We start from the raw sequence: 72089 nt of genomic DNA on the forward strand, positions 1-72089 counted from the left end.
GAAGATGGTCCATCCTGTACGATTCCGGAATCTTTATCCTTCTTCAAGCCGAGAGCTGCCTGGTTCCTTCTTCTTCTCCTACTCTTGTTGAAATACATGAAGCTTTGTTACATCTGTAAAGCTTTTCATTTTCTAAGCGGGACTGATTCCAGATAAGCATTCCCTTTGATTGTTCATGAACCGTATTGCCTTTCCTAATCAAATAGTGGTGGCAAACTTTAGAATTCTTATCTTTTTCTGAAGATCAGCAGCCCTGTTCCCCACCGCCTTCCAGCATCTTCGTTGCTGGCGAAGAGAATTGCTGGGGGTGGGAGGGTCCTTGCTCCCCCTGGGCCATAACACCTACATGGGAGGCAAATCTGGAACCTGGCGAGGGTTCCCAAATCTCTCATCAGCAAAGATGTTTCATGGCCTTGCGAACAGCTCCATCAGCAAAAATCTCCCTGTTCAGATGGCCAAATAAAGTAAGAGATGATTAATTTGATTTTTTTTAAGTGGCCTTTAGAGAAGAAAAAATCATGAACCCTATTTGGGTTTATTTATGAGGCCCATTTAACCGGCTAATTTATCTGTGACATGTTATTTGTACAGGGGTGGCATCTCCTCCACACGCCTCTGTGTGCAAATAAGCCATTCGGTAAGCCAGGAACATTTGTGATCAGGGTCCAAGTCTATCCTTTACCCAGAGAGCAATTCACTGTCTCCTTTCTTGCTTCTGTCATGAATCCACGTAGTAGCATCTTGCTCTTAGTCCTGGTTCCACATCCTACCCTGCCCGGCGCCAGAGCCCGTTTTAGTTCCCAGCATGCAATGCGCCAATTCCAGTGATGGAACCACAGATCTGAACCACAGACTTCTCCTCTAGACTGACAGGTGTAGCCTCTGCATTTCCCCTGCAGACCAAAGAAGGGTTTATATCTTTTACTTTTATTGCTGAGACCGTCAGCTGACAATGGACCTGTTCCCATCATAGGTACCACCTAAAACCGTAACCGTGTAGCCAAATACATCAGGAAAGCAGAGTTGTGAACATAAAGCTTCGATAGCTAAATATTATTCACTTCCTAGATTTAGACAACATCCTTCCTCATGTTTGTTGAAATATCTCTGTGGTACCCTGACAAGAACTCTAGAAAGCAAGAAGTTGGGAGAGAGAGTGAACTGATGCTACCAGAAACTGCTTTTGACCTGAGATTGCTCACCAGCGACGTGCGGGTGAAGCTCCAGATTCCAGGAAATGAACAGAGGTCAAAAATAAAACAGACTAAGGACAGGGGAAAGAGGAAAGACCACCGGGAGGGTATTGCTCTGGGGCCGCCTGCCTCTCTGTGGAAGCGGACAAAGCCATTGGATTCCTGCAGCTTTGGGGAAAAGGCTGCATGTAAGGAGGGCCTGAGAGATGGATGTGGGAATCAGACAGACCTGGGCGCTCGTCCTTAACTTGCTGGCTATTTATACCCTCGGGACTCAGTTTCCCCACTTAAAAACTAGGGATAACAATCGTGCCTTCCTTACGATGCAGAGGGAGACATTAAATGGGATTTTTCATGTAAAGCACTTTGTATAATTCCTGACACAGAGCAAGAGCTAAATAAATATCCACCGGCTGCATGTCCTGCCCTGCTTCCCTCCACAGTGAGCAGCACAGAGAGTCCACGCTGAGTTCTTGGTGTTGCAGGAGAAGTTCTTTTCCATTAATCAATAAAAAACGAGCGCCTCTTTTGAGCTTAGATCCTTAAGAATTAAATTAAAAGGAAGAATTAAAATTAAAGAATTAGAAGGAAATCTCTTTGCCTCCCATCCTGTAGGAAATTATAAACTCAAGTTCTGAAAGGGGGCAGAAGAGTAATCATGAGCCGGAGGGTTTTATTACATGCTGCTAAATATTGAGGAACAAAAAGTACATGAAATAGTACACAGAATCGTCCATAAAACCAACATCAAGTGAAAAGAGGAAAATGATGAATAAGGTAGTTTATTGTGCATTGCTAAATTTAGAGAAATCCATAGTTCGTGAAGGATCACATACAACAGAACGTGAAGCGGTGTCTCAAGGGAGAGGAGATCCGTGGGCAGGAGGCTCCGAGGTAGGATTTCACGTCGTCCCCTTGGGAACTGTAGCCCAGCATCTGCTCTCCAGCTTCATTGGGATTGTGGGGACCTGGTTATGGCTGGGGGAGCTGAGATCTGTGGATAACGCCGAGGGATGGAGGCGCTAGGTGGTGCTGGCAAGGGGATCACCTCCACCTCCAGCAAGAGCCCGTGCTCCGGAGACCAGAGAGAGGATGCTGAAGGACTGCGGAGGTCTGTTACCCAGGCTCTGAGTTAGAGACCTACTGGCTTTCTATTGACTTCCTGGGTCCACCCCACATCAATCATTTAGTTTCCTGACTCAGCACGTTTTCCCTAGGAAGACGGAGCAGGGACAAGTTCAATTCCCCTGCAAAACTCTCTCTTACATTAGGAAACACTCTAAACACACATGCCCCAGGAAGAGCGACATCAGATCCCATACAGTCATAAAACAAATACGCCAGAAAAAAGCAAAACGCAATTGAAATAAAATGATTATACCAGCAAGTATCATCTACAGGCCCCATGTTCATTTTCTCAAGAAGAGAGCCACCAGAAATCTCTTCAGGTGGGACTGCTGATGGGACCTGTGTCCCCCTGTGGGTGGGCTTCTGTTGTTTTCTGGACCTTCTGACCTGGCAGCACTGTGGCCCCTTCGTAGCAGTTGTACTGGGCAGCACATCTTTATTTTCATTCAGGCCCTTCAGGGATTTCTCCAGTCACGACCCTCGGTTTCCCATCCCCATGCCCTGCAGTTGTAGATGTCTTTAGACTCCATCCACACACGGACATCACGTTTCCATAGCAACTAATGTATTTCAACCAGGGGCATGGAAGGTTCTCTATAAATAGAGTGAAGATGGAAGAAAATGAGTAGAAACACAGAATGCCTGCGACGGGCTGTCTTGGGCAGAGGGAGTTTGGGTACTGAGCACTGGGGGTCTTCTGCGGCTGCTCATGGCCCTACTGGAGAGTTCCAGGTCAGCTTCATCTGGATCTTCATCAAACTCATAGCCTTGCTCATATTCCTTGAGTATGCGAAAGTCCTTAGCTGTGTCAAGGGAAAACAACTCTCTCCAGATATTGTTTTTGCTAGATTAAGACAATAATCACAAAAGACTCTGCAAAATTTTAATATTGTTATATGTAAATTACCAGGGAGACTCCAACTGAGAATGGAAATAAATGTCTTTCTCAATGATCCATTGTTTCTTGAGAAAACAGAAAAAAAAAAAAAAGGTACAGGAGCAGCACTATTGATAGTTAGCGGCAGGCTGGCGTGGGTGTCACAGACGATGTGACCCGAAGCGAAGTAGCTTAAACACACACACTGCCTACAGCAGATCTGACTGGGGCAATCTCAGCATCTCAGCGACCCACCAGAGCGTCTGCAGCACATATTTCTCCACAACTGCCTTTATGCACGCCGTCTACCCTGAAGGGGAGAAATAATTACAGTTTAGAGCATCAATTATTCAGGCTAATCACAGAATCACAGGTTGGGAGGGACCATGAAAAGCTGTCCACTTCCCTCTCTGGCCCCAGGCTGAATTATATTAGAAAGGACCAAACAGACTGGTTCCATCCTGATCTATCAAGATAAATCATCCACCAGAGGAATTGCTTCCCAACCAACATTCTTATGGCTCCCCCTAGTTCCATGCAAACTCTTTATTCCACCCTCACTTTGAAAAATTGTAATCCGGATGTTTCTCGTGTCTTAAATGTAAACACAGCCTCCGAGAATTCTTTGGCTAAATCTTGTGATGGTCTTTCCCATTTTAACCCAACATCCTCTTATTTTATTCTCAGACACGGGGAGAGGATCTGTTCATTGTTTCTTGCCCATCGGTCCACATATTTACAGCTATTATTGTCTCCCAGGGTTCACGGACAATGTTATTTTATGACAAAGAAAAATATTCACAAAATGTAGTTAAGTGAAAACATAAGGTCATGTTTCTGGGGGGAAAATTCAGCAATAAAAGAGAAAAGAAGCCAGTTAAATAATTAAATCCTGGCGTAGAGATAGAAGCCGGGGCGACGATACCTGCAAATGTTTGTAGTTGCTGTCTCTGGGTCCTGGGAGTAAGAGCTCAAAGTAATCTGCTAGTGTTTTATTTTCTCACTTTTTGAAAGCTCTGGATGTATGTTGGAATTATAGCATTAACGTTGTAAGATTAAAAATATTGTACTAAAAAAAGAAGAATGAGATTTATTAAAGTCGAAGACCAAGGAAGCATCAGAGCCTGAGTTCAAATCCAGGTGGGCTGGTTCCAAACCATCCGGTCTTTCCATGCGGCACTGTTCTGTCTGGGCCAGGCGCTCATGGGCTGGAGGGGGAGGGAAAGGGTGGCAGCTCACCTTCCCTCCCTGAGTGAACGAGTCTCCCCGACGGGGTCAAAATTACAACCACGTGACCAAACAGCTCAGCGTGTGTTAATATCAAAAGATCTAATTTTAGCCAACAGGACTGTGTTCAGTGGCCACCACTACCGCTGTGATTAAGGTTCCATTTGAAGAAGGAGGGGTGGAGAGCTATGATTATACCTTCACTACGACCAATTTGCCCTTTTTCTAATTGTAAATGTTTTTTAGCAAATGGCCGCTTCCAAGGTGAATACAAGTTTAAGTCAAGCCTTTGGCCATCTGAATTCAAGAATTCCTAACATCATACTGGCTACATGTTGGACAGACTGTTGGGTTCAAATTAATCCAGTGTCTCAACCTCAGATGATTTTCCACCAAAGGGGTACTTCTAAGTTCAGTCTCACCATCCTCTAAAAATGCCCTCCAAAGAGAGAGAGAGAGAAAGGAAGGGAGGGATGAAAAGCCACCTTGTAGCATTTGTCCACTCTCCACGTGTGCATTGTCCACGGTCAGTTTCAAGCTACCGTGATAACATCGCTGACCTCAGAATTGGGAAGAAATGTGCGCAATTGGCCCTCATGAGCTGGCGTGAGCCATCTCCAGCACATCACTGGACACGATTCCAAGACTTTTGCTGAGGATTTCCTGAATTCCAACCTATCTACAAAGACAGAAGATCTACGTGTAATTAAAAATCATATTGCAAATCAAAGAAGATCTAAATAAGTGGAAAACCAGGCTGGGCTCAAGGTTTGGAAGATTTGATGTAGTAAAGATATCATTTTGCCCCAAATTGGTCTCTGCAATTCCTGTCAAAATTCCAACACGAGGCTGTGTGTATCCAGACGAAAAGAAGAGTAAAGTGGGAGGATGCACATTACTCAACCACAAGACTCTGTAAATAGGTACGATAACTGAGACAGCATGGTGTTGATGGCAGGATGGACACGTGGACCAATGGAACAGAGTAGAGAACCCAGAGACAGATGCACAGAACACACCAAACAGATCTTTGCCACAGGAGTAAAAGCAACTTAATCCAGGAGGACAGTTTTTCAAAAAATGGTGCTAGACTTTGGGTTGGTTTCACTTCTTGGCTGTTCTGACTAAAGCTGCTATGAACATGGGAGTGCAGCTATCTCTTCCAGACCCTGCTTTCGATTCTTTCGGATAAACAAAATGTGGGATATACACGCAATGGAATATTATTCACCCTTAAAAAGGAAGGAAATTCTGACGCAGGCTACAACATGGTTGAACCTTGAGGACATTATGCTCGGTGAAACAGCTGGTCATGAAAAGACAGTGTGTGAGTCCACTCATACAAGGTACCCAGAGCAGTCAAATTCTTGGACACAGAAAATGGAATCGTGGTTGCCAGGGGCTGGGGGAGGAGGCAATGGGGAGCTGTGGTTTAATGGAGACAGAGTTTCAGTTTGGGAAGACGAAAAAGTCCTGGAGACCGACGGTGGTTATGGTTGTACAACAGTGTTTATGTAGTTAACACCACTGACCTGTGCATTTAAAAATGGCTAAGACAGTAAATTTTATGTTATGCATTTTTTACCAAAATTTTTTTAAATAGTATGTATTTTGTTTTTTTAGACATACATAGGGAAGAAAAAACTTTGGCCTGAATTTCACACTCTATAAAAAAATTAATTCAAAATAGATCACAGATGTGAATGTGAATATAAAACTATAAGACTTTACGAGGAAGAAACAGAAGACAGTCTTCAGGCTCCGGGGCTGAGCAAATGGTTCTTAGACCTGACTACAACAGCATGAACTGAAAAAGGAAAGGATTAATAAAGTGGATTTCATCAAAATTAAAACTTTGGGGGCTGGCCCAGTGGCATAGTGGTTGAGTTTGCCCACTCTGCTCAGCAGCCCAGGGTTCAAGGGTTCAGATCCCAGCCACAGACCTATGCATCGCTCACCAAGCCATGCTGTGGTGGCGTCCCACATAAAAAATAGAGGAAGACGGGTGCAGATGTTAGCTCAGGGCCAATCTTCCTCACCAAAAAAAATAAAAATAAAAAATAAAACCTTTGTGCTGTGAAAATCCCTGTTGAGAAGATGAAAAGACTAAGAGATACTATTTGCAAACCACATATCTGACAGAGGACTTGTATCTGGAGTATAGGAAGAACCCTCAAATCTCAACAGTAAAAAAAATCAACCCATTTAAGAAATGAGCAGAGACACAAACATTCACCAAAGAGGAGACATGGGGTGGGAGGGCAAATAGACACATGAACAGATGCTTGACACTAGTGGCCGTTAGGGATGTGCAAATTAAAAGGTACAATAAGATGTCACTATATACCTAGTAGGACCCTTAAAATAAAAAGCGGTCATAGCACCAAAGCGGGTGAGGACGCAGAGAAACCGCATCTCTCATTCCTTGCTGGTGGGAATGAAGGAATGTCGTCCGGCTGCTCTGGGAAACAGCTGACAGCTTCTTATGACAGTAAGCACACGCTTCCCCCACAACCCAGCAAAGTATCCCAGAGAAATCAAAACTCACGTGCACATAAATGCTCATAGCGGCCGTCTTCATTAAAGCAAAAATACTGGAAACAACCCAAATTTCCTTCAGTCGGTGAAAGGTCCCACAAACTGGGTTCATCCTTAGGACTGATGCTATTTAGCAATAAAAAGGAACAAAGTCGTGATACATGCAGCAACCTGGATGGACCCTGAGGGGCTCACGCTCCACTTTGGTGTCCTGGGTTCAGTTCCCAGGCATGGACCTACACCACTGGTCAGCCATGCTGTGGCAGGGACCCACATACAAAATGGAAGAAGATTGGCACAGATATTAGTTCACGGCCAATCTTCCTCAGCAAAAACAAAAGTAGAAAAAAGATAAAAAGGTACCATCGTGTGAGATTCCATTTTTGAAGCATCCTCAAAATGCCCTAGAGGTGGAGAACAGGTTAGCAGTTGCCAGGGGACAGGGATGGGGGACGGGGGTGGGGGTAGAAGAGAGCAGCTCAAGGGAGCTCCTCTGTGGCCATGAACAGCTCTGCATTTGGATTATGGGCAGTGAGTACAGAAATCTATCCACAGGATGACACTGCATGGAACCACACGCACACACACACGGGAAAATGGCAAGCTCTGCATAAGGTCTGTGTGTTCTGGTTGCCAACAATGTGTCACGGCAGTGACCCGATTTTGAACTTGAACTGCCCTCATGTAAGATGACATCATAGGGGGAAGGTGGGTCAAGGGTACCTGAGACTCTACAAAATTATTTTTACAACTTCCTCTTACTCTATAATTATTTCTAAATACAGAGTGTAAAAATTAATTGCATCACAAAGCAGGACATGGGAACAGCCAAATGAATAATACCGGCCATATCTATAAAAGTTAATCGGACCAAAGATAATTATTCCTCTCCCACCCCTAACCCCCTCATTTCACGGTCTCAGAGTTTCTCAAAAGTTAAGGAGAAGGAGGTCCTGATGCTGGTGACAATGTGGATTAACCCCGGAGGACGTCGTGCTAAGTGAGACGAGCCAGACACAGAAAGACAAAGACAGCATGGTCTCCCTCACATGTGGAGCCTGAACTAGTCAAGCTCGAGGAAACGGAGAGTCGAACAGTGGTTGCCAGGGGCTGGGGGTGGGGAAACGGGCAGATGTCGGTCACAGGGGACAAGCTTCCAGTCAGAGGAGGACTAAGTCCTGGGAACCCAGTGAACCGTATGGTGACCGTAGTTAATGCTGTATGGTATACTTAAGATCTGACATTAAATCTTCTCACCACACAGACACACACGCACCCACAAATGGAACCTATGTGATGGATGTGTTAATTATCCTCATTATCATAAGCATGTCTCAATATATATGCGTATCAAAATATCACGTTTTATACCCTAAGTGCATGAGATTTTTATATGCCAATGATATCTCAATAAAGCTGTTAAAACCAAAAAAAGAATATTAAGAAACAAATCATTTAAACTTATTTATTTAAAAACACATACAGGTAACTTTTATTTTTAGGAGTAGCCAGGCGGATGCTGTGAAACCAACCCAAAACGTCACCACCTCAGCCCCCGAGACCGTTTCACAGCGCGGTTCCTTGACGTCAGAGACTATTGACTAGCGTGTGTTAAGCGACCCTTTTGAGAAAACGTTTTGGTCGTTTATTCTGAATTTCAACTTTGTCTGTACTCAAAGGCTGCTGCAGCTTGGACCACTTATTAAGCAAAGTTCTCTGAGCCCCTCCCGGAGGGTGCGCTTGTCTAAGGAGAAGCCAGGCCGATGCTCCACGTGGGCATCTCTGGGCCAGAGAAGGGGGCACAGGACAGAGGATGGGAGGGTCCCCCGGACGTGGAGAACCAGGTGTGAGCAGAGTCCCAGAGCCCCGAGATGGAGCTGGGACGTGAGCAGGGAGGTGAGCGGAGCCTTTCCTGGGGGACAGCAGCACCGGAGGGGATGCGTCTTCCCTTCAGCTGGCCGGCTGTCACTTCCTGCCCCTCCTTTGCTCGCTTCCTGGGGAGGGGCCCTGGCACCCTGTCCTGGGGCCTCCAGCTCTGCATTCTCAGCTGTCACCCTCAACCAGCACCTCCCTCCCACTCCCGCAGGTGATAGCCCTGGCAGCATCCTCCCACGGTGCTGGCAGCCACGGGCCGCTCAATCAGATGAACAAATGACCCGATTCAGCACCATGACACACTTGGCAAGGGGCAACTGGCACGTTTTTCGCTATGTGTGAAAATATTGTCAGGGCTACAAATATTTTTCGAGTGGAGACAAGTTGCAGAAGTGACATGCAAACGACAGCAGAGAATGTCTTGTGAAGCATCTTCTGAAAACCAGCTCTTTCTTCTTATTGTGTCCGCATGGGGCTCTTAAAAATATATGATTATTGATATTACTGTTGAACTCAGCTGAGAAGTAGCCAGGAAATGGTCCCACCCCAGCTACTCTGCAGAAAGAGACCAAGACATGGAAACAGGAATGAAAACACCAACTCATAGGGGAGAATTCCCTTTAATTTTGGAAGGGGTGGGGGTACAGGAGAAATGACTCAGATCTGAATTATTATCCCCCAAACCACGGCTTTCAGGAGATGTGTTTACAATCCTTCACTGGATGGTAACAGAACAGATCCACTCTGATCTACAGGGCGCTGCCTCCCCAGCTCACGCAGATGCTCCACGTGACATGTCCCAGTGCCACGTGCAAGGACATAATTACCTTCTGTGCCGGTCGGTCCTTGGAAACTCAGTTGATGCCGAGAGTGGAGCACCACCAGACAGCCATATGGCGCTCTCTCCCACAGTGCTATTTTTATTCAGAAATTGCTGTGCAGGCCCTGAAGGTTGGCTGCTGGATTTCCAAATCTGCCCAGGAGGCCTCCGTGCCGGTGGAGCGTCTTAGGAGCTGCCTTTGGATACAGGGAAAAATGACTCATAATTGAACCAAAGAGATCCTTTTAATGAACTTGCCCCAGGGGATATCAAGCTCTTTTTATGAACAAATTTAATCAATCTTAATGAATTTCTTCATACAAAACGATGTGGATGCTCCCAAAAGGAGCGAGGGAGTGAACCAGTGTTGACTGAATGGGAGGAAGCACAGGGAAACACTTGTTGGGACCACGGGCACAGAATGAGAAGGGGGAGTCTCCTAGACGGATTTTAAGTAGTAAGAGGAGGTATGTAAATACAGCACACATAACCTCTAAAGGAATTTTCAGCAAAAAAAAAAAAAGATTCTACGTACAAATTATTTATGGTACTTTTCTACAAGGACTCTTAAAGCTTGTTTCACACTCTGGGTTTTTTTTTTTTTAAGATTGGCACCTGAGCTAACAACTGTTGCCAATCTTTTTCCCCCCTTCTTCTTTCCCTGCAAAGCCCCTCAGTACATAGTTGTATATTCCAGTTGTGGGTCCTTCTGGTTGTGGCACGTGGGATATCGCCTCAGCATGGCCTGATGAGCTGTGCCATGTCCACACCCAGGATCCGAACCGGCAAAAACCTGGGCCACTGAAGCGGAGTACTTGAACTTAACCACTCAGCCATGGGGCGGCCCCTCAAACTCTGTTTTTTAGAGAAAAGAATGCCTTCCCTTTAAGACTCTAGCAAATGTCCACTCTGTGGTGTAGCTTTTTCCAGCCCCCCGACCCCGGTCTTCAAATACCTGGGCTCCCTCAGCCCTGAGCCCCCAGCTCTGCAGTGCCCCCCCCAATAAACATCCCTTAATTATGCAATTTTAGTGGGGTCCCTTTATCCATGGATGGATAAGACATGAGCAGGACTCATCACGACAGATCAGAGCCACGGGCGTGCGGGCAGTGGGGTGGGGAGAGCTCAGGGACAGCAACGGCTCTCCATGGTATGACTGGGACACAGAACAAAACTGGGTATGGGAAGAGCCGTGAAGACATGGATACAGCAAGATACAGGTGAGGACCCTGTGTGCCCTACTGAGAAGTGGGGGCTCATCCGAAAAGCTAGGGGCAGATTACAGGGCGGACAGGGGAGCCGGGGATCCAGGAAACCATCTTTGGAATCAACTGGAGATAGACTGTCTGTGAATTCCACTTTCCTCCATCTCCCACCTTATAAAACTGGGACACGAGTTGACCCTGCTGCTCATGAAGCAGCCACCAACCTTGATGGAAAAATGGTTTAATGAATGTCGACTGACCTGTTCTCAGCCCATGCAGAACAAGATGTTTGTGACGCCTTGTTCTGGTTTTTCAGGGCAGGACATGCCACCCCCCGACAAAAAGAAGGCTCTAGAAAATAGTGACACATGATTTGTTGAATATCAGAACACTGCAAAATGAAAGCTAGTTCTATACAAAATGATTATTTAGTTAATCTTCAGTACATGTGGTAAATCTCTTACTTTATACAGAACAAGCGATAATCTTTGTTAAAAAACACAGCAGTTTCTCTCTCCCTCATTAAATAAACGTCGGATCAGTTTTAAAGAAAATAGGTTTGAGGGTTGCCAGATCACCAGCTCACGTGGGGCGTTCGTAGGTCACGTGCCAGTCCTGTTGATAATGGGAACTCACTGGAATGTTGTAAGAAATGAATGGACAAGATCTAATTTTCAGTTTAGGAAGATGGTTGGCTCCTTAGGAGAACGGTTGGTTTGGATGGGCTGGTGAGGACACGAGACTGGAGGTGGTTGGAGGCTGTTGTCTTTATCCCAGTGACGGCAAGACGCTAGGGGTAAGAGTGAGACGGCGACACGGCATGAGCAAGGACACCAGGGAGGTCAGGCTGGGAGAGTCGGTGAGCGACCCGCTGTGGAGGGAAGACACTTGACAGCCCCGGGATCACCCCACGTTCTGGTCTGAGCACCTGGGGAGTGTCAGTGCCGACCCCCAGGAGAGGCCAAAGGAGTGCTTGGAAAACTCAAATGTCTGGGCGAAAACAGGAAGGTGGGCTATTTTCTGCTTTGTATTGAGATAGGCCAACTACAGGCGGTCGGGTCCCTCGGCGACGTGTGGCTATTTATATGCTGTTGCTGCCTTCCCATCGTTTCATAAGGAGAAGAGATGGAAGCTGCTGGCATCCCGGAGTGTACACTGTCCCATGAAAAAAGAAAAACACAACCGAATTTAGGACTCCTTGAATAATAGGATCAAAGACGGAAAGCTGCATGGACCACAGTGGAATAAGAACAATGGAGCACAGACGGAAAACAGGAAGAATCTGGGGGAGGCATCAGGACCATAGGTGACGCAGGTGTGCCGTCTGTTGACGAGACAGCACAGTCAGCTTTGTTGAGGAGAATGACAAATCCCCAAAGCCCCGAACACAATACGCAGCTGCAGGACTGGAGACAGACAAAGGGTTTTCTGCTATTCTCATTATTCTGGAATATAAAAAACTCGACAGGAGCTCCGGGCAGAGGATGTGCAATTCTTCCTACTGGCAACGTGGGATAATTTTTCTCTAGGATTTTTATTTCTGTATCTTATACAGTATACAGCTTGGCGGGTGCGGGGGGCATGGGGGGAAGCAAAAGGATTTAGGTTATTGCTTTTAAGTTGATTCGTTTCCTTGGGAAGAGAGACTACTTTTAAAAAATCTTTTGTGTGTGTGGTAAAAACACATAAAATTTATCATTTCAACCATTTTAAGAGTACCGTGCAGTAGTGTCAACCAAACGCACAGGAACTTTTTCATCTCGCAAAACCTAAACTCTGAACCCATTAAACACTAACTCCCCATCTCTCGTCCCCCAGGCCCTGGTAACCACCGTTCTGCTTTCTGTTTCCATGAATTTGGACTTCTTTAGAGGCCTCATGTGAGTGGGATCATGCTGTATTTGTCTTTTTGTGACCGACTTATTGCACTAGGTGTAACGTTTCAATATTTACTCACTTTGTAGAATGGGTCAGAATTTCATTCCTTTTCAAGGCTGAATAATATTCCATGGTGTGTGTGTGTGTGTGTGTATATATATATATATATACACATATGTGGTGTGTAGATATATATACATTTCCTCATAATGTTAACATTTCATACAACTATGGTCCATTTACCAAAAGTAAGAAATTGACACTTATACAATCCCCTAAACTACAGACTTTAGGACTTCGTTGTTTTCCAGTCACGTCCTTTTGATGTTCCAGAGACCTGCCCAGGTACCACATGGCACTCAGTCCTCGTGTCTCCTTCCATCTGTGACATTTCTCATCAGACCTCCCTAGTCTGGGATGACCTTGACAGTTTGGGGGAGTACTGGTCAGGGGTTCTGTAGACTGTCCCTCCGTTCGGGTTTGTCTGCTGTTTCCTCACTAGACTGAGGTGATGGTTTGGGGAAGAACCCCACAGAGGTGCAGAGCCCTCCTTTCACGCTGTAGTTTTCGGGTCCAGGATCTCCGCTCAGCTCGTGGCTGGTGGTGCTGACTCCACCTGTGCTGAAGGTGGTGTGGACCAGTCTCTCCGCTGCGGAGTTACCGTCCCCTCCATGCTTTATTCACTCAAAGGACCACGCACTCAGGGAGTGATGGGGTTCCACCTCCCGCAGGAGGAACACCAAGAATTTGGGGACATAGGTCAAAACCACCACAGTATTGGGTAGATATCTGTGGGAGATGCCTGAGGCCACACAGGTACCCTCTTCTCTTTCTCCTTGAAGTTTTGCCCTGGGATTTTGGCATCATTAGCATATCCTCCTTGAAGCAGTTATGACTGCAGTGTCTAACGGTGACTGTTGTGCTCTCGTTCCTTCCACATTTGCTCTTCGGAATTAATTCTTCTGTAAGAATATTTGAATATTTGTCTCTTTTCTCCATTTATTTATTTATTCAGTCATTTATTTATATGTTTAAAAAACATATTTTGACTTTTTCATACTAAGCTGAAACACACGCACACTTGAGTTACAAACTAGAACGTGTTACACACCAAAGTTTGCACATCGGAGGATACCCAGCGGGTTTACGCTGCCATGCTGCCATATTAACCTATCTTTGGTTGAACCACAGACTAGAGTAAGTCTTTTCTTTCTGCTTCTATTTCTGGTTTTGAACTCTTTAAGTCAGACGTTGGTTAGGAAGTTTACAGCTTCTCTCTGGTGTGTGTCTATGTGCGTGCACGTGTGTTAACTTAAGATAAGCATGACCACCGTACAAGAGACTCAGTACGTGAGGAACTCTAAGCAAATATCAGAAGCTTGAGTATATAAAATGGCTTATTCTAGAAAGAAGGGAAAAAGGAAGGAAGGACGGGGGAAAAGCAGAAGGAAGGAGGGAAGGAGGGAAGGAGGGAAGGACAGAGGAAAAAACAGCTTTCTGTCTTATCTGTGCTTTACTTCTTGGGATCCCAAGTGAAAGCTCACGTGAGGAGAGGGTCCAGAGCAAAAACACACTGGAGCATCATGGTACTATTCCACCTGGTCTCCCCAGGGGAACACTAATTTTCTTATTTTTGCATCTCCTTGTTCAGAGGCCAATATTTTCTTCTACTTTCATTACTTTCCAGAATGTTCTCTTCAAAATAGTCCTTTCTCTAAGTTTTCTGACTACCTATTGTTATGCTTGGACCAATCAATTTCCAAGCTTTGCAAACCTCTTTGGTTTGCCAACTGGAACATTTCTGAGGAAAATAATTCAGATTACCTTTTAGCAGAGCACATTTGCTTTAAATGAGCAGTCTTTGTGGGTGTGCCTGGCACTCTGCCTCTGTTCTGCCGAAGAGATAGTCAGTGTGTTAAAGAGTATTTTCCATAAGCACTAAGACTTGGTAAATAACCTAGACAATTCTTAACAATTTACAAGAGTCTAAGTTCAGGCATAAATTGTTCTGGAAAATGCGAAATGTAAAAATTATCCAAACAAATTTTATTTCTATATAACTTATTGGAAAATGTGTTTTCCACATTTTTTGGCATGGACTTTTCAGAAGATGAAAAAATTACTAAAAATGAATCTATAGTAAATTATATAGGAATCAATTTGACATTCAGTAGTTACTTAATTTCCATAAAGCCAGAATGATTTAAAAAAGATTAAAGTTAATGAATTATTTATGGATTCTCAATACGATTTGAATATTTCTTTTGACTTGACTTCTTAAGACGGGGCTTCATGTTTTCTTTGTTTGTAAGAGAGAAAACGTAACACTGTTCTGAGAACAGTTTGAATATTTTCATCATTTAAAGATTCTCTGATAAAAATGAAATTCAAAAGGACTTTTGAATCTGAAATTTAAAAGGCATAATCCCAGCAATTAGAGAATTAAAAACTCACTGTAGACAATGGATTTTCATTAGCTATCAAAACCTGCTCCATTTTTTTTTTACATTTAAACTCAACAAATTAGACACTCACATTAGGAAAAAGTCCTGCTTAACCGCTTTAGACAAAAACCTCACTCTTTGAAAATACAAAGAGAAGGGTCAACTTTAAGCCCCACCACTTTATAACTTTGTGTTTGGGGTAAATACATCAATGATTTGAGTCTGTGTTTCCTAATCCATAAAACAGAGCTTAGAAACCATCCCACAGAGGTACTGTGAGGATTAAAATCTACAACATATGTATGAATATATACTCAACAATATTTAAATCTCTGCCACTAGTAGCCTTGGAATAATATTTCACACCTTTTAATTGGATTTATTTTTATCTTTTATTTAGGCAACAGTTATTTTTACGTCATTGCTTATGAACAAAGTTGTCTCATTAAACACAGATACAGATGCATTCGTTTGTTCATTCCTTCATTCAACAAATATTTATTGGGCATCCACAATGTTTCAGGCACTGTTCTAAATGTGTAAACACACCAGCGAACAGAAGAGAGAAAAATCCCTTATTTCCTGGAGCTTACATGCTAATGGAGGAGACAGTCAATAAATAATAAATATGACAAAAAGAAGCATCTCATAAAGTAAAAGGTGCTAAGTGGTGGGGAAGAAAAGACTAGATGGGCCCCAGCCTGCTGCTGATCCTCTCTCCTGACGACCTGCACAGCAGACTTCAAGCCCCAGCATCAGAGGCACAGACGCAGCCCCACCCTGGGGAAACCATTTCCCTGGAACAAATCCCGACTAGTTCTGCTTTTCTGGTTAAACCTTGACTAATGCACTCTCTAGCCTCCAGAGATACTAAAAGCTTTGTGACTTGGTCCTTGCTATGGACTGAGTGTTTGTGTCCCTGCAAATTCATATGTTGAAACCTACCCCCCACATGATGGTACTAGGAGGGGGGCCTTGGGAGGTGATCAGGTCATGAGGGCGGAGCCTCATGAATGGCATTAGTGTTCTTATAAAAGGTTCACCCCGCAGAGCTCCCTCACCCATCGCTGCGCATGAGGACACAGAGAGAAGATGGCATCTACGAACCAGGAAGCAGGTCCACCAGACGCGGAATCTGCCGACACCTTGATCTTGGACCCCCAGCCTCCAGAACTGTAAGAGATAAATGTCTGGTTTATAAGCCGCCCAGTCTGTGATGTTCTGTTAGAGTAGCCGGAACTGACTAAGATGCTTCTTGACCCAAAGATAATCAAAATCTAAATGGGAGGAGCTTGCAATCACTGCGTGTGATTTGTTTTCTCAAATACATTGCATGTTCCTTGAAGACAAGGGCGAGGTCTTCTGTATGAATCGGAATCGCTTACTAAGGCTCCTCAGGACCCCAGTGAGCTGGGGATTGAAGCCGTAAGCACTCGTGAGCCGAAGTGCTTCTTCCCAGGTATCGACTAGCAATTCACAACCACCTTCAGGAGGGAAGGCTTCATGCAAAGGTCTGATGAAGGATGAACACCACGAGATCATGGCAGGTGGAAGGGGCCATTTCTGCGGCAGCTTCTTCAGACAGCTTCACGCTAATAATTGTAAGCTTTGTGTCTGCATAGGGCTTAACCTGAGCAGCTGGGGGAGACGCCAGTTAAGCTGCTTTAAGTTTCCCCTGCAATCAGCATGAGCTGTGTTCCAGGAGGAAAGCCTAGAGAAGGAGCAGAGCGCTTGTTCAGAAAGGCTTGGTGCCCTTTCTCTGCTCCCTCCTCAGACGGTAAAAGCAGCCTCCCAGTGCCCCGTCTCCAGGAAGCCGAGTTGCAAGGACTCCATTCAGTGCCTCCGTTCATTGTCCAAAAGTAGAACAGCCCCATCTCAGAGATTCGTTTCCAGAGTCTGCCTCTTCCTTTCTGGAGGCATAAATTGGGTTCTTTTCAGGCATGGTAAGAGGTGCGTAATTGCATAATCCATTCCCTGCAGACTTTTCTACCGTTAACAGCTCTGGCCTTGCTGAAAGCAAACGCCAATTTTACCATGATTGAGCTAATACGGTGTTTTGTGCAAACACGACCCATTTATCAGAGAGGATCAAAGTCATTATATCTAATACACTTTCACAACAACCTGCAAAGTAGGTGGGTGGCGAGCATCATTATTCATCACAGATGGAAAAGGCAAATCAAGGTGCAGATGAGAATAGCACGAGTTATTCTGACTCCTAGCTCGTTTTCCACATTTCTCTCCTGATCGCTCTCTCCCCTCCCTCTTCCCGCCTTGCTCTGTATGAATACAGCAGAGATGGTGCAACGAATGAGCATGTACCTCTACGAGCAACTCCAGGGGACATGGCGTGCTCACCAGAAGTACAACCTAAGCATCACGGGTTCCCTCCTCCTTCTCGGAGTCCCTATGGTATTATGAAACTCTGGGTTGTTTGTTAAAACTCTGCAAATGATGATCTTGGAGAAGCCACTGCTTGTTTGGTCACTGTATTAGTCAGCCAGGGCCGACATAACAAATGACACAGACTGGGTGCCTTAAACAACAGACTTTTCTCCGTTCTGGAGACGGGGAGTCCAAGATCAAAGTGTTGTCAGGGCTGGTTTCTGATGAAGGCTTTCTTCTTGGCTTTCAGACAGCGCCTTCTCCCTGTGTGTTCACGTCGGGGAGGGAAAGAGAGCAAGCGCTGTGGTTTCTTTTCTTCTGATAAGGGCACTAATCCCGTCCTGAGGATCCCACCCTCCTGACCTCATTAACTCTAATCACCTCCCAAAAGCCACACTCCAAACACCATCACAATGGGAGCCAGGGCTTCCACATTTCCATTTTGAGAGAAATACAATTCAGTCTATAGCACTCATCTAGTTCCTTTAGGAAGAAACATGAAGTTGGGTCCATTTCATTTCATGTTTTCGCTTCTAGAAGTCATTCCTCTGCCCATCTAGCAATGTGGCTCACAGCTCAACCCACTTCTCCATCACCACTGCATACCTACTGCCCATGCCTCCTCCTCATTCGTAGAAGGCATAGGCTTCTGTTTCGTAGTCATGTTCCCACTCCAAGTTCAGCTGCAATCATGAGTGACCTGGATTTCCATGTGATAACTCATCTAAAAGTTTAACTTCCTTTCTTAATCTCTTCACCTGCTCCTGCAGGTGACTGCATTCATCCACTCCCACACTATGTGATGGACTCAGATACACCTGCGGAAATGCTGTGCTCTGGACCCACTACCTGTCCTTCCAGCTTCTGTGATGACTACAGAGCTATTTTTCATCCTTTTTGGGGGTGTCAGTACACCTTCCACTCCATCCCTTGCCTTAGTCCCCTTTATCTTTTCTTCCCTCCTATATAAGCAGGAATGTGGCATTGCCACGAGAACACACTCTTGGTAACATCCTAAATTCTTATGGCCCATTGTCCTTTCAACACATCCACTTGAAATACCCACTCTTGAACAAACCACCTAGCCGCTTTGTTCTGCCTAGGCACACAGGCTGCTTGGAACCGCTGGAGAAATCAGCCAACCCAGACAGATCGGCAGCACCATCAGCATGTGGTTGCCAGCCTCAGGGGAGCTCTCTTCACTCATTCCCATCACCTCTTCTACGTCACTGAGAAAATATAAGCTATTATATGACTTTCCCTTAACTTCTGTCCCCCTCACCATAAGCCAGTCCTTGTACCCAGAATTACTCTATTCCATTCTCCTATCCATCACAGAAACCATTATAAAACATCTAAGTCTGTGCTTGCTCCACCCTAGCTCTCTGCCATTTACCCCTCTTCCTGTTACGTATGGAAAATGAAAACGGACAGGTGAAAAGTCAGCAACCGCCGAACATGAAATCCCAGTACACCGCCACACGCACCTTTGCCTCTTTTCCCGTCTCTTGTCTTCTTCCTGTACATTCAACTTCTTCTTCATTGCCTCCTTCCCATCAGTACTTAAATATGCTCTACTGCTCCCACTTGACAATCAGTGAACACACGGCCCTCCCAGCCCCGTGCCCTCCGCAGCCACTGCCCCCCTCCACATCTCCAGCCCACGTCCAAGCAGATTCAGAGCACCCGGTGTACTTGCTCCTCCATTTTCTCGTCATCCACTCATGTCTCCACACTTTGCAGCCAGCCACCCACTGCCCTGACCACGGTGTGTGAATAACTCTCACCTAAGCCAACGCCGAAGACTTCAGGTCGCTCCACCATCACTCTGCCTCCAACTTCCAGCACTGGGCTCCTGTGAGCAAGTGTTCCGTAAACATTTGCTGAATGAAGGCACACGCATCTTTGAAGAGGTTCAAGTATCAAGAATAGGGTACCTCTCACGAACCATTTCAAATATTTCGCCTTGGATAAGTGAGGTTGACATATTCGTTCAGGCATGCATGTATTTATCCACTCACTCAGCAAAGGCTGGCTCTATGTTACCTGTCGGTCTCTGTTTAGATGCTAGAAAAATAGAATGAATAAAAACAGCCCCTGCTCACAAGGACAGTTTACTGGGGGAGAGAAGCGTGCTGGAAGCTAATATAAAAACCGTGTGCTTAAATATAATAACAGATACACTCCTAAAGTATTATCTACCTCACGATGCCAGGGGATGGATAGAGACGATGGAGGTGACAGCAGGGACTCTAAAATGAGGAATTTCCAAGAAAGCAGGCTCTTGGGATAGTTGTCCTACCTCCTGAAAAAGGATGGAGACCTTGAGAGCCCCTGGTCATACACCAAACTCCTCAAAGGGGTAGAGAGGTGCACCCCATGGACATCTATCGCCATTGGTCCTTGTGTTTTCCAAGCCATTCAAACCGAATCCGATATTTTTTATTTGCCCTTAACGTAAAACATGACAAACAAGAAGTGTCAACATTTGCTGTTGAAGATTGCACCACAAGGCACAGGTATGTCATGGTAGATCCTCCAAACTCTCTGTGTAGTCTTTCTTTCTGCCAGCCACTCAGAATAAAACCAACGTATTCTGTGGTGATTTTCCTTTCCTTAAAATAAGAATCCATGTCAATAAGAAAAATTCATTAGCGATGATGCCAAATTTATCACGACTGGGCAACCAGTATAAAGCTTAGAATATATGGATTTAGGGATTTAACCATGTCTAAATAAGCCATGATGATCACAAGTTATTTTTTGACACCTCAGATTTTCTTTTTTGTTGTTCACACTTGGAATGAAATTTCAGTCTTTATCCCTAAGTTGTGCAATGGACCGTGGTATCTGAAACTTCTCAGGGGGCGCAAAAGTGATAGTAATCATGGGGCTGGCTCCATAGCCTTGTGGTTGAGTTCGGTGAGCTCTACTTCAGCGGCCCAGGTTGAGTTCCCAGGTGTGGACCTACACCACTCATCAGTGGCCATGCTGTGGTGGTGACCCGGATACAAAACAGAGGAAGATTGGCACAGATGTTAGCTCAGGGCAAATCTTCCTCAAGCAAAAAGAGGAAGATTGGCAACAGATGCTAGCCCAGGGCCAGTCTTCCTCAGTAAAAAAATAAATCAATTTAAAAAGTTATAGTAATCACACAAATTATTTTAATTAAAAAAAAATGAGATGCAACTCTCATAAAGGAAGAGGTGCCATGGAACCAAATAGCACTCGGGTCTTGTCACCATAAATGACGAGGTGTCACTGATGTAAGAACAGTGTTTGGACATTCGTATTAGCAAATCCAGGCTACCTTTGTGGTTCTATAATAAGGAGCCACCTATCCCTCCACCTATCCATCCGTGAACTTTCCGTATTCCAAGAAGAAGGGCTCACTATAAAGCAAGTTGCTGACTTTCTCTTAGTCTTCCGGTTATCACTTGAGAGGGTAGCATAGCTTGAGTTGAAGTTACCTCGGTCGCTAGAATGCAGTGTCTGGGGAACTTGTTAGCACGTTGGTTGGACAGGTCAATGCGAAGCCCCGTTGTGTGAAGGACCCCGGGGACCTTTCAGAGAGAAGTCACCCCGCAGACAAGGGCACCAACACAGGCAGCTGTGCCAGGTCCCAAAATTTCAGTTGTTAGTCAGGAGGGACCCAGTGAACATCAGCTGAGCTCCCGTTCTTGTCCTGTGCCCTATTTGAGGGTAGAGGCTGTAAGTAGAAATTTAAAAAGTTCTTTCAATAAAAAGTCTTAACACTCAAGTTTATCCAGAGCTCTCCAGCCTTCAGGTATGAATGTGGGTGACATAACAGTAATAACTCGAGTTTTGCTGGCTTGCCCTCAGCTTCCAGTGGCTTCAGGTTACTTCTAGGAGACCCTGAGGTGCTTCACCTGAACTCTCCAGCCTTCCTAGAATCTTCCCCTCCAGACCTCTCCATGGTGGCTGCGGCTGTAAAAGCCATGAGAGGACAGTGCCCTGTCCTGCCTGTGCTCCTGGTCCTGAGGTGTCAGTGGTACCATTGTTGTCTATGCCAACATGTTCTCCCAAGATGCACCAACACTGCCAACCCTTAGGGCGCTCTATTCTCAAGGCCACGTAACGTTCTCTTCAAAACAGGAAACTATGGGGCCTGCCCTGTGCCCGAGTGGTTAAAGTTCTGCATGCCCCACTTGGACAGCCCAGTTTGTGGGTTTGAATCCCAGGCATAGACCTACACCACTCATCAGCCATGCTATGGAGACATCTCACATACAAAGTAGAGTAGGGTTGACATAGATATTAGCTCAGGGCTAATCTTCCTCAAGAAAAAAAAAGAGGAGGATTGGCAACGGATGTTAACTCAGCACGAATCTTCCTCAGCAAAAAAAAAAAAAAAAAAAAGGAAAGCATGCCCTTCATCCCCATTCCTTCCCCATGGGCATTGGGCAGCTAATCCAACCTCCTGTGGTCTCCCTCCACAGGGCTCAGACAGGAGTCCATAAGATGAGGTAGAAAATGGCACCCTGTGGACATCTCCATCCTCATAGCTCCCTGGACTCCCAAACAGAATGCCCTGGGAAAATCCGTCACTCCAGGCAAATCAGCTTGCACCAACAGGCATGTGAGGGCTGCCCCTAACATTAACTCACCATCCAAGCTCACGAACGCCTGCAACTTCACAGTGAGCATAAGGTGAATGCAAGAGAGGTGTTGTCCTGTACTCTGTAACACGTTGGGGGTGAAAGTTCAACAGTGCAGACACAAAGAACACTGGTTTGGAGTAGACAGCTCTGCTACTTTCTGTGTCACCTTGGGTGAGCTGAATAATCGCCCGGACCCTCAGTTTCCTCGTCTTCAAATTGACAATATCAACAATAGCTTCTACTTCATGGGATTTTTTAAAATGAGGATTAAACGTGACGATACCTATAAAACATGTGTATATTAAACCCGACCAATATTAGCTATTTTGCCGCTTTGATATCCACCCACAAAGTATCACTTACAGCAACAGGAAAGAGGCTCCTCCCTCTTTGTCAGGGACTCTCGGGCATCCTGGGTCTCCTGATGGCTGGAGAGACGCAGCCACCCCAGGACACGCAGGTGCCCGCTGGGCCATGGGTCTCTCCGTGGATGGACTCCCAGAGTGAGGCAGATACGCTGGCAGGCAGGGTGGTGCCAAATGAAAGAGAGAGCCAGCCAAAAAGAGCAAAGAAATAACAGATGCCACGGAGCAGCTGAGCAGACAGCTGGCCAGAACTGCTGATGGGCACATGTCTAGCAGTCCAGAAATGCCTGGGGCTCACTTCGGAGGGCATCAAGTTTCTGTGGGAGAATGTGGATCCAGGAGCCAGTGAGTTTGGATACAGAGACTGATGGGACCTTGGAAAATAGGGAAATACCACGATTTCCCCGCCCTTCAAAGTGGCTAACTCACCGTTGAAGAAGCGAGGACGATGTCTATCAGATTTTCCTGGTACAAAACCATCAGAGCCCATGTCATCTGAATCTGCTGCTACTGCAGCAAGATTTGTGGGACCATAAAGCCAGGTGACAGTGCTGGTGGAGGCTGTCCTTATAAAGACCACAAAAACATTTCAACACGTGATTCAACTTTCCCTGAGATACATATCGAGAAAGACGTATTCAGAACTGGTTCAGTTGAAGGATGACGTTTTATCTAGCAGTTTTAACTCAAGACGTTGAGCTCCTCGCCTTTTCCTGCTCTTCCTCCGTCTCCCTCCATCTCTTTTCTCCGTCGGCCCCCGCCTCTCTCCTTCTTTCTCTGTATTTCTGTCTCACAAAATTGTTCAATACTTTCTCCTGGATCATTTAAGAAATTAATAAAAGCTCTGTCTTTCATTTATTTGCTCTGAGCCTTTTATTAGTTGTTAGAAGAAATAAAGAAACAGAAAACTGAGAAAATTACACATAGTAAAGTTTTGTTGGCTAAAAACAAACAAAAGGATCAAATTCCAAAGAAAGAAAATGTGAAAGCTTCATAGGTTACTTAAAGGAAATAGGATTATCTCTTCAGAAATCATGCTTACACAGAACACTGACAATGCAGAAGCTATAATCAGTCAAATTTGGTATGGGCAAAAAGTTGACCAATGAATCAACCTTTAGCAAATATTTAAAGGGAAAAAAGATAATAGCAAAAAGAATAACTTCATGAAAAATAAATGTTTTATTTAAATGCTACACAAAGTTTAGAAATGAATTAGACTGCTTAATGGAATTCATTTTCTCCATGCAAATTTGTCAATTTTGCCAAAAAAGTAATTAAAATATGTTTTTACATAGATGGAATGTGTATGAACACAGAAAATCTGACAGGTTATATACACAGAAATAGCAATAATTTTCTCTTCTAACAATACTTTCAGCTTTTACATAAAAAAGTTATTTCTTTAAAATGGAATTAAATGAATTAGGGAGATCATTGTTCCTTTGCATTTCAAGTAAGAGACTGAACAGCTACACCTGTGTAATAAGGGAGACAAGAAAGAGGCCGGCATTCACAGGAACTAAAGTGCAGTTTTATTAATTCCACAAATGGTTCAGATTGTTCCGGGGTTTCCACTGCCCCTAGCCGTTTCTCAAAAGCAATGTGCATCTCTTTAGAAAAAGGAAATATCATCCTAGGCATCAAATTGGATTTAATTTTCTTTCATATGCGATGTCTAGCACTCAATCAAAAATAATAGAGCACATAAGCAGAAAAATAATGTGAAACAATGGACAATAGAAACTAGGGATTCAGAGGAAGGTGCTATCAGGTAGGGATTAATATGTTTAAGGAGCTAAAAGAAGAGTTAAAGAAATGGAAACTGTGAAGAAAGAAACAAAGGGAAATTCTAGAGCAAAAAGGCACAGTAATCAAAATTAAGAAATCAATGTGAATTTAACAGCAGCTGAGGAGGGAGTTAACGATCCAGAAGATAGGTCAAGAAAAAATATTCAGAGTGAAGCACAAAGAGACAAGAGTGTGTATTGGGTCCCAGTAAGAAAGAAGAGAGAAAATTTTCTGAAAAATTTCCAAAACTCACAAAGAACATCAAACCATAGTGTCAGAGTCCTACAAAATCCAACCAGATTAAATCAAAAGGAAACCACACCTGCGGGCAGAACGGCCCCCAGAATCCTTTCCCTGACCCTCAGGAGGTCTGAGCATCTGTCCACCGGTGGTGGAAAGCTCACCTAGGAAGCGAATCCCTCTGGCTTCCAGTCTGCTCTAGTGCGAGACCAACCAGCTCCTCCGAGCTGGAGAAGATGCTGAAGCGAAAAGGAAAGACGTGAGCTGAGGAGGAAGCTGTCACGGTGCCAGAGCTCAGGTGAATGGTGTGCCACAGCTGAGTCAACATCGTACGTAGGCTGAGATGTCACATGGGGAGTCAGAGGTGTAGGCTACCAACCTCATTAAAAATTATTAATAAAGAAACCCTGCTAATATCCGTTTAGGCCTGTGTGTACAATTACCCTCTTCACAAGGTCCTGGCCTCCATTTGTTTTGGATACTAGGTGTCTAATAATCAGTAACAACATACGTTGCCCACTGTAAGGAGATGCTTATAGGACAGATATCAAAACATTCTAGACAGGACCAGGGAACATCAAGAAAGTGAGTTTGACTGATTCCCTTTATCAGGAACAATTCCGTCACTGCAGGGGCTAAATGCATCCTTGGAGTCATGCTAATGAGCATCAAAGAATGTTTCCTGAGCCGTGCGGAACATTTTGGAGAACAGATGAATATTCACTTCTTACCCACTGGGAGCTTATCATCTGTGGCTTGAATTATCCCCATTTGTTTGGCTACTGACTGTTTCTCTGACTTTTGCCAAATTCATCTAAATGTGAAGAAAATTGAAAAAGTGGAGTTTCGAGCAATTTTTAAATAGCTAGGGAAGAAAATCTGAGCAGTAAACTATACAACAGGTGCCATCAGCTGAACCTGCCGTGGTCACCCGCTGTGGATGGTGACATACTCAGGCCAAGAGTTCCATCCATCAAAAGCCTGGCAGGTACTCAGAGCCACCTGTGCTTTTTTCTTTCTTATAACATAACCAGCCAGATTAATCCTAAATTAGTAATAAAATTAAAAGGTTTGCAACCAGGCACCCCCCAGCGAGGATGTCTCTCTAAGTCCCCTCTCATTTGGTATTTCTTTCCAATTCTATCCGACTTACTTTGAAATGCTAGTCCATATGAATGCCACATTTATAAAGAGAAACTCAGGAAAGTGAGTTATTTTTGGAGTAAATTTTGCTCAAGAGAAAGGTTGTCATATCAAGTCCGCTCACATCAAAGACAGGATTCACGCGAAGTCATTGTCCTGTCTGGGCTGATGCCAGGACAGCTACAAGGATGTTTTATGGGGTGCCTCTTTCTTTTCTTCCCATTCCTTCCTTGCAGGTGTTCATGTTCCTGCACTGAATGCCCTCATGCTCAGTTCACAGGAAGTTCTTTCTATACCACAAACTATTTCAAGCATGGCAAAAAAATAGAGAACAATATAATGAACACTCATCACCTAGTGTCACTAAGAATAATATTTTGTATCATTATTCCATTCTTATTATTTTAAAGAAATAAATCAGTATAGTCACAGTTTAAATCTGCCATATATGCTTCTACAATTCTCACTATTTTATCCCTTCTGAAAGATAACTATCATCACGATTTTTGTGTTTAATTAGCCCCAATCATGCTTTGATGTTTTTACTATATGCGAGGATATGCATTCATGAATAGTATACTAAATTTTTTATATGTCGTGATACTGTAAATGCAATACTTCTTGCATTTTTTCATTCGATATTTTCCATGATTTGGCCATTTTGATACATTAAACTCTAACTCACTCATTTTAACAACTGAAAAAATTCCATTGTATGAATGTACCAAAAAGTAAGTCTTTAATCCCCTGCCCATGGACACTTCAGTTATTTCCGGTTTCTCTCCAGGACAAGTAAAGCCACAGCAAGTATTCTCGTCAGTGTCTCATTGTGCATGTGTGAGAGTTTCTCTAAAGAGCATCCACAGAAGCTCAGCTTTTGGTTCCTGGGGTGTTCCCCTCAATTGTATGAAATATTGCCAGATTGCAGCCCAAGGAGGGAAATGGTTTGCAGCAAGTTCTTGCAGCATCTCTGTTAGCCTGGCTAGCTGTCTCCAGGGCAAGTAGATGCTCCAATTCCAGCCTGGCCAGACTGCAACCCAGCAGGTGGCAATCATAACTTAATCAATAATGTTTCAGCAGAGGGAGCTGACCTTTGCCCACAAGAGACCCTGACATGGAGCTGGCATGTGTTTTGGATTCTCTGTGGGGAAATGTTTAATCCCAGTTTCCATGATATGGCAGACAAGTGATCAACCGGCTGATGTGCACCCAAAACTCATCTATCTGAACACCAACTCACCTCGTTACAAAACTGAACTGCGTTTGGTGAAGTTTAATTCAGTCGTCACTGGCCAGGCTCTAGAGTTTTATTAATTTAATGGCATCGGAGCGAAATGACGCTAGTCTTGTTGTAACAGCACTTCTGGTGGCCTTTGAACAGAGCATTCCCGCTCTTGCGTGCAGCCGAAAGAGACCCGCCTGACGATGGCAGAACTCCCAGGGCGAGGAATCACGTTGAAAGCAGGAGCCACGCGGGACAGGCGGGAGATGCTCAGAGGGAGGGAAGGAAAGAGGCAGGCGGAACCCCTGAGACCCACGGACCAGCTCAGGGCTCCGTGACAGACTGCCACGCAAACACGACCCCCACGTCTCCTACTACCTGCGCAGCCTGGAGCAGGATCTGTGAGCTCCCTGAGCTTCAGTTTCCTTATCTGTGAAATGGGGATAGTGATACACTGACCCCAAGGGTGTGTCGTAAGAACTGAGTAATGTGCTCACAACAGTCCCTGACAGATGGTAACTGCCACACGCCTGCTGGCTCTGATTATCACTTTGAATTATATGGAAGAGCATGGTGTGGGAAAGGGCAACCTGTTCCTGCCACAGGCTGACCCCAGGTCAGAGCCCCTCCTTGCTACTTACAAAGCTGGCGTCTTGCCTGAGTCGCGCCGTCGTCTGAGTCTTGGCCTCATCTGTACACCAGGCTGGCTGCACACAGCCAACAATCCCCAGCACGATGCTGTTGGTCAGCAGAGGGGGCATTTTCCGGTCCCTTGTTCCAGGTTAAAGCGATTGTGTTGACAGCATCTCACATGTGGCTCACGAGCCAACACCAGAAGCAGGAAGCCCCTAAAAACCCCCGAGAGGGGGAAGTGGAAGCCTGTGGGGCAGAGCAGAGGGAGGAAGGACAGGGCCTCTCACTGCCTTTCTGCCAGTCAGATGGAAATATCAACCCACTTGGCCAACGCCTCCTAGAATTTCCCAAATGCCTTTGCGTGTTGCCCATCTTATTCCCCCACACCCATCAGAGCGTCCCTGGCTCCTGGCTAGATGAGAAGCTATAATTGCTCAGAGCCCTGGAAACACAACAATCCTTTTTATACTGATGTCTGATCTCTTTCATCTGCTGTGTTACAGCACTATAATCCACCCCAAATCTTCTTTAGAGCGAGGCTGAATATAAATTGTCTATCGCATTTCTAAACAGTCTTATTTCCTGTCCTCAGTTCTGCCATCTGGAGGAATGGCATTTCCCTTGGTTGGGGGTGTATGGAATATATTTTTAATGTTCTATATGTTACGGTATTTTGACATCTTGGAGAACCTTTCTGGCTGGGGAAAGACTGCCAGCCCAGAGCTGGCAGAGACTTGGAGACATAAAGGGCCCAGCCTGGAGCATGTGACATGCAAATTACCCAATCTTAATCAGACCTCCTCTACGGGCATGTGCATCCCAGGAGGCAATGTTCCTCCACCTCCATCATCCAGGGCCAGGTACCAGGCAACCAGGGGCCACTCTATGGCCCAAAGCCCACCAACATTATTCACACCAGCCAGCCCAAAACCGTTCACCCCGCCCCACCTTCTCTTCCAGTGGAAACCCCAGCAAGGCCACGACCTAGGCTCTGTCTGCTGCCCCCTGACCCCCTGGTGCTTCCCCACATGGCCCTGTGTGGCATGCTGGGCCTCCCACCTCTAGGACCCATGAGTCTAATAAACTTTGTTTTTCCTGAGCCCCTCCTCTGCCTCCTCCTGTGGCCCCACCTGACCAATCATCTCGTAAAATAATGCTAAATAGAGAGAGTCAGGGATACGATCCCAGTGTTGGTGAAAGTGAAGGAAAGGAGATTTTTAAAAACAGGGAGGAGATGCCTACCGACGATCTCCTTCCTGGATCATTCCTGCTTCCAGCAATGTGATTTCCTCCTCCTTCCCTCTGAGCATCGCCGCTGGAACGGCACCTGAGCTGTCCTTTCCAGTCCAGCCCCTCTTGACAACGCCTGGTCAAGAGGGGCCCACCGCACCGGGGCCTCCCACATGACCTCTTTCTCCCCCCTTCCCTCTGCCAGGGTCTTCACCTAGAGGTTGTGTAGTTACTGTTTATTGTGAGACAGTTGGCATTTTAATTAGTCTGGTAACTTTTAATGATTGCTACTGTGTTGTTAGCTTATTGTAGAGTCTGTTTCTGCTCGAAAATGCAACCTTCTCGGTTCACTTTTGCAAAACGAAAATTCTTCCCGATTCTTCCCCAATCACGAAAGGGAAACAAAGACGGAAAGCCTTTTTTTGCAATATTTATCATCATCACGACAATCTCCGTTGTGACTGAGTTATGATGATGATGACAATATAATTCTCTAACTGCCCCAAGCCTTCTACTTGGGGCCGCACGGAGGGTGTGACATCCAGAGCAGCTCCCGACGTCCGGAGGACTCAGCTCGACAGTGTGAGGCTCGGGGTTCCAGGCTTGCCCAGTGCACAGCCCACCCCACCGGCTTAGAGACAAAACTTGGGCCTCTTCTTTCCAAATAGGGAGACCTAAATAACAGATCCTAAATACTGAACTCAAATACTCAAACAAGGGGGAATAGCTAATAAGGTTCAATCAGTTTTCAAAGCCGCTTGCCAGCCTCGGGTCCTGCTTGTTTTTTTAAACGATGGTTTAGTGATGCACCAGGAAAGGCAGCTGTACTTGAATGGCGGCTTCCTGGAGAAAATATACAAAACTTACCCTCTTGATGCAAATGTCAGTTTTGGCAGCAAGCCAGTGAGGCTGAGCGCCGGGAGCAGCCCCAGCCCACCACACCCCTCGGAACCTTCTGGGTCTGGGTCAAATGCAGGTGTGACTTTTAATACCTCTAATAGCTCAGTTAACCCCCCAGTCTTCAGTCTTCTAACCTGGAGAGTGGAGATTACCTACTAACTCAGCAAGTTGGCATGAGACAAAGGGCGTTCGTGTGCGCACAGAGCACGTGAGGCTCTGGGGCGGTGGTTCCCCGGAGCTTACTTTGTTCCTACCTCCCTGTCTTGCTGGCTTCCTACCTCTCCACATCTCACCTTGGACAGGAAAGTTACCTGAATCCACCGTGGCCCCATCCTCACCTCCGCCGTGCTGAATAAGTGCCTCCCATCCCAGCGGGTTCTTGTTCTCCCTTGTTCCCTTCCTCCTGCCATAATTAAGAAATGCACATCATTTAAAACTCAAATGTTATTTAAAAAGCTTACAATTCAAAAGCAGCACCTTTCCTCTGCTCTCTTCCAGACTCTGTTCCGGAGCCAATGTCTCCTTCACTCTCTCGCTGTTTCTGCTGGAACTTATCCCCCTAATTCTCACCGCCAGCCTGTGTCACTGGGTCTTGGGTGATGAGTTCGGGATGTGTCACTTCCCCTCAGGGTGATTCTCATTTCTCTGGATGAGGCCGCAGCCCCTTGAGTCCCCTCCCCCACAGCTCTCTCACTCTGTCCCCATGTCAGCATCCATCGAAGACAGACTCAGGAGAGAGCCGTACTTTATTGTAACTGTGAAAACATTTTCCTTCCCAAGGTCAGGGCGTGTGCTGGGGTTACAGTTTCTTTCCTGTGTTCTGTGTTATTTTTCCCGAGGCTAATAATTGCCTCGTTTTGTTCACTTACGTACTTTATAAACCCATCCTCAACTCTTTCCAACGTCTCTGTCTTAACCTCTCACCCCTCCTAAAGCTTATCCTTCTTTGAGTCCTGGAGACCTCCTCTGAAGTCCCCCTCATCCTGCTCTTCTCAGCCAGGACCCTATGAGCGCCCAGTCACCTGCTATTCTGGAACTTTCCTCTGCGGTTCCTGTGTGGTCGATCCACCCACTCTTCACTCCTTCCCTTCCATCACGCTCCCTGACTCAGCAGCTTCAGCATTTCCTGGATGTTTGGGAGCAATGCAGACTCTCGGCCAACTCCAGCCTGCAGACCCAGGATCTGCCTTTTAGCGGGATCCCAGGTGATGCTCATGTGTGTTCTAGTTTGAGAAGCACCAGCCGGGGGCAACCTGCCACACAGCCCCTGACGGAGCCATCTTTGCTCTAAAGACCCAGCGAGGATTCGCCTCCCGTCAGCACAGAGCAAGGGTGTGCATCAGAGTCCGGAACTGAGGGTCCGGGAGCGCTCTGCTCAGAGCTGCTCTCAGTGCACCGGAGGAAGGTGAGATTGAAGAACGCTGGTATCCGACTTTTTTTAAGGTTTATTGAGGTATAATTGACAAATAAGAATTATGTCTATCTATCTATCTATAGATAATGTACAACTTGATGGTTTGGTTTACATACGCATTACGTGAAATAACTACCATAATCAAGCTAATTAACACATCCATCCATCCATCCATCCATCACCTCACATAGTGATCTCTTTCGAGTGTACGGTGAGAACAATTGAGATCCACCGTCTTAGCAAATGTCAAGTACCCAATACAGTATTGCTAACTATGGTCTCCGTGCTGTGCATTGGCTCCCCAGAACTCCTTCTGTGTGGCTGAAACTGTGCACCCTTCTGTCAGGATGTGGAGGATGAACACACTTAGAGGGATGAAAATGGTACAGCTCTTTGAAAAACAGTCTAGCAGCTCCTCAAATGATTAAACACAAAGTTACCATAAGACCCAGTAATTCCACTCCTAGGTATACAACCAGGAGGAGTGAAGGCACACATCCACACAGGACTTGCACACGGATGCTCATAGCAGCATCATTCCTAATAGACAGAAGTTGAAAACAAGCCAAATGCTCATCAATGGATGAATGGCTAGACAAAGGTAGTCTGTCCATACAGTGGAATATTGTTCATCCATCAAAAGGAATGAAACACTGACACATGCCACAACACGGATGAACCCTGGAAAACATGCCAAGTGAAAAAAGCCAGTCACAAAACGCCACCTGCAACACGATTCTGTTCACAGGAAAGCCTGGAGTTGAGAAATCTATCGTGGCTGCTGAGGGCAGGGGTATAGAGGGAGACCAGAGGAGAGGCGATGACAGTCAAGGGTCCTGGGTTCCTTCTGAAGTAGAGAAACGTTCTAAAGTTGACGGTGGCGATGGTAGCACACATCTGTGAATATACCAACAGCCACTGAATTATACACTTTAAATGAGTGCATGCATGTTATTTCAATCATATTTTCATAAAGCTGATTTTAAACAAAGAATGAGAATGTTGAGGGCTCCCATGGTTCTGTGCTTGGAGAGTGTGGGCTGTGTCTGGGCCATGGAGGGGGATTAGGACCCGGGAAGAGGGACGTTGGGGAGCCTCTTCACAGAGGGAGTCAGGGTCAGAACGCACCCCCTCCACATGCACACTTCTCAGGGCAGCTTGCATGGAAGAGGCATGACCTTGGGCCCTTAGAGGTCATGTTCCTGCTTCGCTTGGCCAGCATTCCCCGCTGGACATGAATGACCCCATCACAGACACCATCTCAAATGGTACTTGGATCTCAAGGGCACCCCAACCTCTGGCTTCTCTTTCTGATTTTACAGAATACAGGGACTTGGGGAAATTTACTTCCTCTCTTGCTTCCTAATTTTCTCAACCGGATACATGATTACATGCCCCACAGGGGAGTTGTCACAATCAATGCCCACGGAGTGCCTTAGGATGAAAAAGCAATTCTTTCTTTGTGCACCTCTCACGGATGGTTCTTCCACATTCTTTGGGGAGAGCCTCAACATAGAAAGAAGAGACATTCGTGCAGCTGCCAATATCATACAAGTACTGACCTATTTCTCATTCACGGTACCAGGGCGTGATTTAAACCCCATTCTCCTAGCAGCCGTGTCCTGACGGCCAGCTCCAGTGTGACTGAGGGGGCACTTCTCTCTCAGATGAGCATGTTGCAAGTGGGACAGGGGGCCCGCGCATCTCTTTTTGTTGTCTAGGCATTTGAAGATGGATGCTGCATTCTAGAAAAGAGGCCAACACCCAGGTTTTTAAGAGTGTCAGGGTGCATTTCTGAGGATGTTGAGTGTCTCATTTTTACTTAAGGGCAAAGCAACACTCCTTCAAGCTGTTTCAGGAAACGCTTCAATCTCCATCTTCATTCACGCAGGCTCTGGAGAGAGCAGCTCCCTGGTTTCCACTAGCCATCGCCATCCCTAACAAAGGACCTGGCTGCCTTTACTCACTCTGATATTTCGTGAACTGAACAAATGAAATGCAAAGAGCTCAATGAATCTTTCCATTTTCTTAATGTATGTTCTGTGGCTGCCCTAACCCTGATTTCATTGGCCTTGGTTGTCTCTTAAAGCACAGGATCTACTCTTTCACCTGAAAAGGTCGGAAGGACACTCATGTTGAGTCTGGTCCTCTTGACATCACCATTAGCTTCCTAGATTTTATCATGAGACCCTCCCAACAGCTTGGGAATGACGTGTCCCTTGCAAATTGTTCTTTCATCTAAGTCCTCTCCATTCACATGTTCTTTTACATAAAGACTACAATGAACGTGTCCCTCTTGTTGGACCATAAAAAAAGTCAGACTGTAGATACCGGTTTCTAGAACATCTGTGTAGAGAGCCACTCTATTCCCTGATGACCACAGCACCCCGGAAACAAAGGGGGACACTGTTCTGTGTTTTCAAAGACCTACAAGCTCTTTGCTTTAACACAACATGTTCGCCTGGCTTGTGGCTGCTTTTTCCTTTTTGGCCATTTTTGGGGGCAGAAAACTTGGCTTTGTCATTAACTCCTATACACTGAACGCTTGTCTCCCCCAAAATTCATGTTGATTGAACCCTAGTCCCCAAGGTGATGGCGTTAGGAAGTGGGGGCCTTTGGGAGGTGGTTAGACTTAGACGAGGTCGTGAGGGTGGGGCCCTGTGATGAGATTAGTGCCCTTACAAGAACCAGAGTTCGCTCTTCTCCATCATGTGAGGACACAGGGAGAAGACCCCGTCTGTGAACCAGGAAACAGGTCCTCCCCAGACACTGAATCTGCAGACACCTTGACGTTTGACTCCCAGCCTCCAGACTCTGAGAAACCAGTGTCTGTTGTGTATAGGCCACCCAGCCCGCAGTGCTGTGCTCCAGCTGCCCCAGTGGACTGGGCCAACAACTCTGAACCCGTTAGGGACTCAGAAGGATTAGCTGGTGAGGATTTAAAGGACAATATGTAAAAACACACGTTACTGGAAAGCCGTCGGGGTTTCCTTTTGTGATCAGATGTCGAGTTTCGCTCCTTCACCTCTGCTTTCCATTCTTCAGGCATGCATCTCGCGTTCTGTCCTCTACGATCAAAGCAGCAAGACAAACGTTACCCTGGAAAATATCTTTTTTCCCTGACTTTTTTTTGCTTATTCTCATTTGCAACGTCCCCAAGGAAAAATAAGCAGAGAAAAATGGCATCAAACTGCAATCTCTAATGTCCTCCACCTTTGCTCTGGGGACGTGGATGCAGTGGAATGTCACTCGTCCGCATCTGCGCTCCTGGCTGCTGGGCTATCCCCAAGAGCCCTCCCGTGAGCACACTGAAATGCCGGACTTGGGGAGGCCCAGGTGACAGGTGATGCAGCTTTCTCGCACGTCCCCTGCACACGGGGGGCTCCAGAGGCAGACACGCCAGCCCCGCATGCGCACCTGTTGGGGTCAGCAGCATCTCCCTGGAGCCCAGCCCAGCGTGGCCCGATTACAGCACAGTGGCTCCACGCCCCAGCTTCCCGCCTGGCAGCATTCCTTTCCACTGACGACTACAGATTAGTCTTCCCCTCACGGGGAGAGGGGGGATGATGACTTGAGCCTCTTCCAGCCTCTGAAGTCCCAGTTCTCGGTGCTCTGCCAACTTAGCCGCGCGTGCTGCTTCACATCTGCAACTAGCATTCACAGCAAACTGGAACGTAAATATATTTATTCTCACTCTCTTCCAAAATCTAAACCGCTTGTAGAACGCACTTGATAGATCAAGACTCTAAGTGAGTTTCTTCTGCAGTGTCTTCCTTTTTAAAATACATAGCACAGAGGTCATTAACCAAGAAAGCTTTTGAGAACACACCAAGGCTATTTCTTCTTAAATACTCTTTTCCCCAGCATGCAGAATAGATGCCTGAGCCAGCTGTTTACGGGAAATAATAATTATTCTCTGCCAGCATCCAGGAGTAAAGGGAGGGAATTTTTAAGTAGAACACACCTAATTTCAGAAGATTTTGCTGATTAATTTTCTCACTGCTTCCATCCAGGCGGCTTGCTTGATCCGGAAATAGGTTTCTAAGCTGGAAAAAAAAAAGAAAGCGAAGTCTGACAGGAACAGAGCTTGCTCCCCAGGCAGCATTTTGCAACAGAACAATCATTTTCAAATGTCTCCTCTCCAGTTAGGACACCTCAAACCCTCTGCCCCTCAACTCCTTAAATGTGAAAATGCTTTGGGCTCCCCCCACTCACACCCCTTCAATGTAAATAAGAGGCGGACGTGTGTCAAGGAAAGTGCGCTGAGAAATTCTTTCCCCCGATCACAGAACAGAAAAGCAGTAACTGTCATTTATGTTGCTGTTGCTCACACCTTGCTCACCGCGGACAGTTAATTGCGCGGAAACAACCTATCATGTACCACAGACGCTTATAAAAATCATTCATCTATAGCAACGTTACTTAAAAATAATCTACCCCCCCCCCACGGCTCCCCCCCAGCACACACATATCCCAACCTCAAAGACGACAGAGAGCCTTGAACGAACAGAAACAGCGTCCTCCTCAGCTTTACGAGGCATTTGTACCTTGAGATGCTCAAGTTTTCTCCGTGGGTTTTCTCAATCCAAAAACTGCATTGATCTGGGAAGCTTCTCGGAACGGAACAGTGGAGAAACACCGGCCTGGGGAACAGCTCTGTTCATCTTTGTTCAAAACATCCTCCTGGACTCTCGGTTTCCTCCACCGTAAACTGGGGCTTTAGAAGATCTGTACCACCCAGCTGAGGCGGTTCTCTTGCAGATTCAACAAGATCCTGGCTTTAAAATTTCTTTAATAACATAAATTATATTCAAATATTGTAAGGTTTGGAGATATTTTGCTTTGAATGAAGCAGGAGTATCTTGCACAGCTGACGCTTCATGTACAAGGGCATGAAAATAATTTACGTTAAAGGAATCGATCTGGTTGTTTTTATTCCCTATCTGGAGAGCAGTGGTTTCTTTACCACTTTAATGTGAGAGAAAAATGTACACCACATTTCCCTTCACTTCGCCATAATAATGACAACTTATACTTTGCTATTAGTTGTCTAAGCAATAATAATATACTGATTGGCAATAATAGTAACAACTTATGAGAACTTTGTCTTTGCCAGTCACTATTCGAAGCATTACACAGACTGACTCACTTAATCCTGCCAACGTCCCCATGAGACAGGTCCTGTTCTTCCCGCTTTACGGCTGGGGAAACTGAGGCACAGGAAACTTAATTAACATATTTATGGTTGCTCAACCAGTAGTGACAAAGCCAGGACATGAACATGGGCCGTCAACTTCTAGAATCTGCATTCTCGCCCAGATGCTGCGCATACCCATTTTTTTCTCTGTTATCAAGCAAAGTCAGATAAGATTGTATTGTTAGGTATGGAAATTTCCAAATTGCCATGTAATAACCTGGAGTAATTCATTCCTCATGACACTTCTTCAAAGGGAAAACAGATAATCTTATTCTATTTTAGAAACGGAAATAAAAAACTGTTAAAAAAAAATGAAGTCATTTGTCCTCACTGATCCACTAACACAGCCCTAGGATTAAGAGCTATGGTTTCTGGGCGGCCCAGTGGTGTAGTAGCTGAGTTTGTGTACTCAGCTTCGGTGGCCTGGAGTTTGCCAGTTCGGATCCTGGGCAGGGACCTACACATCACTCATGGAGCCATGCTATGTTGGCGTCCCACATGGTGGAAGTAGAAGGACTTACAGCTAGGATGTGCAACTACGTACTGAGGCGTTGGGGAGAAAAGAAAAAGAGAGATTGGCAACAGATGTCAGCTCAGGGCCAGGCTTCCTCCCCAAAAACAAAAAAAAAAAGTTAATGGTTTCTCACGCTTTGGTTTGTTGACTGTTTCAATGGCCCATTGAAATGGACAACCACGAGTCATTTTATCCTAAGGGCTGGACTGAGAATCAGGACTTCAGGTGCCGGCCGTGGGTGGATGCAAGCTGCCCTGTTGCCTGTTCAGATAGGATTTCAGCTACATGACTGTATCAGGCGGTGGTTAATCAGGAAATCTGGCCTTCGGAGCAGGAAAACAGGAGATGAGGTCTTGCACAGCTGTTGGAACCCAGCCCGGGAAGACCAGGAAGGCCCTTTCAGGGATCTGGAAATGCAGAGGCCACAGGGAAGCTAGTTCACTCTCGGGGGAAAAAGCCCAACGGCCTTGAGCAAAACCCCACAAGGCCCACCTGCTGGAGCCCACGCACCTGCCAGCAGCGGCCTCTGGAACATAATTGCTTCCCCCTTTCATCTGCCTGGAATGAGCCTGGGGGTCAGGGGCCTCAGGAAGGAAGATTCCAGGCTCCAAGTCTCTGTCAGGCAATTTAGAAGAGCAGGGCAGAGCCTCACTCAGTCATAACAAGCAGCAGCTGACACGATGGGGACACATGCAAAGGTGTGCAAAGCACACCTCCATCCATCGAAGGAAGACTCAGATTCCCCTCCAGAGAGCCCAGCCCCTCCCAGGCTGATGGAGAGCACACAGCAGGAGCAGTGCCCTCAGGGCTTCTCCACCAGCTGACCTCCCTCTCCTGGAGGCTGGACATTCAGATGGAGGTGTCCACAGGGCTGGCTCCTCCTGAGGCCTCTCTCCTGGGTGTGTAGACGGCCCTCTCCCCTGTGTCCTCACGTGGTCATCCCTCTGTGTGTGTCTGTGTCCTGATCTCTTCTTCTTAGGACTCTAATCAGACTGGATTAGGGGCCACCCCAATGACCCCAATGACCTCGTTAAAGATCCTATCTGCAAACACAGTTGCATTCGGAGGTCGTGGGGGTTGGGGCTTCAGCATACAGATTTTGAGAGTACGCAATTCAGCCCCAAACCAGGGGCTCCTCATTTTCCCTCTGTTCCTGGAGTTCTAGCCCGAGCAGCTGGAAGAATGGGAGGCCGGATGCTCACTGGGGGAGACCGAGAGGCGGGCTGTCTTGGAGGGAATTGGGGTTTGGACTCGCTGAGTCTGCGACACACAAGTGAAGCCATCAAGTAGGCGGCTGAGCTGCAGTGTGCTGCTCAGGGGAGAAGGGGAGCAGGAGGTGACACGCAGAAATAAGCTGTGGAGAAGGTTTCAAGTCACCTAAACTGTAGACCGTGGACGAGCCAAGTCTAAGAGCAGGAAGCTTGGACAGTCCCGTAGGAGTGTTGGTAGGGAGCAGCCGGGGAAAATCAGGGGCACCTTGTCCCCACACCGAGGGAGGGGAGATGCTTAGGAAGGAGCGGGGACTTTGTCAAGTGGCAGTGATGGCAGGAAGGAGAGGATGTCCACTGGCTTTGGCCCCGGCGGAAAGTGGTGATCTCAGAAAGGATCACGTCCATGAGGAGCGAGCAGGCCTTGGACGGTGGAGGAGGAATGGGGAGGGGGTCCCTGTCACAGCCGCCTCATGCTCACACCGGCAAGTCCAGATGGAAACCCTCCTCCCGTCCACCACTCAGAACCACAGGTTCTGCACCCAGGGTGCAGGGCAGAGAGACATCCTTTTAGAGAGAGCGGGAACCCAGTTGACTATTTCTTTCAAGTTACCAAACAGCAAACTTCAGCATTTTCGTCACTAGCAGTTACACCTTTCTGCACCCCTGGCCGAGTTATGACAGGGGGTCAGCCCCGCAAGCTGAGAACAGCTGTTGGGGCACAGACGCCCTGCAGAGGTTATGTGTCTGTGAGCCCCTGCCCCCTGGAGGAGGAGGGCGTGTGGAGAATCTGCACTTCTCACCCAGGGCTGAGCGATGGCACTACACGCGGAACGATTTTGTTTTGTCTGCACACTGCGAAACGGTCTGCGGGGCCACGAGGGGGAAAACGGGCACTGGGATTCCCGTGACCTGTCACAAGGAACACAGGCAGCACAGTGCCAGGAGAGTGGGATTTCAAAAACAGATAAATGTGTGTGGAGAGCTAAAAAGAAAGGAGGGAGGGGAGGAAGGAGGGGGGGAAGAAGAAAGGAGGGAAGAAGGAAGGAAGAAGGAAGGGAGGAGGAAGGAGGGAAGAAGGAAGAAAGAAGGAAGGAGAGAAGGAAGGAAGGAACAAAAGAAAGGAAGGAAGGCGGGAAGGAAGGAAGAAGGAAGGAGAGAAGGAAGGAGGGAAAGAAGGAGGGAAGGAAGGAGGGAAGGAAGGAGGGAAGGAAGGAAGACAGGAGGAGAGAAGGGAAAGAGGAAGGAAGGAGCAGGTACAGAGGCACACGCCTGTATCACACCCACGGATGTAACAAGTATGCACACACACATAAACATGTACACATACGCGTGGCTGGAGCATATTTGCCACTGTGTTTTCAGTTCTATTTGTGACTTTTCTAATAATAAACTGCCCTCCAGCACAGCAACACGAGATTCCTTATGAATATTTATGGTGACATTTGGCTCCCCCGACCAAGGCCCCTTTGGCCATGTGACAGCACTCAGGGAAGTGAAGGCAGGTCCCGGCTGCCTTCTGGATCTGACCTGGCAGTGGCAGCTGCTGTGACAGGTCGGTCGAGGGACTGCTACCTGGGTGCACTGTCGCTCGCCGCTGGCGGGATAGGGTGGGAAGCCTGCGTGCAGCGTTTACAACCAGGATCAGCTCTCCCGTGTCCTCTTTTAGGCCCCGCATGGGAGCAGTTAAAGTAAAACGAGCATTTCCAGTTTATTTGCTGTGCATTGCACTAAATTGCAGCTGGAAAATGCTAAATCAAAGGAACCTGTGGGAGGAGCGAAGGTATATTGGAACTCTGTATTTTCTGCTCAATTTTTCATAAACCTGAAACTGCTCTAAAAAAGAAAACCTTTTAAATAAAATTTTTTAAAAATGCTACATGAGAAATAGATTCCATTTGGGAACACAAGAAGAGTTAAAGACGCCTCGGTTGTACCTCCAAGAAGGCCCGGTTATACGTGGTTTTATTGACCTGCTGGTCCCCGAGGAGGCGAGTGGTGGCCCCTTGGATTCCTGAGTGTGACCCAGGACCGACCGAGAACCCACCGTGGCCAGAACCTCATCGAGGGCCTCAGAGGACGCCCGCTGGAGGGGTCTTGCTCAAGGCATTTGAAGAATATCTGAAGAGGAAAATGTATTTGTTCTTGCACTGTCTGTTCTTTTTTTTTTTTTTAATCACAATGTTTGTAGGTTCGCTAAAGTTTTGAAAATTCAGGACAATATGAAGAATGAAATGAAATCTGTCATCGACCAAGTCACTTTTGAGACCAGCGTTCTCGAGATTGGGGTGTCTGTTTTGCTCCGTATTTTCCTATGGGCACCTGTTTGTGTCTTTCCACAGTGACGACGACACTGAATTTACAGTGTGGACGTGTTCCTTCTTTGGGTTTCCCGTCACATGGTGAGCATGTTCACAGAGAATAACACAGCCTTGGCAGCACCGATGGACATGTCTGGATGGGTGGCTGTCAGATGTGTCATAAGGCAAGGTTCCTTCCCAGTGGACATCTAAGAGCTTGCAGGGTTGAAATTACTATGAATTATCCTGCAATGAATGGGTACGTCACTGATGCAGACATCTCTGGTTTGTGAAGGGTGAGATTCTTGGGTCAAAGATAAATGCTTAATACTCCTGATGGACACTGCCAACTGACCCCCCAAAAGATTTCCATACTAAACAACCAACAACGTAATAGAACACTTCACGTTTAACGTGAGGCACCTCGAAAATATTTACCAAAGTGATAAGTGAACACTGATACCTCATCTTCCTTTCTGTTTGAAAATCTTCCATCATTATTGAGCGTAAACATACTTCCACTGGTTGGTTGGTTGACCATTCACAGTTCCTTCCTCAATGTCCTGTTACGGTAATTGTTGACAATTTTCCTCAATATCTATTAAAATGTTCTTTTTTTTCTTTTGAATTGGCAATAGCTCTTTCTATACTAATTTTTATCCTCTTCCCCACTCTGATTTTTATTGCCATTACTGTCTACATTTTAATTGCCTTACTGTCTACAAATTTGCGATAAAACCAGGAAGGACATGGGTCCAAGGAAGAAAACTTACAGGAGGTGCAATCGCTTCATTTTATAAATGAAGACATTTTATTTTAGAGACGTCACATAATTTCTTCAAAATCTGAGAGCCGAGTAGTGACAAACTCAGCCTAGAACCCAGAGCTCTTGGCTACAAATCAGTGTTCTTTTTACTACGTTACATGGCTGGGCTTTCGTGTGAGGTGGAAGACTTTCACGCATTGTATGAAATTGTAATCGTTCGACATCACCAGGATGGCAGCCAGGATGGCCAAGTTTCTTGGTTGTGGGGATGTTCCAGCTGCCTGATATTGAAATTAAAATGATTCGATGCCCTCGTCCCAAATATGGCTCAAAAAACAGATTAACATACAATCGAAACCCACCCAACCACCAGCTATAGTAGCTGAGGCTGTTTTTTAGGAACTAATTTCTGGCTTCTGTTGAATTCTTCTGTCTTCCAGCTGTTCCCTTCTTCTGCTCTGCATTAACCATAATATTGAATACACAGACTTCTGGTTGTTTCCATTTAAAATCTCTCACACGGCGTAGTGACTTGTGCATCCTAAGCCCTTCCATAAAAACTGGAAGAACAAACAAAATGGGGCCATGATCTCCTTCCAAGTGCTCCACAGATCTTTACGGAGAACGCACAAGGGGTCAGGCGCTCTGCCAGACATGGGGGCGGATTAACGAAGAGAAGCTGCTCTCGCCCCTGCTTCACGGCACCAAAAAACCTAGCACTTTGAGAAATAGGAGAAAGAGCATTGGAGGAAATGAATATGTACTGGACTCATTTGAGTTGCTCAGTTGTGATAGAATTCCCAAGAAAGCTCACTGATAATATTGGGGGTTAGATTGGAAATAACAAAAGCTTAATATTAAATATTAGTTTCTGAGGGTCCTCCCCACTCTCCCAGTTCCCTGGGAACTGGGGAAACCCCTCACGGCCCCTCCTCTTGGCTCCCAGCTCCATCCTGCCTAGCCACCTGGGCCCCTCACTCTCTCCTCCACCTCCTTCCACTCCCCTTCAGCTCTGCCCACTCCTTCACCAACCGCCACGCAAAAAGGAGTGGCTCTCTCTTCGCTCATTTGGACCGTCCTGAAGATGGCCTAAAGGCAACTTCCCGCAATCACAATGGGCAGCATGTTGTAAATTTTCCTGATCAATAATTATTTCTCTCCCTAAAAAATTCTGCTCACAATTCTTTTTTTTGTTTTTTTGAGGAAGATTAGCCTTGAGCTAACATCTGCTACCAATCCTCCTCTTTTTGCTGAGGAAGACTGGCCCTGAGCTAACATCCATGCCCATCTTCTTCTGCTTTATACGTGGGATGCCTACCACTGCATGGCTTGTCAAGCGGTGTCATGTCTGCACCCGGGATCCGAACCAGTGAACACCTGGCTGCCAAAGTGGAACATGTGAACTTAACCGCTGTGCCACCGGGCCAGCCCTGCTGACAATTCTTAATGTAACGGTTTTTTCCTCCTCTTGGACCACAGGAGTCACATTCCTCCCTTAAATCCACGAATAATATGCTTGGTTACGGACCCTGAGCACTGATGACCCACTAGGCGCCATGCTAAGCAATTACGCTAAGTACCACCTATTTCAACTCTGAAAATCATCAAATGAGATGGATATTAGTACTCCTATTTTACAGAAATGATAAATAAGTTGCCCTCAGTTTTCACAGACAGGAAATTGCAGAAGAAGCATTTAATCACCAGCATGTCCATTATAAGCCCTTTATTCTTAACAAATACGCTCAAGAATGTTGAGAGAACTCCAAGAACTTAAGGATTTTCTTCATATCTCTATGAGCTTCAGCTTTCTCACCTAAAAAAAGCCCCCCCAAAAATAGTGAAATCCTTTCCTTTGGAAGATTGCTGTGAAGACAATAAGGGACGATAAACGGAGGTGGATGTGAGGCTGTCCACAGAGATGGTCTCTAACACTCCCGCCTCCCTGCACCTGTGCTGCTCTCCTCCCCCCGGGTGAGGTCTGTTCTCCTCCCACTGGGATGAAATCGATTTCCCTCCCCTTGAATCCAGCTCACCATGTGACTTGACCACCGGGATGGAGTAGAAGTGACCCTGTGACATTTGGGAACAAGCTCATAAGAGGTCCAGATTTACTCTCTTGGAGGCCTGAGCACCATGGAAGGAAGCCATCTGGTCTACCAGAGAAAGAGGCCACGTGGAGGGGAACTGAGGGCACCCTGACATGAAAAGACGTTCTCAGACCTTGCAGCCCAGACCAGCTGCCAGCCGAGCACAGTCTCTTGAGGGACACCCACCAGACCAACAGAAAGACAGCATTCCAGCCACACATGAGCGAGGATGAGACTCTTGCATCAAGTCCTTCCATTTGGGGATTTGCGTATCTGCATGATACATGTTGGTAAACGTTTTGCCTGGTGGCTAAGAGCAGATGTCCAGGGAAGTGTCATTTACGACCCCATCCCTCCCATTCTTAAGACAGACTACACCACCCTCCCCAGGGGAGCAGGAAATGCAGCTGGTGTTCCCAGCCCCCATTCTATTCCTGGTCTTAGCACCGCACATGGCATCATAGGAAGACGTTTGAATAAAAGAGACTCAGTTCTCTATAAAACGATTAAACCTTAAGATACATTTAAACTTTCAGACTGGTCTTCAATCAATTTAAGTGTGAGAAATTATGCGACACAACAGACTTATATAACCCTACATTTACGTATTACCTGTCCACTAATTACACTGTGAGTGCAATGTATAATATAATGCAATTATATCTATATTAAATGCAATTTTATATCTTGCTAGCCACAAATATTTTTATTTGGACTAATTGAAAGCTATTCTAAAGCAAAATCCTGGACCAACCTCTACATCTGTAGTGCCAGACTTTTCTATATCCCTTGGTCAATTATGTACTGTCTTGCATCATTCGGGAGCTTTTATATTTCTCCACTTAAATGCTCACATGTTTGTGAAGGCCTGATTCCTGGAGAACAAGAGCATGCATCACGCTTTCTCGACACCCATCATAGTACTTAGCAGAGTCCTTGGCACAAGGAAGGAGCTCAGTAAATGTGTTAAGAGCCAGAGGATTCTTAAGAAATATTTACTGATGATCACAAGTTAGCACAGATTATTTCAAAACAGACAAAGAGATGCAAGATTCGCTCCAGGTTCAAGAAAGAAAAATATTTTTAGCAAGAAAAAGGAGTGGATTAACTAATCTTACTAAAAAGTAGAAGGCAGATTTTGTGGTATTTGTACTTGCCTCTCTGATGGTTTTATTTATGACCATAAGCTTGACCTTAGGATGGAATTGGGTAGTTGACTATTGCCAATGGTGAAAGACGGCAATAATGTTGAAATTTTTGGTGTCAAAATGTTCCCCCTTTATTTACCGCAGGCTGAGCCAACAGTCCTTATTATGCCCCATAAACAATGGAAACAACAACAAAAAACGCCCCATAAAAATTAAATTGTGAAACCTGAATTATTTATGTGATTTCATTTGTTGGATGCATTTTGTGCCGTTGAGCCTAGCTTCTTTCTAATGTCATAAGACTATTAGGAGCTGTAATAATCTTCAGGGGATGTAAGATTTATCAGCCCTTGCAGAATGGGATGAGAGCCAAGGAAGGAGATTAAGGGATACTGCTGAAATTAATCAAGTGTCTCTCTGTGTCCCGGCCAAGAGAGCGCAGTAGGTTATTATTCAAGCATTTTACACAGTAGGAACGCAATTTGACCACTACCATATGTTGAATTTAGAATTACATGTTAGTCTTTTCCAAAAACAATCTCATAAAAATGTCAATACTTTTGTCGACTAAATAGCTTTATTCGCTAAAAAGGGAGTTTACATAAAGAAAGTGAAAGAGTGTTGATACTCACCAGCTCCCTGGGAGACTACATTTTAATCCTGCTACAGAAGCCAGGCTGGCTGACCTACAAACCAAGGAGACTGATGGAGAGACATGGGTAGAGAGCTTCTAATACATCACTGCTTTTTTTTTTACCATAAAAGGAACTGGCATATGTTCCCTTGTGAAATGGGAATGGGCTCCAGTCAGTGGCCTTGAAATATGAGCTTTTCCTTTTCACTTGAGGCAATGTTGAAGCTTTCTGGAATAGATAGAAGCCATCATTCCAGTCCTAACACAAAATGAAACCATCATTGTGGGAGCAATTTTGAAAATGTATGAACTTCATAAAATGTTCCATTTTCCACATTGTGAGTCCGGCTGCACAGAGCATCAAGGCTCAGGAAAACTACCCCTTACGGCCTCAATCCTTTACGCCTGTTTGTATAATACTAACAGAGAATAAGGTATTGGCCATATAGCATATTTATCAGTAATGAGACAGGAAGTAAATACATTGACTTATTTCCATTCCAACACGGCACCTGACCTGTCACACAAAAGCAAAGGATGAGGCAACCAGGAATTTCAAAGATATTTCTCAATGAAGCTGTCACGTATTTATCGCTAAAATCATATCTTCGATTTCCACATGTTGAGGCTTAAAAAGACTCTTCATTAGGTCCACATTAAAAGTGACCACCCCCATCTCATGAGGAAAAAAGATTGGAATATAAATTTACTGGTTGCTATTTTATTTCCAAAATGAACCAGAAGCTCCAGTCCGCTCCAAAAGAACATAAATGTCAGAAACCAGCCGACACCAGAAACCGTTGTGAGTACATTGATGGGAAACCATCCAGCCTTTTCTTCAGATTTACTAACAGAAAACTGTGGGTGGCTCTGAAGGAAAACCAGAATTTGTTGAAAGACTCTGACTTGTGGGATCACCCATAAGGCCAAGAACCTTCCATTTTCTCTCCTGACACAGTCAAGAGAATCCGAATGGTTCTCAACCAAGCACACAACTCGGTGACCAGTCCTTGATGGGTCAGAACTGACCCACTGACCAAGTGTTGAAAGAAAGAAAGTACACGATGGGGACGTGAAAAGCCAGGAAACCTGCTCCAATTGTGTGAAGGACTTTGGAATTGCTCTCCAATTGGCGTTCCCCATTTCCTGTGGATTCTCTGACTAGAAGAGCTATGTTTTCTTCTAGAGATACCCACATACCCCAGACCCAAGTCAACCCTCACAGACAATAGACATGGCATGCACTGGTTTGTGTGTGTATCTCCCACACAGCAAAGGTTCTATAACCTAATTCAATCTATGGGTGCAGGAGGATGGGGAAGGTAGAAATGGGATATTTTTGTTTACTTTAATTAAAGACCTCTTTTTAGAGCAGTTTTAGGTTCAAAGCAAAATTGAAAGGAATGCACTGAGACTTCTCATATATACCTTGACCCCACACATGCACAGTCTCCCCCATTATCATCCTTACTCACTAGAGCGGTGCCTTTGTTACAGGTGATGAACCCCTATTGACATGTCATCATCGCCCAGAGTTTGTAGTTCACATTAGGGTTCCCTCTTAGTGTTGTACATTCTGTGGGTTTGAACAAATGTACGATGACATGTTTTTATCATTATAGTATCATAAAGGGTATTTTCACTGCTCTAATCCAGCTCTAAAATCCTCTGGGCTCCACCTATTTATCCCACTCTCCCTAACTCCTGGAAACCACTGATATTTTTACTGTCTCCATAGTTGTGCCCTTTCCAGAATGTCATATATTTGGAATCATACAGTATGGAGCCCACCAAGTCTGGTTTCTTTCACTTAATAATATGCATTTAGGGTTCCTTCACGTCTTTTCAGGCTTAATAGCTCATTTATTTTTAGTGCCGAACAATATCCCATTGTCTCGATGGACTACAGTCTATTTATTCATTCACCTACGGAAGGACATCTTGCTGGATTGTAAGTTTTTGGCAATTACGAATAAAACTGCTATAAACCACAGTGTGCAGATTTTTGTGTGGACTGGTTCACTTTTTTAACTTCTTACTTTGAAATAGTTGTAGATTCACAGAAGTTGCAAAGATAAAGCAGAAATGTCCCGCGTACCCTTCACCTGGTGTCCCCCAGTGGTTGCGTCTACAGAATCACAGTACAGTATCAAAACTAGGAAACTGACATGGATACAATGTGTGTACTTTATCGTTTGTGAAGATTTGTGTAACCACAACTGTAATGGATACGCAGGATATCTCATCGCCACGAAGAAGATCTCCCTGGTGCTATCCTGTTGATTGTTGATCTGTGTTCTCCAAAAAGATGTGTCCAATTCGACACCCCTGTATCTGTGAATGTGATGTTATTGGAAAACAGGGTCTTTGCAGATGTAATCAAGATGAGATGAGGTCACACTGAATTAGAGTGAGCCTTCAATCCAATGGCTGGTGTCCTTATAAGAAGAAGAGAGGAGACACAGACACTCACACAGGGGAGAAGGCTATAAGAAGATGGAGACCAAAACTGGAGTGATACAGCCACAAGCCAAGGAATGCCCAGGATTGCCAGCAACCACCAGGAGCTGGAAGAGGCAAGGAAAAATCCCATTTCTCCCCTACAGCCTTCAGAGGGAACACGGCCCTGCGGACACCACGATTCTAGAGCCCCAGCCTCCAGAACTGCTGAAGAATAAATTGCTATTGTTTTAAGGCCCCTAGTTTGTGGTCATTTATTATTGTAGCCCTAGAAAAATAATGCATACCTCTTTCTAGTCACATCCGTCTCCCCTGTTCCCCATCCCTAACTCCTGGCAACTACTAATCTGGAATTATAGAAATGGAATCATACAGTAAGGAGTTTTTAAGATTGGCATATTTTGACTCAGTGTGATATCCTCGGGAGATATTCAAGTTGCAGGTATCCACCGCTTGTTACTTTTCTTAGCTGAGTAATATTCCCTGGTGTGGACGTATCACCATCTGTGTAAGCATTCCTCTACTGAGGGATGTTTCAGTTTTTTCCATTTTTGGCTATTACCAGTCAAGCTGCTTTGACCCATTACCTACCCTCATTTGTGCAAGCATAAGTTTTCATTTTTCAGTAATAAATGACCAGGACAGCAATTGCTGGGTTATACAGTGAATGTGTATTTGGTTTCTTAAGAAACTGCCACAGTGTTTTCCAGAGTTGACCATACCATTCTATGTTCCCACCAGCAACGTACGAGAGATCTGCATTCTTCACATCCTCACCGGCATTGGCTGTTGACATTATCTTTTATCTTAACTGATCTAACAGGTGCATAATAACTCAGGTGGCTTTTAAAATTGTGTTTCCCTAAGGGCTAGTGATGCCAAACATCTTTCCACGTGCTCGTTGGCCATTCTTAGATCACCTTCAGTGACGTGTCTCTTCATGTCTTTGCCCATTTTCTAACTGGATTGTTTGTTTCAATGTTGAGTTTAGGAGTTCTGTATATATTCTAAATATCAGCCATTTGTCAGATATATGGCTGCAAATATTTTCTCCAGTCTGTACCTCGTCTTAACACGGTCTGAAGGCTCTTAACAGAGATCTTCACAGAGAAAAATTTTTAATTTGATAAAGTCCAATTTACTGATTTTTTTCTTTTATCGATTGTGCTATTGACATAATATCTAAGAACTCTCCACCAAACCCTAGGTCCCGAAGATTTGTTCCAGGTTATTTTCTAAGAATTGTGTAGTTTTATGTTTTACATTTAAATCTATGATCCACTTTTAGTGAATTTTTGTATAAGACACGAGGTTGTGGCTCCTTTTTAGTTTGTCTGTAGATAATTTCTCCTTGATTTTGTTTACTTATACCCCTTTTACTCTTAAATTAAGAGAAATCATTTTTTTCATTTTTTCCTCAATTTTTCCCTCAATTTTGGGAGATGCATATCTCCTATGACAACAAATACAAGGGTTAGTGGAAAGTGAATGCCTAAGAAATAAATACCTGCATGGAGCCTTTGATTATTTCTAACATTTATTTAATGGCTTTGACCAGCACAGCTTTAGAAATAGACATGAACCCGGAAATTTTGCACACTGCTCACGAGTTGATCTGATGCAAACTGAGGAAGCTCCTGCGTTCACCAGAGCAGATGTCTATAAATTCCTCTGGCGTGGTTTTGTTTTCAATCAGGTAACCACTCCTAGAACAAAGAGATAAGAACAAAAGAGGTTCTTCAAAAATATAGGAAATTAGGATGACATACAGGGAGTAGCTAGACCATGGTTAAGAGTACTCAGAACAGCCAGGAGAGAAAATGTCTATGCAAACACAGCGGCTTTCTTCCTAAGGGAGCATGATCAAGACACGTACGGTTAGCATTAGTCACCTCCGAGGGCAGAGCCACTGTTTCCACTAGTTTCCCAAATGTCCTCTTAACCTCTCTCCAAACCCCATCTTAGAACTGCCCTTGCTCATGTAAGAAACTGCCAATAATTGCATTTCTTTAAAATTGCTCACGTGCATGCACACACACGTGCCCATGCATGTACACATGTTTGTGCACACAGTGGTCAAAATGGCAACATGCTAGTTGGACATCCTTATTCACCATAATTGACCGAATCTGACTTTTGACTGTTTTCAAAAAATCAGCCCTCCACTTTCATATGACACACTGCTAGGGTTCAAAATTTAAAGATTGGGCTTTAATTAAAAGAAAAAGAGAGGTATGGAAAAAAGAGAGAAAGAAAGGAAGGAAGGAAAGAAGGAAGGAAAGAGAGAGAGAGAAAGAAAGGAAAGAAAGGAAGGAAGGAAGGAAGGAAGGAAGGAAGGAAGAAAGAAAGAAAGAAAGAAAGAAAGAAGGAAGGAAAGAAAGAAGGAAGGAAGGAGGGAAGGAAGGAAAGAAGAAAAGAAGGAATGAAAGATAGAGACAGAAAATCCAAAAATATATTTTGTGACATGGGGCTGCCTCATTTTGCAAGAAGGCATTCTTTCAAAGGGAGTGTCTTGAAGGAGTTAAGCCCCCTCGTTTGTGGCCATTTGTTAGGGTAGTATATCACTTTTTGTTGTACAAGTTTGGGTGAGCTCCTTTAAATTTCATAAACATCGCTTTATTTTCTTTTGCTTGAAAAATGGTAAGATTTCCTTAAACATACTTAGGAAAATTTACCTGACTAATTTTTCTTTTGGAAAAATGCTTTTTTTCCAGGTTTCGGTTCAACTTGAGATCCTTCCCCTGTATTATTTTTGGAGCTTCATATATTTTCCTTGGCCAGGAGAGAAACATCGTGTCACAGTGAAAAAACAGGGCCAGACTTATATACAGAGAGTGGACAACACACACGTTTATTTTGGCCCTTTCTTGCGCTACCACTGTAAAATATGGAAAAAGATTTTTTGAAAGATATAGACTCACAATAATTTTTTTAAAAAGAGGGTAGAGGAAAGAACAGCAGCTACACTTTGGAAGCAAAACAGAGAGATTTCCGTTTCCAGAAATAAGGCCCACGAGGTTGTTCAGACGATCTTCCCTTTAAAGCAGCGAAATGATGACTCAGCCCTCAAGCAGCTCATTTTACAGTTATTGACCGGCTGACAGGATGATAAGTCATTATCAGGACGGACTGCATGCCTGGAACCCAGAGGGTTCAGTGACGCACACCACAGCTTTTGTCCTGTGGGCACCAGCTAAACCAAGCAGAAACGAACAGAAATGTCATGGGCTCTTGTGGTTCGGAGACACGCAAAAGCAAGGCTGCACCAGGAGGTCACTCCCTCACAGCGCTGGGGTGGGAAAGGGCCTCATCTCAGCAGGAGAGTGGATCGACAGTAAACCCCACCCTGAAACACAGCATCAGTGCATGCACCTGCAGCGAAGGGAGTGTCGTCAATCTGATAAAGGACAGATACAGACAAAGGCAAAATGGAAAACCTAGAGCAAAATTATACTCATTATTTTATGGGTTTTTTTTTTTTTTTTTGGTGAGGAAGATTGGCTCTGAGTTAACATCTGTTGCCAATCTTCCTCTCTTTTTTTTCTCCCCAAACCCCCAGTACATAGTTGTAAGTCATTCTAGTTCTTCTATGTGGGATGCCACCACAGCGTGGCTTGATGAGCGGTGTGTAGGTCCACACCCAGGATCCCAACCAATGAACCCTGGGCTGCCGAAGCAGAGCACACAAACCTAACCACTCAGCCACCGGGCCGGCCCTGTACTTACTGTTCTAGGTTGAAACCTGCCCCTGCAGATGGGGAACTGGACAAGAATGACTGCTCCCGACGCCCTTCTCAGAGTTGTGTGGAGGTGCCAACAGCAGAGTGAGGTAAGACCAATGAGCACAGGAAAGGGAGGAAAGAACGAAACCCTTGCCTCTTCAGATTATACACCTGCGCACCTAAAAAACCTTTCTAAACACTAGAATGGGTAAGAGAGTTGGGAGAGTGGTCTGACTACAAAAGCATTGGCCAACTGAGCCACGGGAGAAGGACAGGAGGAGACGACGTGGCCGTGGCTCTCGTGAAGGGTTGGGAGTGAGCTCCTAGTTGGAGGGAAAGAGGGTGGAGGATTTTGAGGAAGGGAGTGGCATTACGTGACTTAGGTCTTTTTTAAAATAAAAAAAGAAAGATCAGGGGCTGGCCTGGTGGCACAGCGGTTAAGTTTACACGTTCCACTTTGGCTGCCCGGGTTTTGCTGGTCCGGATCCCAGGTGAGGACCTATGTACCGCTTGGCAAGCCATGCTGTGGTAGGCGTCCCACATATAAAGTAGAGAAAGATGGGCACGGATGTTAGCTCAGGGCCAGTCTTCCTCAGCAAAAAGAGAAGGATTGGCAGCAGATGTTAGCTCAGAGCTAATCTTCCTCAAAAAAAAAAAAAAAAAAAAAAGATCACTTTCTTTGCTCCAGGAAGGCAAGGGAAGAAGCCAGGAGGACAGTAAGGCCTGGTGGCAGCCATCAAAAAAGAGATGAAGGGGCTGGGCTGGGGGACGAGGGGGTGGGGGCTTCCCCTGTGGGGTACATGGACCCTAAGGACTGCTCGAGCCTCAGTGAGGGGATGTTGGGTCTCAGAGCCAGAGAACTCAGCAAAGATTTTTAAGTTTGTGTCTTACATAAAAGGTAGATAATACTATTTACAGAAATGGGGAGGGCTGGAATTAAGACGAGGTAGGGCAGCAAATAGCAAGATGACTGTTTTGTTTGAGACGCCCTTTAAAATCAAGGGCTTCTGGAGGAAGCAGTTGTATAAATGCGTCTCCACATCAAGGAGGGGTCTGAACTAGGGATGTACATTGGGATTTTTCAGCATACAGCTAGTAATTAAAGCCATGGGTTTAAATAAGGCCTTTCCGGGGCAGAAAATTGGGGGGAAAAAAAGTGAGGAATTGAAGAACGAAGCCGTGTGCAAGCCAACAGTCAGTGGTTTGGGAGGGGAGCAAGACACAGCAAAGAGAACTAGAAAGGAGCATCCGGTGTGGATGGAGAAACGCAGCAAAGACAGTTTCTGGAAGGTGCAGTGAGTGGCCTGCCGTCTCCAAGGCCGGTGCCAGGTCAGAAGGGCAGAGGACTGGGGAGGGGAATGTTGAGATTCAGCCACAGGGAGCCCCTGGGACTTTGACAAGCAGTTCCATGAAGTTCTGGAATGGCCACCTGATTGCAAGGAGTTCAGGAAAAGCGGAAAGAGAGGAACAAGAGATGTTGAACACAGACAAATAGTTTGTTTTGTTGGAAGGAAAGTGGAGAGATCAAAGTGTTTGAGGAAGCAAGAAGGACGAGGTCTTGGGCCAGTCTCTGGCAGTCCTCAGACTGAGCACACATGAGAGCAGATGGGAACGTGTCCCAGGGCAAAGGTCAGGAGGATGTCCTCCCTGGTCTTCTGAGAGCAGGATAGAGGAGTGGTGAAGAGCAAGGGTTCTGGGCCAATCCCGCTCTGCCCGCTGCCCTCAGACTGAAATAATCTTCACCTGAAGGGGTCGTCAGCGTGCATTCACCCAGGTATGCAGGCGTCCATCCCTCTGCCATGGTCAGCATCTCAGAGGCAGGAAGAAGCCTTGACGGATATGATGGAGCAGAAGACACGTACCAGAGTGGGATTATGGTGAGGAGCAAGTAAGAGAGCAAGGCCAGGAGTGGGCAAGCGACGGTGAAAACCTGGGTTCCAGGTCCCAGTAAACCAACTGGTTTTGGGAATGGACCTATGCAAGGCAGTGAGCAGCAGAGATGAGAAGTGGCAATAATGGAGCGGGAATGGAAGCCAAGCCTGCTGCTGGTGATGACCCCGGACAGGATGGCCGTGGTGGGTGGAGGAACAGATCCCAGCATGAGAAGGTCGAGGATGGACGGATGGAGGAGTCGGGCTCTGAGGGCAGTCCTTCTTCCTTCCTGGTGCCATTTCATCACTGTCCCTTTCTCCTGGCGGCATCAGGACCCTGGCTCCCTCACTAAACCCCTCATCTGTGTCAAGGATAACATAGACCTGAACAGGAGAGGCTCTTCAGGCTCCACCAGGACCCCACCAACCACCTGCTTCCCCCTTCTCTCCATCAACTGGAGATGAACCAACTGCGCCGAGGCCATCCCGGATTTCGGTGCTGGATCCCAGCCCCTCTCAGTAGTTCAAGACGGTTTCTCCATCAGCTGTCCTCTCTCTCCTGAATGATTAAAATCTCCCTCTCTATTGTGTCCCTCCCACCAGCCCAAAAAAACATGTTGTAATCTTCCAATATTTATTAAAAAAATCACTCTATGTATGCCACTTTCCCCTCCAGCTACTGTCTTCGTTCTCCTGTGGCAGACATCGTCCAGTTGTCCACCAAACCTCTTCACCAGGCGCATCAGTGAGGGTTCTCCAGAGAAACAGGACCAATAGGAGATAGACAGATCCATACGCATACATGTACGTACATACATACATAGATTGATAACACATACATAGACAGATGATGATGATAGACAGACAGACAAATGATAGACAGATATAGGATGAGATATATCATAAGCAATTGACTCATGCAATTATGGAGGCTAAGAGGTCCCATGATTGGGATGTGCTGGCTGGACACCCAGGAGAGCCCAGGGCGTAAGTCCCAGTCTGAGAGGAGAAGACTGATGTCCCGGCTCAAGCTGTCAGGCAGGGAGAGCAGAGTCCCTCTTTCTCCGCCTTTTCATTCTGTTCAGGCCCTCAACGGATGGGACGATGCCCCCTACCCTGGGGAAGGCAGCTTATTTTACTCAGGCTACTGAGTCAAATGCTGATCTCTCCCGGAAACAACTTCACTGACACACCAGAGTAACTAACGTTGGACCAGCTGTCTGGGCATCCCGTGGCTCCATCAGGTTGGCACGTGAAGTCAGCCAGCTCAGTGTGCTTCCACGCCTTGTGACTGGGTTCTGGCTCATGAAATGTACCGGAAAGCATCCCCACTACTTCCAGGCCTGGCGCATTAGACACCACCACCGACAGCAACCTAGGGTTCTCTCTGCCAGCCAGATGGAGAGGACCTGCGTCCTTAGAGCGGGCGGATCAGCATTTGAATGGGTGAACACAGTAAAGGAAATGATCTTTCCCTAAGTGGGTGGGCACCCTCCAATCCCTCGAGGGCACAAATAGAACAGAAGGTGGAGAGGAGATCTCTCGCCTGTTTTTCTGCCTCATTGCTGAGCTGGGACATCTTATCTCATCTTCTCTTACCCTTGGAATGGAACTCACACCATCCGCTCCTCAGGCCTTTGGAATGAGGGCAAATGACAGAACCAGCCTTCCTGGGTCTCCGGCTCGCAGACTGCAGATCGTGGGCCAGTTCCTCATAATAAATCTCCTTTATATGTAATATATAGAAAAGCATATATTATAATCTCCACATATGTATAACGTGTATATATAATACATCTCCTGCTGGTCCTGTTTCTGGAGACCCCTGACTCCATCATCCATCATCTCCCTCTCTGCTCATCTTTCAAGAAGGACAAATGTGAGGCTGCCCTCGCAGCGCCCTCCCGACCTGGCCCTGCGGTGGATCATGCTGTGACCTCGGGCAGCTTCTTTTTGGATCTCAATTTCCCCATCTGTGGATTAGGATTAACAACGCCCTAAACTATGTTCGCTGGCTGTTGTAAAAGCAAAATGAAATCAGAGCAATAAAAAGAGCATTGGTAAAGACGAGGCTCCACACAAGGAGGATATTATACACATTACTTTTATCCCTGGGATAGTTCTGTGTTTAGAGACTCATAGAACAAGTGAAATAATGTTACAGATTTTGTAGCAATCGTTGGTTCACCCATAAAATGTACTCGCTCTGTGCAACTTTGTCTTCTGTATTCATTGGAAATAAAAGGCTGGCTGTAAAGCCAAATGTTTTTACTGAAGAGTTAATGCAAAATTATTTTCCTAAATGTATTTAATAAAAGTGATTCCAAAGAGAATTGAGCAAATAAATACTTAAAAATGAGAACATGGAAGACGCAAAAGAGTGTATTCCTTTGTGTACTGATCTGTGGCAGAGTTGTGTCTTCTTTATTGAAAACGGAGCAGTCCTCGGATGTCCAAGGATGGAGGGAGATAAGGTCCAGGCACGGGAGCTCCGATAGGAGGACAATGTGAGGGAGACAGTTTCAAGGAAGGACCCTAACAAAGGAGATTTAAATCAGCGAAGCCCGAGGAATCCTATCGCACTGTGATCACCCCCCAGGGCCAACTTGAAGCCAAGGACTTTATAGGAGGTTTATATCAAAGAAAAGCTTTTATCAGCTTTATATAGCTTCCATTTAACTTGCAATAATGATTAGATTCTTCTCCGACACCGGGATTTTTCATGCGTGTGAGAGAGAGGAAGGGAAGGAAGACGGAGGATCTGTGAGACTTCAGGAGTTGTTTTATTTTACAACAATTTTTTAAAATAATATTATTTAAGTGAGTTATGGCTCTCATGCCTATTTTTAACAATAATTCTTTCAAGTGGGAATTTATTACAAGCAAATATTCAACTTGTGACTATTCTTCAGATATCGCCTACACATTAAGCTAAGAGCATCATTTAATAATTCAACAGACTCCACTTTCATTCCTTCTCATCCTATTGTCTAATACTTAAGATGTTAGTGTGAAGAGAATAGAAATTGGGCAGACATCATTGTCCTATTACAGTATTAAAACAGTGGAGGCATCCGGGCACAGCGCTTGGCCCCACCTCGATCCACAGGTCCTCTCCATGAATAAGGGCAGCAACATTTCAGTTCTCTCTCTCCGTGGAATCTTTTGGTCATTAGAGCAATCTGTGGAGGATGTAACAACAAATGGCATTCACAAGAAATCACCTGATTTACAGTATAATTCATGTGCCGGGAAGGCTCTGTTGATTGGCTCATCTCTGTATTTTTCCACAAGCTGCAAAATCATGTCACTTATCCATGAAAGAATTACCAGAAGAAAAAAATTCACTCCACTTAATTAATGTGATGCTCCACTTGACCGATTCAAGCACCTTGGGGGTTGGCTTGGTGCTTCTCATTCCTTCTTTCTTCAAATAGATTACAGAATCATTCAAGCCAGAAAGGGGAGCATTACATGGCCAGACGAAATTCTGATGGGTTTACAACTTAGTTTGCTTATGCGTCACCAACACCTCCATCGTTATTCACGGTGACCCCCAAGGGCTTTGAACATTTAAACCCACGTAGACCGGAATTGTACTCCTGAGGCTGGTCACATTACGCAATGAACGCCAAACCTCTGCTTTTATGCAAATAAAAGACCCTGCACTTTTCCCCCTGCTCTCGATTTAATTAGCCACGTTTCTCCGACGACCAGCTTGCTGGCTCCGAGCTAGTGAAGACCGGCCACATTCCTTCTTTCCTGGATTGTGCTTAATAAACTGAAAGTCAAGAAGGGGAGGAGAAAGGAGCAGAAGCAGCCACAGTGGAAGCAGGAATTAGGGAATGCTGATGTTTCCCCAGCCGGAAGGGAGGCCACGGCTCATGTAATCACAGAAGGTGAGTATTTAAGAAGAAACGAGGCTTTTGCTTTGACCTCAGGAAGCTTTGCCGTTTTTAAAGAACATCACAGCATGATCGCTGCCGTTGCATCCGAAGGTAATAGTAGCTGGTGCCCTGCGCGTTATATTTAGCACGAAGCATAGCATAAAATCCACAGTGAGACCGCAGGCTCCCTGGCCTCCCGAGGCCTCATTAAAATGAGATGTGCCCCCCCAGAGGTTTCCTCAGTAAGCAATGTTTACATTTCTTAATCAGGCTACCCCGAGTTACCGCACAAGAAATGGATCTGAAACAAATCCTCTGTCACACTGCAGGTTGCACCTCAACAGTGAAATCCCAGCGACTTAAAATGTAGGGAGGAAACTGCCTTTGGATGAAAGCTGTTTACACTTTCCACTGTTCTCGTTAAGAAATGAGAAGGCGTCTATTCAGCTGGAAAGTGACCGTTGCCTCAAATTATACTCTCCCTTGAACAAGTCAACCTCAGCCTGAGAGCATTTTACCACGTCACGAGGTTGTGAATAATCATCCTCATTTTGAACCCAGGTTGAGTATTAACTGCTTCAAACAGAAAAGGCGGAGGTTCTGAGAATGAGGTCCATTTTAAATCAGTAAAACTGTTTTTGTAACTGGCGAATAGGCAAATAAAACAGTGTAGTTTCCCCGTGCTATTTCAGTAACCTACACAATTTGTCACTGCTGAAAGTGTTCCCGGAATCTCCTCATGAATGGGTCTCTGAAATACCAAATAAATAAAAATTATTCTATGATGATGGCAATAATCCATTTCCTGCAGTTGAAATGCAAATCATTTTGTCTAACTGCGGCAGTGGAAGGCTCCTGACCCGTCGGCCCGTCTCCATCTCTATAGTGTTTCCATTCGGGGCTGAGCCTGGCAGCCCCATTCTTCTGTGGATGAAGACAACTGCGTGCTCATTAAGCTGGGAGTTACAAACCAGCCCCCATTCCAAGAGGCTGACCCCAAACCTACAACTGTGAGGTCGTTTGTGTTTAAATATGGCTGCTCAACTGGAGAGCAAGCTGCCAAGACCTTTTCTCAGCTTTTTCTGTACATCTTAATGCTCTCCACCAGCACTTGGGTCTACTTTGCTAAGATGCCACCCTTTCTTCTGAAGATAACATCTATTTAAAGCCACTGACTTTCCCAGTTGGTTCAATTTTTTTAAAAACTATCTTGGATGACCAGCAGTCCCACAACAGGTCAGATTCTCAATGGCGTGACCCAAATCTACAGGAAAAAAATCTTCATGAGCAGAGTTTGATCTAGACGTTGAACCGAGTCTGTTAGTCCAGCCTGACAATTGATGGGCTATTTGACCCCACAAAGCCAGTCGATATCTCTGTGTTTGAGTCCGAATGTCTCATGAGCTCTCCAGATGGGTTGGTAGTGACGCCAGATTGCTGTCATCAGAATGGTTAAGTCGGAACTGTGGTCTCCTTGGGGAATAAATGATTTCACAGCAAAAGTGATGTGCTCAAGGATTTCCAGAGTGGACGGAGTCCTAGTTTCAGGGAGCAGCAACCCCAAGCAGGCACACATGGAGTACCCGTTGAATTGGGCAGACCAGGGACAACCCAGACCACTTAGTGACATGGCCAGGTTCAACTGACAAGAGATGTAGCAGTGACAGACCACCCATGGGCATATGGATTAGCTCACATTTCCGGTCATTTTTCTCATTTTTCCTGGGAGGCCTCTGCATTTCTCTAGAAGCTTCCATGCAGTAAGGAAGTAGAATGCATGCGTATATTCTAATATCAAAGCATGTACATATTTTAAGTGCTTTAGAGAGTCAGACCAGATTCGTTCATTCATTCAACAAACATATGTTGGCTGCCTTCTAAGCAGCAGGCACTGGAATGAGAGGCAAGATATGAATTTTGACACGTTCCACTTCAAAACGTCTCTCAAGGTCCCAGGGCTCTAACAGTAGGTCAGTGTAGACTGAATTGAATTGCTAATTATTTACCACCATTCTTGTGCCCTGTGCCTCCCTCTCTCACCCGCTGCCTATAGAAGGAACAAATAATTGATGTGGGTGGTCATGTCCCCACCTTGTGTGAAGCCCGGCGCTCTCATCAGGAACAGACCAAATTTAGCCCAGCAGGGCAGGGATGAAAAGCCAATGTGAATCCATCGGTAATTCAGGAATACCCAACTGTCCTGAGAAAGACCACGCAGCTCAGTAACTCAGACCTGAAATACATGACCCCGCCATCCCCAGATGCCGTGGAAGTGTACTCTAGTACAACAAGAATATTTCTGCTTTTCCAGAACACGAAATCTGTGCCCTCTCCTCAGACAATTGGTACTCTCAGGGTCAGACAGGTGACAGGCAAGTACGAAGTATTATCTAAATAAAAAACACTTCACAGAAGCAAAGAGAGAGACGTTGCATAAATAAAAGAGTGTGCTCACCAGGCAAGCCAAGAAAATCTTTTTCTCTCACTTGGAATTCTTAGGATTTCCTTCATTCTCATCCTTATTCTGAGCCACCTCATGCCTGAACCCAGAGTGACCGAATCTCTGTTTTCTGCACGTTGTTGTTAACTCTCTGGTACTCACAGGATGCGTCTTCCCAATTCTGAAATGTTGCATAATTTATACTTGCGACCTCCTTCCCTGGTTCCCAGGCCTGTCAGGTGGGTGTCAGCTGCGTGATTCAGGAACTACTGATGCGCTGTCTTAGTCTGTTCCAGCTACTGTAACAGAATACCAAGGACGGGGGCTGAGAGAGCAGACATTTATTCCTCACGGTCTGGAGGCTGGAAGTCCAAGATCAAGGCTCTGGCAGATTTGGTGTCTGGTGAGGACCCACTTCCTGGTTCACAGACGGCATCTTCTCGCTGCGTCCTCACATGGTGGAAGGGATGAGGGGGCTCCCTGGGGTCTCTTTTATAAGGACACTAATCCATTCATGGAGGCTCCACCCTCGTGACCTCATCACCTCCCAAAGGCCCCACTTCCTAATGCCATCACACTGGGGGGCTTGAATTCAACATATGAACTGGCAGGGCACAAACATTTCATCTAGAGCAGGCAGCTTTGCAACATGCCCTTCACAGCATCTCTGATGGCCCAGGGTGCCTCATTCAACATCCAGTCTAGAGAAGAGCATGCATTTGCCACAGACGTTCTTGGTCACTGGGTCCATAAAAGCAGAAAACAGTGTTGGTCCTTAGGTGACACACAGGACTTCCAGCCCCACAGCCCAGTGTCCACCACTGACAATAGGGAGGCTGAGAGGGGCAGAGCATTGCATGTGGTGTACAGCACCAGTCATGCCTACCACAGCCCTCTGCCCAGAATTGTAGTTCATGTGTTCATGTGTGCAAGGAGAAGGAGTGAAAGTGGAAATCAGACTGATAAAGGAGAGATTCCTCAAGGTCTTGGACAAATATCTTGAACATTGGACGTTTTTACAGGTCAGGACATTTGTCCGTCATCCTGTGGCCCTGTGACGAAGCACGCTAAGGAGGCTGAGTCAGAAGTCAGTGAAGTTTGGGATGCTCAGGGAGGCAGGCATGTGACTCAGGGATCCCCTTCTAAAACTGAGCTGAGCACGGAAGCAGGGGCACCGACCCCAGCGCACAGCAGGAGTGCTTCCCACCCGACTTTCCACGTATGTATTTTCCTGTTCAGAATTTGGGGGGGTGCTACTTAACCTAGGGCAGAAGGGAAGAGCTCACCAGGGAAACCCAGGCTTGGTTCAAATTTGGTTTTAGAAGGTTCTGTGAGGGCTATTCTCGCATATGCTTAGTTCATAGCTTTGTATTTTCGCTTCTCAAATGACCGTAAAAAAGAAATGTTCTCCAGCAGTAGGGAATTCCACCCCTTTTCCTTGGAATGCTCCCCAAGTTGGCAGGTGCCATCTCCTACACACCCTCAAGTCAAGTTTGTGAAGACCAAACATGGACGCAGACCTACAAGATGTAGACGCCTTCTAGCCCAGTTCCTGCTCTTGAGGAAAAGTCGGTTTTCAGATATACACGCAGAATGCAAGTAGCGTTTCTGTGGGGACACACTGTCCAGCGTCAACCCATCCGTGGGGCCGTCTGGTCTACCTTGTCTGCACCACCACCGACCCCCATCACTTACTTCCCACCCCAGCACGCCTAACTCCACCGCCCCGGTCTACTCATCGGCTGGCTGGTTATCTTCAGTGGCCACAGCCTCCATCCCCAGGGTGAGGGCCCCATGAGAACGAAGCCTCATATGTCTGCTGCATCTCCAGCAACTCCAACATTTCTTGGCACATCGTAGGAATTCAGTAACTACTGTTGAATGAGTGTATGAATGTTTACCATGGTTATACTGAGCAAAAGGAAAAAAAAACCCCAACAAGTTGAGAAAATAAAATCTATTACTTTTCACTTTGAATTCTACAAAGTTTGATTTTTTTGTCTATAGTAAGTGTTCCATTACAATTTTTAAAACTTTAAAAATGACATATTCTAGAAATAAGTAACCTTTCGTCCAAAGGAGAACCTCTATTAAAAAGGCCTTTCAGGTTCTCTCAGGCCAACAAGGAGAGGGCAGCCAGCTTTGAACTGTGTCCCCAGTCTCTTACTCCCCTCCGAGATACAGCCAAGCCGACGCTGAGTCCTGAAACCAATCTTAGAACCTCTCTTCCCTCCGATGCCAGAAGGATGGAGACTCACCGACAAGAGGGATTTGCGTCTCTTCTTCCAGATGTGTCCCCGCAGGTCGCTCAGCCTGTGGAATCCCCAGGTGGCCCCCAGGCTGCCCGACTCTTTCAGGACATCACTGAACCTGTGACCGCAGGCAGATGCTGACGACACTGGGAAGGTGGTCACCCGTCACACGCCAGGCCTGGAGCTGGCAGGTAACAGAATCTCCCTCTCTGTGTCAAGGAACAGCTGCCAAGATAAATGCAGCCTGAAAGCACGTGCTGCGTGGCGTGAACGTGGATCAATTCCCATTTTGCTCTGTCTAGAGAACTGACTCACCTTTTCATGGAGAACTGGTTTTATGGGTTGGTTCTATTGGGAAAAGCGTTGCAGAGGAAGAAGAGCTGAATCCCCGAGAAGGCTCTATGCCCTGTTACTGTTCCGTGCCCCTCAGAACAACATGGGATGAAGGGCCCAGGTGGAGGCCCGGTGTGTGTTCTTGGAAGTATAGGCTGCCAGAGGAGGCAATTAAACTAGCAGGTCAGAAGGAGGTGGTCCCACCATCCCCGTGAGTCACTTCTGGGTTGTGTGTAGCAGCCACTAGTTGCAAGACAGGAAAGGAAAAGAAAAAATAAGATGGACAAGCAGCAGAGAGGAAGCAAAAGCCACACTCTGCCCTGAAAGGCAGCAGAATACATGGGCCGGGGACCCGAGGGTCTGCGTGTTGTGTAGGATCAACGTGGAAAACAAGCAGGAACAAGACCTCCGGCAGGTTGGGAGTTAGTGGATTCAGTCAACGTGAGATGTTTGCAGACGCGAGTCCACAGTGCCCTCGACCGCCAGACCGTGCTGGGACCAAGGCATGGACGCTGAGCCCGCCGTCCGTGCTCTGGGAGCTGAGAGCTTCTCCATGTTCACTTCCTAGGATGCTGGCCTGTCAGCCATGGCCCCCTCTCTCTTATGTGCCGGGTCCATAATATTGCAGGACTAACGGCCCATCCATCCCGTCAGGACTCACAGACACAATTATCTGTCCACCAAGAGCCAGAAATGTCCCCAGGGCTGCTGAAATGGGTTCTGGACGTATCTGGGGAAGCTCTTATCTTTCCCGAGTACACTATGGAGGCATCCAGAACAACAAAGCCAGCAGCAATGTATGTGAACCTACACGTCACTCACAGACAGTTAACCACGGGGCTTGGTCCACCGTGTCACTGCCACATATCAATGCAGAAAGGGATCTACACTGCAGACTGGGGTCAACACTGCAGACCGGGGTCAACACTGCAGACGGGGTCAACACTGCAGACCAGGTCAACACTGCAGACCAGGGTCAACACTGCATACTGGGATCCACGCAGCAGACCGGGATCCACACTGCACACTGGGATCCACACTGCAGACCGGGATCCATGCTGTAGACCAGGATCCACACTGCAAACCGGGATGAACACTGAACACCAGGTTCAACACTATAGAACAGGGTCATCACTGCAGACCAGGGTCAACACTACAGACAGGGATCAATGCTGCAGACAGGGATCCACACTGCAAACCGAGATGAACACTGAAGGCCAGGGTCAACACTGCAAACCAGTATCAACACTGAAGACCAGGATCAACACTGCCGACCAGGGTCACCAGGATCCACACTGCAGACCAGGATGAACACCACTGTGAGCCCCTTCCCAAGTCCTCTGCTGTCCTGATGGCCACACATCCGATGTTTCCCACAGAGTGAATGGCGGGTCTGCTTTCTGCTAAATCTCCCCTTTGGCACATCTCAGCTCCATGTGTGGCAGGGACTGGCAGTGAGGCAGGATGGGTAGCGTTGGTGCACTCCTCTGTCCATGTGGACTGACCCTCCCACCGCCAGCATGGGCCCCCCACCCCGCAGGGGGACAGGGGGCTGCCGAGCTGCCTGTTTCCTTTGGGACACTTCCTTCATTACCTGATAGGCTGCCGCAAGTTTGGTCACACAGGCACAGAGCCAGCCCCACGGCACTGCTGCCATGCAACCATCCCAGAGATGAGAGAGAGCAGGTGAGCTCTGCTAGAGCCGGGGTGAGGATTATAACCGGGAGCGCCTTTTCCGCAGAGGAAGAAAGCGTTCCGGAGAAGCCTGGTTTTCAGTGCAGTCTTATACCTTTTTAGAGCAAAGAACATACATTAAACACACCCAGGATACATACTTATCAAAGTTTCAAAGAGGTATTGGGTTGGAAATTAGAAGGTCAACATGACCCTGATGTCAGCAATGAAAGAAAGAAAATATGGGCATTACCAATAGGGCGTAGGAGGGGGAGTCTGCATTCTTATCCTAAGAGACTGCATTCTCTACTCTAATGGTGAAGCAGATGCACAATGTGTGTTTGATTGACCGTAAATCAGGCTGCTTTAGCTCAAGCCGAATCCGTTTTGGACCCCATATACAAATAGTTCCCCCATACACCTCAGTGTGTGAAAATCTCTTGTCGCTGTGAAGGAAGGTCTTCAAATTCAGGGATCAGGTGGGGGATGAGGAAAAAATTGAGTCTGGGAGAGAGGAAGGGATGCGCTGTGTGATCGGCACAGACAGTCACGACCTTGGGGACCTCAGCTCTCGACGCAAAGTCTTCTCCACTCGACTACGGCAGGGTGTGGCATTGTGACAGAAGAAGAAATATATTAGTATATTTTTATATAAAATACTTTATATATAATTTTATGCATATATTATGTATTTATAAATATATTTATATCTATATTTATATATGATATATTTATATATTTGTATATTTATATAGCTACATCTATGTCATATATATTTTATGTATATAAAATCTATTGGTCTTTGTCCCCATTCCTGGCACAGACCTGCTAAAACCCTGGGAATCTCCTAAGCGATAAGAGGGATAGAGATGAAAGGAACATCCTTGGTTGTTCACAACAAGCACCTTTCAATCAGAGCAGAGTTTAGGTTAATGAGGCGACTTTTGGACTGCACCCAAGCATGGGGGAGCCAGCCCTGGGAACAAAGGGCTGGGCCTTTCAGCACCCCCACCCCCACCCCGCGTCCCGGGAGGGAGCAGGGATGAACTGGAGGCTGAGTCGATCACCACTGGCCAATGATTCAATGGATCACGCCTGTGGAAAGAAGCCCCATATAACCCAGAAGGACGGGCTGGAGAGCTGCTGGCTTGGTGACGGTGGGGAGGTGCTGGGAGGGGCTGGGGGCGCACAGAGAGGGCGTGGAAGCTCAAACCGACGCCCCCAAAGCTGAGTTCTGAGTTTCTGATCACAGAAATCTGCATTTGTTCTTCTTCTCTGGAACAGGGACTTCCATGCTCACAAATAGACCAGCTGCCTCCTAAGCTGCCCTGGGGTCTAACGGCGAGAAAGGAGTCTGCAGGGACCCAGGAGCCCAGGCCTGGGGAGTGCATCCACCTTCCCCAGGACAGAGAGAGAGGCCCCTCTCCTGGGGTCCTCCCTAGCCCCACCCTAGTCCGCTTGGGTCTCTTACTGGTCCAGAGTCTCACCTGCACCCGGTCACGTGACTCAGCTATCTCAGTTCCTGGAGTCACTCGAATGACCTAGTTCAGGGTTCTTGACCATCAGCTAGGATTAGGTTAGGCTGACTGTAACAGATAAACAGAAAAAAGCCATGGCTGACGCAAGATGGAAACTTGTTTCCCTCACGTTGCTAACAAGTCCAGAGCTGGCCAGTCAGGGCTGGGATGATGGCTTCCTGGGCAGCAGGGCCCCAGGCTCTTCCATCTTGCTGCTCTGCCATTTTTAGCCTTCTGCCTCATGGTGGAAAAAAGGCTGCACAGGGGCCAGCCATTGCTTCCACCCTGCAGCCAGGAAGAAGGGGGAAGCAGAGGTTTTCACTCTCTCTATAAAAAAGTCCCATATGTTTGTTAGGATTTAGTCCCATGCAGTACCTGGCTATGAGGAGGGTTGGGAAATGCCATCTTTGCTGAGAGGGAATGCTCCGTGCTACAAAACTAGTGATGTTTTACTACGGAGAAGTGGAAATGCATTCTGTACAGCAACCGATAGCCTTTGACAAACCCTTTTTTCCTTACTCTAATCGACTTCCTGTCTCTCTCTCCCAATACTAACATCTGCTGTGCACGTACATGAGCCGGGCGCGCCATCCAGCGCTTCACGTCCATGCCTGTGGCCCCAGGAGGGGGTCAGCTCAGTCGAGGGAACTTGGCAAGGTTACCAGCAAGCTGCTGATACAATGAAGATCTGAACTAGGCGTGTCTCACCCCAAATCCATCACCGCCCTCACCGGATTCTGGCGTGGACAGGACACCAGGCCAGAAACTGCAAGAGATGCACCAGAACATCTTGTTCCAGGTGCCAGAGCCCCGCCTGCGGACAGGGCAGATGGCGGGCATCCCATTGCAGCCTGGGACCACACATCACAGACTCCTCACTCGCTCTGGGGCCATTTCTGCTTCTCCTCTTCTCTTCATCCGCCTCCATTTTTTTTTTTTTTTTTTTTTGAGTGACTGAGGAGTGGCCCTCGGCCCACGCTGTGTCCTCTCTCTTGTTTGAACCCATAACTTCCCAGCTTGGGCAGGCAGCTCCTCCTTCTTCCACCAGAACATCCTCAGGGGCCCCCAGAGCTCTGCCTTGTGTATGGAGCTTTGATTTCTCCTAAGATGATGAGGGTGGGGTGTCCTGGACAGTAACAGAGTCTTGGTTAGGTCACTGTTGCCGAGTCCCTTTTACTTGCAAAGTTCTCTGTAAACTGTGAGCTCGTCCCTCTAGTCTGTCTCAACAAACAGAAGGAGCCCCATCCAACATTGCTCAAATGATGGCAGACTAGGTGACACCTCGGGCCATCACACCTCACATCAATCCCACTGACTTTTAAATTAAATAAAGGTGCGAGTTTACTCCAGGAGTAGCCAACCTGGGGACACACACCCGACATAGTCTCTGAGATCAGCCCACAACAGGACCCACTTGTCTTGAGATTTTACTTCTAATTATGGGGTGTGACAAACAAGCAATCACGTGAGCTCATCGATCATCCCAATGAGTGGAGTCCGGCTTGTTTGCACAGATGTCCGTTTCATCTCAGCCCTCGAGAAGTGTCGGCGTCAGCCACTCGCTGAAGGTCAGTCACTCAGAGCTGAGCGTTTTTCACGTGGCTTTGCGTCCAGCCGACGTAAGAGGAAGGAGATGCAAGACAGACGGCTTCTCCCTTTCGGTAGTTATAACCCAGCTCCAAATAACCCCTCCCTGCAGACGGCTTGGATCGGCGTCTTTTCTATTTGCACACTTCTGTTTGAACAGCGAAATCGCTGCCTCCGCAGGTCTCCAGGTGAGCGCCCATGGCTGTGAGCGTCCGATACGGAATACGCCCAGGTTGTCACCATGGGCCGCACGTCAGCGTCTAGAAATGACATTTGGAGCAAAGATGAGCAATCCCCCAAGCAGACATCTCATGACGGTTGCAATAAGATTCTGGAAGCTTGTCTCCGTTTCCGAGTGCAGAAATATTTGTGTAAAATCAGATCAAATAAAAGGTCTCTCCCTGGTCCCTCGGCCAAATCGTCTTTCATTTAGTGTAGTTAAACAAATATTGGCCTGGCCGCACAGGATTTAACCTTTTTAAATGTGCACTGTGGGTTTATCCTTTGTTTAAAAAAAGAAAAAACGTTTTTGAATTCCTGGGTTTGCCTCTCGGGGCGTCGACTCTGCCAATCTTCAGGAGAAGCCCCCGGCCGGGGCCTGGATGCAACACGGGACAGAGAGAAATAGGCTCCTTTCCCACCGACCATGCTGCCTGGAAAGCACTCCACCATACAGAAACGCCTCTCACACAGAGAGAAAACACAGAAAGGCCCCCAGCTGGGGTCCCAGACCGGATGTCATCAACGCCCAGGTCAAGAACACGAGATGCTGAGGTCAACTCGGGCTCTGGGCCCAGCACCTCTGCTTCTGAAGGGGCCTTGGCCAGGGGACCCACGTTCTCCAGGCCTCGGCTTACTTTTTGGGAAATCAGGATAAGAATGGTATTCCCCTCATCGAGCGGGTGTGAAAATTAAATAAGATAATGCACGGGAAGTACGTATCACCGAGCCAGGAAGGCCGTCTGTAGTTTTTAGATTCCATCCTTTTTTTATTTAACAGTCGAGTGAATTGAGATCCGGAGAGGTTGTGCTTGGCCCAGAGGCCAGACCTGGTTCATCACCATCCCAGGCCTCACAGCCAGGCTTCTCTGAGTGAGCCATCCCACAGCTGGGACACAAAGGGAATTCGAATACGACATCTGGAAACACGCCACGTTGGCACATGGGTCATTTTGAGCTGGAGGCAATTGAGAATCAACAGATGCAGAAAGAAGCCTTCTAGGAGCTTCCCGTATCTGATTAAAAGCAGAAACTTCTGAGAAATGAGGACCACCACAAGCTCCCTCTCTAGGGGAGTTTTAGGGTCATGAAGAAGACAGAAAGCTGGCGTTGAAACAAGTCTTCACAAACAAACCTTACTAAAGTCAAGCCAGGCCATCCTGCCTGAGGTCAAGGGCACTCTGCTTCACCCTCACTCCCTGCAGCCTCAGTCGTGCTATTTCGCGAGCCTGGAACACTCCCCATTGTGGTCCACCCCTCACCCCGGGACCCAATTAAATGGCACTTCCTCCATCTTCCTCAGACTCGCCCAGTGAGGACCAGAACCCTGTCATACGCCGAAAGCACCTTGCGCTTTTTTCTTCAACACAATTAAAATTATAGACTTGAGTGTTCTCATTTGTCCAAAAAAAACATTTTACTGACAAATCCTGAAGGATTTCGCTCATCTGAGATCTGTAGAGTCATCAGATTCATAGAGAAAGAAAGTAGGATGGGGCTGGGGGGGATGGGAGTTACTGTTTAATGGGGAAAGTTTCAGTTTGGGAAGACGAGAAAGTTCTGGAGATGATGGTGGTGACAGGTGCACAGCAACGTGGGTGCAATCAATGCCACTGAACTGCGCACTTAAAAACGGTTGAGACGGTAGATTTTCAGTTACGTATATTTACAACAACAACAACAACAAAAAGCACCTTATTCATTTACTGGAAGGTCTTTCTTTTCACTACATCGTGAACCCCGTGGGATGGGCCACAGCTGCTCTGGCCCACGACAGAGCCACAGAATTGCTCAAACGTCTTTGTTATGTGAATTAATAATGGGTGTTTAATTATTGAGACAGCTTCTCGACTTAATTATCTGACCCCTTCTCAATATTGGGGTTCCCTTTGCTACCAACAGAAGGAAAAAATGTGTCCTCTCTGCGTTTGGACCCAGAACTTTCAGACCCAAGTCCCTCAGCGGGGACGAGCTCAGGGGAGGGTCCGGGTCCGACCGCGCACGCAGAGCCAGGAGGTGTTAATCCAGGAATCGCACAGAAACCCACTGTGCCGCTGCGCAGGTCTTTCTGGAAATGCCTAGGATGGGCATGCTCGGCTCCTTCTGTCTCCCAAAGCGCGTGAGGCTGTTGACCCCCGATGTGTCAGGGGACCCGGGCCCAGGAGTCAGTGCGCCCGACCCGGCTCCAGCCTCATGGCCAGTCTGCAATGGGACCAGCTGGGGGCCCCTTTGAGTCTTAGTTTCCTTTAAAAAAAAATGGGCTCAGTGATGTCTCTCAGTTAAGAACTTGTGGAAAACCTCATGACTTAATATTGATGGGGCTCGGGACCCGCCACCCCAAGATACGGCTCCGAGTCTATTGACTGTCGCAAGGCAGAGAGTTTGAGGACCCACGGAGGCGGGAGGGGCTCTCCCACCTTCCCCTGAAGCAGGTCAGGACCCCCTGTGTGAGAGGCACCCGCCCTCTACCCGAGGAAGGGGCGTCCTTATCTCTGAAGACAGGGACCCCGGGAGGAGCCCCAGTGAGCAGGCCTTGCTAAGCCTCCGCGATTTCCACCCTTGGCTCATGGCCTCTTGTACCTATCACGTTTTCCCACGACTGTCCACTCTCCATCAAAACCACCAGAGGCTCGAATCGAACCTTTTCTTCAAGTCTTCATTTCCTTATGGAGGCTCCTGTGTCACTAAAACTCAAATAAATTTTATGTTTTTCGCTTGTTGATCCATCTTTTGTCATTCTAATTTACAGGATCCAGAGAACCCGGGAGGGCAGTAGCAAAAAGAATTTCTTCCTCCCCTATAATAGCAAGTGGAAACAGGGTGCTGTAGGAGCCGGATTGGGTTAAACACGGACTTGTCCCCCGAGGGGTTACAATCTGGGAGAGAACCCACCAGCATCGTGGAAGCTGTGGGCTGTGGGCTGTGGGCAGATGGGGGAGATTTGTGCCTTCCTCACGCCTTTCTTGTTTTCAAATGTTCATAAGGACCGTGAGAGATACCGGCCCTGGGGGCCTGGCTGCGCCCGTCCCAGGCTGAGCCCTGACCGGTTGGGTGACCTGTTATAACGCTGGACCTCCCTGGGCAGTGGCCAGCAGCATCCTCAGAAGGAGGCCGGAGGAGCTAACGACATGATGCCATGAGCCCCGAGCACGTGCCAGGACCACAGCCCCCATCAGAAAGGGAGGCAACGGAGGCTCCAGGTGAGGTGTGCGCGGTGGGTGGGTGCGCACTGTCGGCAGCGCCGTCCGGCAGAGGCCGGACTGGAAGTCAAGACTTTGTCCTGAGAAACACGAAGATGGTAAAGTGTCCTCTCCCCAAAAAGATTCTCCCTTGGTACCAGCTTTTAATTAACGTCAGGTAAGATAAGGCTACAGCCAGCGGTGGCCGTCAATGTTTCAGGATCGGCTTTGTTGGCATAAAGCTTCATCTGTTGTCTATACCACTGGCTTTGACGTATGGTTGAGAGTGGTAGGTAAATGGGGACACGTGGGAAGCACTGAGCACGTAGAGCCATCACTCGAGTTCTCCATCATGTCTCTGTCCCCAGGGCCCAGGGACGCACAGGACAGAGGAGCGGACCCTCGAGGCCACCTGGGTGTGGGTTTGGAGAGGGGAGTGAAGCCGTGACCGTTTAACCCCCCGGGATCTCCTCCATCCCACTGCTGATGATGGCATCTTCGTGCAGGAGGCTCGGCCAGGGAGAAACATCACTGGAGACGCGTCATGAGGGAGCTGTGTGGCTGGGATGGAGTCGGCTCGTTCTGTCTCAGCTAAGAACACAGCCATCCAGCCAGCACTCAGTAAAATAGGACCCCAGGGAGCCGCAGACCGCAAGGGAGCTCAACTCCGCATCACGTTCCCTCCTCCAGGAGGACCTCCACAGCGAGGCGTTTAAAACTGCAGCCTCAGTGAAGAGGTGTAGGGGAAACCCCCATTAATGGTGGAGTTGGAGTAGAGAGCTCACAGAAATTAGGAGCCAACTAGAGCTGGAGAGGTCCAGCCGGAGGGAAAGGAGAGACTCTGTTCCGACTGACATTCTGCTCCTCTGCACGGCGTGCCCTTTCTCACCGATGCCTGCTGTGGCCGTGTGGTGTCAATGCTCGTGCCCTGCCACGCTGGGTCCTGCAGAGCCCCTCCCCAGAGTGGCGGTAACTGGGGACAAGTGCACGATCTCTGAGCCTGCCCGTCCCGTGCCCACACCCTCCCTGCAGCCCGAGTCCTGTGGAGCTGCTGGTTATTTTAATTGAATGATAAAGGAGGTGGATGTGCATTAATTTTACAGCCAGAGAGGGCTAAGGCATGGATTACATGGAGAAGAGAGTCTCGTCAGTGCAAATTTATGGTCTACGCAAGACATGTAACTTTCGACAGGGCTAATAACCTTGGCGGAGCTGGCTTCCTCCTGAAGCCGCCGGTCCCCTGATCAGGGACTTTGCTTGGCATCTGCAGCACGAAGGAGGCCGTGGATTAGGGGACAGGCTCAGACCCAGAGCTGGCACCTCACTGATCCACTCAGCAAACCACAGAAAGTCTTGGCCTCTCTGCTCTCAGTTATTCCTACCTGTAAAATAAGTGGCTTAGGGCCAGCACAGTGGTGTAATGGTTAAGTTGGCACCCTCTGCTTCAGCGGCCTGGGATTCACGGGTTCAGATCCTGGATACGGACCTAGTACTGCTCATCCAGCCATGCTGTGGAGGTGTACCACATACAAAATAGAAGAATATGGGCATAGATGTTAGCTCAGGGCAAATCTTCCACACCAATAAAAAAGCTTGAGGAAAACAAAGATAAGCTGCTTGGACTCAGCTATCTCCAGAACAATGCGTTCTAACTCTAAGAGGAAAGATTTTATTTGTTCTCTTTGGAGCACTAAACAAACTAAGGGGTGGATGTGTGGACAGGAAAAGCACCCTGGAACAGAAGGGGCTAAGCCTCAAGCTTTGGAAGCAATTGGACATACATCTGCTTTGCCCTCACTCGCCCAGGATTTGGGCTGTCCTTCCTCCGGAGTGCACCGGGATGCAGAGTAGGTGAGAGGACCGTGGATGCAGGGGGCGACTTGCATTCTCCTTGAACAGCCTGCATGCGAGGAAGGAATTCACACAGTAAACCAGGATCAAAGAGCCGTGGACTTCCACTC

The 72089-nt window shown here is 46.7% G+C and overlaps 2 long non-coding RNA genes across 8 annotated transcripts; both read right to left on the reverse strand.

The window, feature by feature from the left end:
* Window positions 1–9442: 9442 nt before the first annotated feature.
* On the reverse strand, window positions 9443–19439 carry LOC138921346 (uncharacterized). 2 transcript variants are annotated; one of them, XR_011433860.1, is made up of 4 exons: window positions 19358–19439; window positions 11328–12018; window positions 11124–11214; window positions 9443–9855 (listed from the first exon to the last, which is right to left on the reverse strand). It is a non-coding gene; the product is annotated as an uncharacterized lncRNA (long non-coding RNA). The 2 variants fall into 2 exon arrangements; XR_011433859.1 differs by lacking the exons at window positions 11328–12018; window positions 19358–19439 and having other exon boundaries at window positions 11124–11222.
* An 11704-nt stretch (window positions 19440–31143) lies between these two features.
* LOC102150898 (uncharacterized) lies at window positions 31144–36322 on the reverse strand. Of its 6 annotated transcripts, none has more exons than XR_011433865.1 (6): window positions 35678–35817; window positions 35095–35176; window positions 34548–34797; window positions 34101–34198; window positions 32693–32875; window positions 31144–32027 (listed from the first exon to the last, which is right to left on the reverse strand). It is a non-coding gene; the product is annotated as an uncharacterized lncRNA (long non-coding RNA). The 6 variants fall into 6 exon arrangements; XR_011433863.1 differs by having other exon boundaries at window positions 34096–34198; XR_011433861.1 differs by lacking the exon at window positions 34548–34797 and having other exon boundaries at window positions 34096–34198; window positions 35678–36322.
* Between the last annotated feature and the right edge of the window lie 35767 nt (window positions 36323–72089).

This window comes from Equus caballus, chromosome 29 (assembly GCF_041296265.1).
Source record: "Equus caballus isolate H_3958 breed thoroughbred chromosome 29, TB-T2T, whole genome shotgun sequence".
Classification (NCBI taxonomy): Eukaryota; Metazoa; Chordata; class Mammalia; order Perissodactyla; family Equidae; genus Equus; species Equus caballus.